Here is a 72089-nt window from a genome sequence, read left to right as displayed (position 1 = left end):
CTTGCAAATGGACTTAAGGCTGTGATGGACTCCCGATCTATTCTCACTGGGAAAATTAATGCACTACAGTCGGATTTTAGCCTCCTCCGGACTGATGTACAAACTCTACGGGAACGCACTACGGGCACAGAATCCCGCATATCTGACTTGGAAGCTGCAGTGACTCACTTTAGGGCCCAACTGCAGGCGCTGGATAACGCTTCAGCTACCCAGCAGAGGAAGATGGACAACATAGAAAACCATCTGCAGAGATGCAATGTCCGCTTCGTGGGTCTGCCTATGGGTGCAGAAGGGTCTGACTCCTGCTCATTCCTGGAAGATCTCCTGGAGTCCAGCCGCCTGGAGCACCACCCCATACCTTCATAGCTAAGCTGCTAAATTACAGGGATCGGGATAAATTCTTAGAACTCAATTGTCGCAGTCATCCCATTGTGTTGGGCGGCCAGGAAGTCAAGATATTTCTCTCTGGAGGTTCAGAAGAAGTGTCAGAGATTCACAGAGGCAAAACGGCTGTTGAGAGCCAAACAGCTTAAAGGGGCTTAAATACTTAAAAATTACTTTATGATAAATATATTCCGAAATATCTTTCATTAGTTATAATGGCTCCTTTTGTCTAGGGAGCAATCATTAGGAGAAATACAATTTATATTCCTATTAGTACACACAAAACTTGTCCTAGTCATATATGAGGACAAGTTACTTCACAACACTAAGCTAAAGAGCTGCTTCATCCTGAATACAGGAGAATCTCTGCGGTAATGCAGATGATGGAGACATGAGAGGAGGGTGAGGTGTGGATAATGAGCAGCAGCACTTGAATGCAGTCTCCATTACCACAGCCCCACATTACCATAGTCTGTCCTGTCCATCCTCTCTATATTAAATTCCCCAGAGATACGGCTAAAGTTCTTATCAGCTGTATTCAGGATCATAATCCCTGACCAGTAGGGCAGAGAGGAGGATGAGGCAGCTCTTTACCTCAGTGCTGCGAGGTAACTCGTCCTTCTGTGTGATTAGGACAGGATTTGTGTGTACTTATAGGATGGTGGCCATTTTGTTTCCCCTGATGAATGCTCCCCAGACAAAACGCGCCATTATAACTAATGAAAGGTATTTGGTAATATATTTATTATAAAGTAATATTTAAGTATTTTAGTTTTCTTGATCCACAGAGAACCGCTTTAAATACGCCATGTTATACCCCACTAAACTTTGGACAACCACTTGCATTTCTTTGAAAAACCTGAGGATGTCATCTCTTGGCTGCAGCGCAGTTGATCCTGTGTTGTTTAAACAACCTAGCTACTTCTATATGTAGCTAGGTTATGTACTCGGTGTTCCTGGGATTCCTCCCTCTGGTCATTATTCTTGGTTAGATCCTAGTAGTGCACTGACAATGTCGGTTGCTTTCTTGGGGGGCTGCCCGAGGGGCACTGAACATTTAGCCCGTTACTGTTTTATGCATTTTTTTTACTTATTTATTGCTTCCCCCTTTCCTTTTTTTTTTTTTTTTACTGTGGAGGGGTTGCAATTTCTTACCTAACCCCCTATTGATTTTTGTGAATCAGGTTGTATGCTCGGGGGGCCCTGAGAGTTTAATGTTGTGGTTATGGGATATAAACCTATCTCAGATTGGGTGGGATAGGTTCGGGATGTTAGTCTGATAAATATTCTGAGGTATTTGCTTTGCTTACTGTTTGTATTTTCCTCTTTTCTCTTTTCCCTAGTGCAACCGTCTTCCCCTGACCTGTGAGTGTGGCAGTGTTTTCTCCCCTATGTGTCCAAATGGCTGATTTACAATTCAAACTAGTGTAATGGCATGTAAGCGGTCTCAATGACAAAGTCAAGAGAGTCCTTGTTTCCAACGTTTTACTCTCATACACCCCGCATGAGATCTTTCTTCAGGAAACCCATTTTCAGGGATTTAAATTACTAGCATCTGTATCATCTGTATCATCTGTATCTTCCGCCTACCATGCTACATATTCTAACCATGCTGAGGGGTTACTATTCCGGTGGCTAAGAGGGCGCAATTTACTTTTAGTAAGGTTTTTATAGGCCCTGGAGGTCGTTATGTTATCCTGCAAGGTACATTCCATACTCTGCTTCTCAGCCTGATTAATGTATACAACCCTCCCCCGCTAGTACTCAGTTATTGCATAATATAATGCTTTGATTGACCCTGCCCCCATTGTTATGAGTGAAGACTTCAATCTACTTATGGATCCCATCCGTGATCGTCTGGTAGGAGCAGGCTCGCCTGCCACCCCCTTGGCAGATTGGGTATCAACCTATTCAGAGGCTGTAGCATGTTCTTGTCATTCCCTCTACCATAATACACTTAGCACAATAGATTTGTGCTTTGGCTCAGCGGATTGTCTCCCTCTAATCCAGGATGTATCTTATCTCCCTAGAGGCATCTCGGATCATTCTCCACTGCAATTAGTACCTAATTTTGGCCCTGTATTAAATCGTCCCCCTTGGAGATTGAGTCCCCAATAATTAGCTCAAGCTGAGGTACAGGGTTATGTTGAAAGGGAGGCAGATTCTTATTGGGAGGTGAATGTTGGGACCGCATCTCCACCTGTAGTGTGGGAGGCTTTCAAGGCCTTCAGTAGGGGCTCCTATGTTTTGGTGATCTCGGAGTTTCAGAGATTGCATTCAGGCGACCAGGCTCTCAGTGGAGAGTCAACTGTCTGCTCCTCATTGGAGCGGATCCGGCGGGAGTACACATTATTGCTGACGGAATTTACTAAGAAAAACTTCTATGTAGTCAACAGCATGTTTTAGATCAGGGAGGTAAAAATGGTCGCCTCCTAGCTTATCTTGCGCGAGAGGAAAATATTTTCTCCATGCAGACCCCTTCTGGTTCCTTGGTTGACCAGCTCTCTCAAATCAATGCTGTGTTCTTTCATTTTTACCTGCTCTGATGGGGATCTGCTTCATTTTTTACTCTCTATCCCATTCACGTTGCCTAGCGTGGAATGTTGGGGCATGTGGAATGTTGGTCCACTCTTTTTCAATAGCTGTGCAAAGTTGCAGAATATTGGCAGGAACTGGAACACGCTGTCGTATACGTCGATCCAGAGCATCCCAAACATGCTCAATGAGTGACATGTCCGGTGAGTATGCTGGCCATGCAAGAACTGAGATGTTTTCAGCTTCCAGGATTGTGTACAGATCCTTGCAATATGGGGCCATGCATTATCATGCTGCAACATGAGGTGATGGATGAATGGCATAACAATGGGCCTCAGGATCTTGTCACGGTATCTCTGTGCATTCAAAATGCCATCAATAAAATGCACCTGTGTTCATTGTACATAACATACGCCTGCCCATACCATAACCCCACCGCCTACTCGATACACAACGTTGACATCAGCAAACCGCTCACCCACACAAAGCCACACACGCTGTCATCTGCCCTGAACAGTAAAAACCAGGACTCATCCGTGAACAGAACGCCTTTCCAACGTGCCAGATGCCATCGAATGTGAGCATTTGCCCACTCAAGTCGGTTACGACGACGAACTGCAGTCAGGTCCCCGATGAGGACGACAAGCATGCAGATGAGCTTCCCTGAGACGGTTTCTGACAGTTTGTGACGAAATTTTTTAGTTATGCAAACCGATTGTTGCTGCAGCTGTCCGGGTGGCTGGTCTCAGACGATCATGGAGGTGAACATGCTGGATGTGGAGGTCCTGGACTGGTGTGGTTACACTTGGTCTGCAGTTATGAGGCCGGTTAGATGTACTGCCAAATTCTCAGAAACACCTTTGGAGACGGCTTATGGTAGAGAAATGAACATTCATTGCACGGGCAACAGCTCTGGCAGACATTCCTGCAGTCAGCACGCCAATTGCAAAGAGTGATCAAACTGCACATTTCAGAGTGGTCTTTTATTGTGGGCAGTCTAAGGCACACCTATGCAATATTCATGCTGTCTAATCAGCACCTTGATATGCCACACCTGTGAGGTGGGATGGATTATCTCGGCAAAGGAAAAGTGCTCACTAACACAGATTTGTGAACAATATTTGTGTCACGGTCGGGAGTGGGGGAAACCCCCCACCGTACAATGTAAAGCAGACGGACAAGCAACTAGGCCAGAGACTGGAATAAGGGATCTGGTCACCTCCTATTGCATCCCTAATCCTCGCCCTAACTCCTCACCATATGAGCGGACCTGGGTGGTAGGACGGCTCATACCCAGGAAACCTAGGACCCTGAGTCGCCCCTGATAGTCCCTCAAATAGAGAAAGGGGGTGAGATGACCTGTTCGTCCCAGACACGTATGAACAGGAGTCTCACTGGCCTAGCTGCCAGGGAAGGGACAGACAGTGCACAGCTACTGGATTGGCAGGTAAGAGCCCCAAACAACACGCACTTACCTGCCGCTGTAACCATGATGACTAGACCCCATGCAGATGTACTGGAACCTGTTCACCTCACAGGACACAGCACAAAACACAAACACGGAATCCAGCAAACCAGAAACTGTCTGGACCCCCATGCGGATAGGATGCATGGCGGCCCCAGCAGAGCTGCACACTGACTAGTGGTTCCCCCTCTGGGGAACCCTGATACCCCCTTCCGGAGGCACAGACAAACAAGGGGTTGTCTAGCAACCATGCCGGGCATTACACCAAACATACTAGACATAACAACAAATCCCCAAAACAAACCCACACCAAACATAACAACAGGTAAGGTAGGCAACAAGGAGGAGAACATAGGGAGACATCACTAAAGACCTTGATGTTCCACAAGGAGGCCCTCAAGGACAGGTAAAACATCCAGAAAGGAGAAAAGCTCCTTCTCCTACAAAGGCAGACAAAAAATTGACCTCATGCTCACAACTCCATCATAAGAAGAGCCATGAGGCCACACCCAACTCCACCTTGCACACACCTTAATCCCGTACACACCAAAATGGGAAGGAACACCAGACTTAAAAGGGGAAGTGTCCAAACATGCTAAAACAACATGTTGCCACCGGCAACAAGCATGCACGGCACAAGTGTCACGGTCCTCTACCACCAGAACATGACACAGCCGTGACAATTTGAGAGTAATGGGTCTTTTGTGTATGTAGAAAATGTTTCAGATCTTTGAGTTCAGCTCATGCTAAATGGGAGCAAAACCGAAAGTGTTGCGTTTATATTTTTGTTCAGTGTATATACTACTTGCTAAGATTTTAGCAAAGGTCTTGGTGCTGCATTTATCTTGAGTTCTCCCGGATATTATTCATGCTGATCAATCAGGATTTATGACAGGGAAGAGCAATGGTATTAATTTGCGTAGGTTATATATGAACATTTCTCTTACTTATGATAACTCGGATATGCGTACCTTGGATTTTGTTGATCAAGCTAAGGCCTTTTACTCGGTGGAATGGAGGTACCTGTGGGCTGTAATGGGGCGCTTTGGGTTTGGTCAGACGTTCCTTAAAGGGCTTCTGTCACCCCACTAAAGTGATTTTTTTTTGGGGGGCTAGTTAAATTAGTTATATAGCGATATATGAAAATATAATTGTGTTCCTTACTTTGATCCAGCAGTTTATTCAAAAAACGAAGTTTTATCATATGCAAATTCGGTCTCTACCAGCAAGTAGGGCGTCTACTTGCTGGTAGCTGCTGCAGAAATCCGCCCCCTCTTCTTGTTGATTGACAGGGCCAGCCGGGATCTCCTCCTCCGGCCAGCCCTGTTGGCGTTTCAAAAATCGCGCGCCTGTGTTGAATCGGCGCAGGCGCTCTGAGATGAGGAGGCTCGTCTCCTCAGAACTCCCTCAGTGCGCCTGCGCCGATGACGTCTTCTATTTCGGTGATGTCATCGGCGCAGGCGCACTGAGGGAGTTCTGAGGAGACGAGCCTCCTCATCTCAGAGCGCCTGCGCCGATTCAACACAGGCGCGCGATTTTTGAAACGCCAACAGGGCTGGCCGGAGGAGGAGATCCCGGCTGGCCCTGTCAATCAACAAGAAGAGGGGGCGGATTTCTGCAGCAGCTACCAGCAAGTAGACGCCCTACTTGCTGGTAGAGACCGAATTTGCATATGATAAAACTTCGTTTTTTGAATAAACTGCTGGATCAAAGTAAGGAACACAATTATATTTTCATATATCGCTATATAACTAATTTAACTAGCCCCCCCAAAAAAAATCACTTTAGTGGGGTGACAGAAGCCCTTTAAGTAGGTCCAACTCCTATATTCTACTCCAGTAGCTAGGGTTCGCACTAACACTCATATATCTGATACATTTACCCTGAATAGAGGCACAAGACAGGGTTGCCAATATCTCCAGCGCTCTTTACAATTGCCATAGAACCTCTGGCCATTCAAGTTTGTGTGTCACCTAGAATAGTGGGCCTTAAGGAATCACCAAGAACGAATTGCCCTTTATGCAGATGATACATTTCTGTTTTTGCAGGACCCCCAGGGATCCCTTGCAGAAGTCCTCCAGATGTTTGAGTCCTTCAGGTCCTTCTCGGGGATTCAGGTTAACTGGGATAAAACTCATCTTCTGGCTCTGGATGTGCAGCCAGGTGACGTGATGCTTCCACCTCCACTACGCTGGGTAGACCAAACAGACTATTTGAGGGTGTGAGTAAGTAGATAAGTAAGCACTTATTATGTGGACAATATCTACCCCCATTGCAGTCGGTAACGGACATGGCCCAGAAATGGAGGTCCCTCCCTCTTACTCTGGTGGAAGGAATCAATTTACTGAAAATGAAGCTGCTCCCCAAATTTCTGTATCTTTTCCATGGCTCTCCTACATTAACTCCCCGTAGGTTCTTCCTTTCACTCCGAAGATATTTACTGGACATTTTTTGGGCAGGTTCCATCCCTAGGATTAAATTACAGACTCTTAGTCTTCCAGCAGATTGGGGAGGATTAGCACTGCATCAATTTTATAATTATTACTAGCAGGACCCGGCTTTGCACGGGTTTATTTCATCTATTTAATTTAATGTCTCTGTGTATCGTTAAAAGATATAGACAGTATCCCCCATAACAGTGATCTCTACAGCACCCCGCCCCTTTAACAGTGAACTCCACAGTCCCCAACCCCTTAACACTGACCGCCCCACAGTGCCCCGCCACTTTAAAATTGGACCTCCACAGCAGCCCATCCCCTTAACTTTGATATTCACAGCAGCCCGCCCCTTTAACAGTGAGTTTCACAGCACCCCACTCCCTTGACAGTGACCTCCTCAGGGGCCCGTCCCCTTAACAGTGACCTTCACAGTACCCTGCTGCCTTAACAGTGACCTCCACAGCAGTTGCCCCTTTAATAGTGGCCCCTGCCCCCTTAACAGTGACCTCCACAGTGTCCGCCCCTTTAACAGTAACCTCCACATTGACCTGCCCCTTTATTGCTAGGGCTACACGACAACATGTGTCGCGTGACATTTTGTCTCAACAATTTTTATAATAATAGGCTATGGTGTCGCACTGCGACATGTGACATACTGCGACAGTTGCAAAAAATCCATCCAAGATGGATTTTTCTGCGACTGTCGCATCGCAGTAGCAGCATGTCACATGTCGCAGTGCAACACCATAGCCTATCATTATAAAAATTGTCGCGCGACACATGTAGCAGTGTAGTTGTGCCCTATGTGTCATGCGACTTATTGTCGTCCTGTAGCCCTAGCCTAAAGCTCTCCTACAGCAGTGAAGAAAAATGCCTGGGTTGTTATGGAAACCTGGAGTAAAACTGTGTGTATGTGGAGACTAAGGGCCTGCGAGCTTCTATTGGCTGATAAGGGACATGTGACCGTGTGTATGGCAGTTGGGATATGAGAAAGACTTTCAGCCTTGTATTGGCTAATGCAGGTAATTTTTTGGGAATATGTCTGGAACGGTAAGTGCTAGAGAGCTGTGACCCCCACAAGATTTTTTTCCAGGTAGCAAGGGATGTGTATACCAAGTTTCATTGAAATCGATGGTTGCATTTTTGAGTGATCGCAGAACATACACACATACATATACAGTACAGACCAAAAGTTTGGACACACCTTCTCATTCAAAGAGTTTTCTTTATTTTCATGACTATGAAAATTGTAGATTCACACTGAAGGCATCAAAACTATGAATTAACACATGTGGAATTATATACATAACAAACAAGTGTGAAACAACTGAAAATATGTCATATTCTAGGTTCTTCAAAGTAGCCACCTTTTGCTTTGATTACTGCTTTGCACACTCTTGGCATTCTCTTGATGAGTTTCAAGAGGTAGTCCCCTGAAATGGTTTTCACTTCACAGGTGTGCCCTGTCAGGTTTAATAAGTGGGATTTCTTGCCTTATAAATGGGGTTGGGACCATCAGTTGCGTTGAGGAGAAGTCAGGTGGATACACAGCTGATAGTCCTACTGAATAGACTGTTAGAATTTGTATTATGGCAAGAAAAAAGCAGCTAAGTAAAGAAAAACGAGTGGCCATCATTACTTTAAGAAATGAAGGTCAGTCAGTCAGCCGAAAAATTGGGAAAACTTTGAAAGTAAGGGCTATTTGACCATGAAGGAGAGTGATGGGGTGCTGCGCCAGATGACCTGGCCTCCATAGTCACCGGACCTGAACCTAATCGAGATGGTTTGGGGTGAGCTGGACCGCAGAGTAAAGGCAAAAGGGCCAACAAGTGCTAAGCATCTCTGGGAACTCCTTCAAGACTGTTGGAAGACCATTTCAGGGGACTACCTTTAGAAGCTCATCAAGAGAATGCCAAGAGTGTGCAAAGCAGTAATCAAAGCAAAAGGTGGCTACTTTGAAGAACCTAGAATATGACATATTTTCAGTTGTTTCCCACTTGTTTGTTATGTATATAATTCCACATGTGTTAATTCATAGTTTTGATGCCTTCATAGTCATGAAAATAAAGAAAACTCTTTGAATGAGAAGGAGTGTCCAAACTTTTGGTCTGTACTGTATATATATATATATATATATATATATATACGTCCCTTATATATATATAGACTAGCTGATGACCCGGCGTTGCTCGGGTATTTATTTATTGCAATTTTATATGAAATAACAGTGACTTTCAAAATCGCCGCCCCCTTAACGATGACCGCCCCTTTAACAGTGACTTTCACAGTGGCCTCCCCTTTAATGGTGACTGCCCGTTTAACAGTGACTTTCATAGTGGCCGCCCGTTTAACAGTGACTTTCACAGTGGCCACCCCTTTAACAGTGACTGCCCCTTTTACAGTGACTTTCACGGTGGCTGCCCTTTTAACAGTGACTTTCACAGTGGCCACCCCTTTAACGGTGACCGCCCCTTTAACAGTGACTTTCACAGTGGCCGCTCCTTTAATGGTGACTGCCCGTTTAACAGTGACTTTCATAGTGGCCGCCCCTTTAACAGTGACTTTCACAGTGGCCACCCCTTTAACAGTGACTTTCATGGTGGCTGCCATTTTAACAGTGACTTTCACAGTGGCCACCACTTTAACAGTGACTGCCCCTTTTACAGTGACTTTCACGGTGGCTGCCCTTTTAACAGTGACTTTCACAGTGGCCACCCCTTTAATGGTGACCGCCCCTTTAACAGTGACTTTCACAGAGGCCGCCCCTTTAACGGTCACTGCCCCTTTAACAGTGACTTTCACGGTGGCTGCCCTTTTAACAGTGACCACCTAACAGTGACTTTCACGGTGGCCGTCCCTTTAACAGTGACTTTTACAGTGGCCGCCCCTTTAACAGTGACTTCTACAGTGGCCACCCCTTTTAACAGTGACCTCCCCTTTAACAGTGACTTTCACAGTGGCCGCCCCCTTTAACAGTGACCACCCTTTTAATAGTGACTTTCACAGTGGCCGCCGCTTTAACGGTGACCGCCCCTTTAACAGTGATTTTCACAGTGGCCGGCCCTTTAACAGAGACTGCCCCTTTAACAGTGACCTCCACAGTGCTCTAACAGTGAACTCCACAGTGCCCGTCCGTTTAATAGTGGCCCCTGCCCCCCATGCATGTAGCAGTATAGTTGTGCCGTCATACGTCATATGACTAAATATTTCAGGACCTGCGAACTGCTAACATCTGTGATAAGTTGTTATGGCAACCTGGAGGAGGACCTGCGAGCTTCTATTGGCTGATAAGGGACATGTGACCGTGTAAATGGTAAATGTATTGGCTAATGCAGGTCATTATTTTTTATATCTCAGGAACGGTACGTCCTAGAGAGCTGAGACCCTCGCAAGATTTTTTTCCAGGTAGCAAGGGATGTGTATACCAAGGTTTGTTGAAATCGATGGTTGCGTTTTTGAGTGATCGCGGAACATACATACAGACATATATATATATATATATATATATATACACTCACCTAAAGAATTATTAGGAACACCATACTAATACGGTGTTGGACCCCCTTTTGCCTTCAGAACTGCCTTAATTCTACGTGGCATTGATTCAACAAGGTGCTGATAGCATTCTTTAGAAATGTTGGCCCATATTGATAGGATGGCATCTTGCAGTTGATGGAGATTTGAGGGATGCACATCCAGGGCACGAAGCTCCCGTTCCACCACATCCCAAAGATGCTCTATTGGGTTGAGATCTGGTGACTGTGGGGGCCATTTTAGTACAGTCAACTCATTGTCATGTTCAAGAAACCAATTTGAAATGATTCGAGCTTTGTGACATGGTGCATTATCCTGCTGGAAGTAGCCATCAGAGGATGGATACATGTTCTCATTCTGTTTACGCCAAATTCGGACTCTACCATTTGAATGTGTCAACAGAAATCGAGACTCATCAGACCAGGCAACATTTTTCCAGTCTTCAACAGTCCAATTTTGGTGAGCTCGTGCAAATTGTAGCCTCTTTTTCCTATTTGTAGTGGAGATGAGTGGTACCTGGTGGGGTCTTCTGCTGTTGTAGCCCATCCGCCTCAAGGTTGCGCGTGTTGTGGCTTCACAAATGCTTTGCTGCATACCTCGGTTGTAACGAGTGGTTATTTCAGTCAACGTTGCTCTTCTATCAGCTTGAATCAGTCGGCCCATTCTCCTCTGACCTCTAGCATCCACAAGGCATTTTTGCCCACAGGACTGCCGCATACTGGATGTTTTTCCCTTTTCACACCATTCTTTGTAAACCCTAGAAATGGTTGTGCATGAAAATACCAGTAACTGAGCAGATTGTGAAATACTCAGACCGGCCCGTCTGGCACCAACAACCATGCCACGCTCAAAATTGCTTAAATCACCTTTCTTTCCCATTCTGACATTCAGTTTGGAGTTCAGGAGATTGTCTTGACCAGGACCACCCCCCTAAATGCATTGAAGCAACTGCCATGTGATTTGGTTGACTAGATAATTGCATTAATGAGAAATAGAACAGGTGTTCCTAATAATTCTTTAGGTGAGTGTATATATATATATATATATATACACGTCCTTCTTTTTATATATATACACTGCTCAAAAAAATAAAGGGAACACTTAAACTACACAATGTAACTCCAAGTCAATCACACTTCTGTGAAATCAAACTGTCCACTTAGGAAGCAACACTGAGTGACAATCAATTTCACATGCTGTTGTGCAAATGGGATAGACAACAGGTGGAAATTATAGGCAATTAGCAAGACACCCCCAATAAAGGAGTGGTTCTGCAGGTGGTAACCACAGACCACTTCTCAGTTCCTATGCTTCCTGGCTGATGTTTTGGTCACTTTTGAATGCTGGCGGTGCTTTCACTCTAGTGGTAGCATGAGACGGAGTCTACAAGTGGCTCAGGTAGTGCAGCTTATCCAGGATGGCACATGAATGCGAGCTGTGGCAAGAAGGTTTGCTGTGTCTGTCAGCGTAGTGTCCAGAGCATGGAGGCGCTACCAGGAGACAGGCAAGTACATCAGGAGACGTGGAGGAGGCCGTAGGAGGGCAACAACCCAGCAGCAGGAGCGCTACCTCCGCCTTTGTGCAAGGAGGAACAGGAGGAGAACTGCCAGAGCCCTGCAAAATGACCTGCTCAAACGGTCAGAAACAGACTCCATGAGGGTGATATGAGGGCCCGACGTCCACAGGTGGGGGTTGTGCTTACAGCCCAACACCGTGCAGGACGTTTGGCATTTGCCAGAGAACACCAAGATTGGCAAATTCGCCACCTGCGCCCTGTGCTCTTCACAGATGAAAGCAGGTTCACACTGAGCACATGTGACAGACGTGACAGAGTCTTGAGACGCCGTGGAGAACGTTCTGCTGCCTGCAACATCCTCCAGCATGACCGGTTTGGCATTGGGTCAGTAATGGTGTGGGGTGGCATTTCTTTGGAGGGCCGCACAGCCCTCCATGTGCTCGCCAGAGGTAGCCTGACTGCCATTAGGTACCGAGATGAGATCCTCAGACCCCTTGGCCCTGGGTTCCTCCTAATGCAAGACAATGCTAGACCTCATGTGGCTGGAGTGTGTCAGCAGTTCCTGCAAGACGAAGGCATTGATGCTATGGACTGGCCCACCCGTTCCCCAGACCTGAATCCAATTGAGCACATCTGTGACATCATGTCTCGCTCTATCCACCAACGTCACGTTGCACCACAGACTGTCCAGAAGTTAGCAGATGCTTTAGTCCAGGTCTGGGAGGAGATCCCTCAGGAGACCGTCCGCCACCTCATCAGGAGCATGCACAGGCGTTGTAGGGAGGTCATACAGGCACGTGGAGGCCACACACACTACTGAGCCTCATTTTGACTTGTTTTAAGGACATTACATCAAAGTTGGATCAGCCTGTAGTGTGTTTTTCCACTTTAATTTTGAGTGTGACTCCAAATCCAGACCTTCATGGGTTGAAAAATTTGATTTCCATTTTTAAATTTTTGTGTGATTTTGTTGTCAGCACATTCGACTATGTAAAGAACAAAGTATTTCAGAAGAATATTTAATTAATTCAGATCTAGGATGTGTTATTTTTGTGTTCCCTTTATTTTTTTGAGCAGTGTATATAGATTTGGCCAGGCAACTAGTCTATGCCAATTGGTGGCTGACGGCAACTGATTACAATCCGGCTGTACGTCTGGAACGCATAGTACTTGGTCCGGCTAGATCCCTCCAGGGGGGTTACTATGGACCATCTTTATCTTCCTCAACCTATGACGGTAACTCAAATTGTGGGACCGTTCATTTAAATTAGTACCAGAGGAGGAGTGAAGATCGTCTTCACACACCCCGTTTTAGGCTTTACCCACAACTTCCCCATTTTGTGAGGTTCCCTAATATGCAGATATGGAGGAGGCATGGTATTACTACTGTTGCACATATTTTCAGGCTACTTATAACTTCTCCACTAATGTGCTTTATAATTACTATCAACTGAAGCATGCCTATTGGGCACAGTTTAGGGGTCTTGATCTGTTTCTCACTGCTCCACTCCTTGAGAGCATGGTGAGCAATAAGGACCTCAGGAAACCACTGGCAGCCTTTTATGGATATACCACTCTTGAGTTTTACACCCATGCAAAATAAAATATTACAGAAATGGTGAGGGGACATCCCAGATTTGGATGAGGATGATTGTAAAGCTCTCCACTGATTAGTGCAAGAGACAAGTTAATATGTGTTATATTTACACATAGGATTTATTATACCCCTCATAGACTTTATGTCCTAGGTGCATTGTCCTCTGCTGAGTGTCCCAGATGCCGTATGGCGGATGGCACGATGCTACACATGTTTTGGCAATGTATAGCCTTACAGGCGTATTGGAGAGAGTTCTGGAATTTATGGAGACTAATTTGACCATGCCAAATATACTGCATCCCAAAGTTTGCCTCTTTGGGCTTATTAACTATCTTCCTCTGTATGGGGAGGAGTGATCGCTAATGCCATTGCTCGTCCCCAAACCGACTCTGCTGCTGGGAAACAACAATTTAGGTGACCGCATGAAAGGTGCGATTACTGGATAAATTAGCATTTCGCTCGGCGGTACCTTTACACTGCCAGATAATCACTACCGAGCGTTCCTATGCACTTGTTAGTGATTATCTGAACGATTCTCGACCAGTGTAAAGGACCCTTTAGTCTGAATCCCTGTTGCCTGTCCATCAACAATAACCACAGTTTTATTGCTCTCTTATCTTGATGATTTATCACCACTTTTGTGTGTGTTGTGCCTTTCTCACAGTCATTCATTTTAGAGCCTCTGTGCTTTGAAAGCTTGCAAACAATTTGTTTTTTGGTAAGCCAATAAAGGTATTATATAAGGCTCTTATAAGGGTGTATTAGACACCCCGATCACACAGACGATTGTCGGGAGGGAAGTGTTCCCTCCCAGCAATCACCTACTCACCGCAGCATGGAGAAGAGCGATCGTTATGCCACCGCTTGTCTCCATGCTGTCTAGTGGTTTGCCTACATCAGATCATAATTAGACACCACGACTTGCCGCCGGCAAGTCCTGATCTTTCAGCATGCTGAAAGATCTGGATTTTCTGATGAGTTTTCTCGTTCATCTTGCAATCGGCGGCAGTATTAGACCGCCAGAGAATCACTCATTAGCGATCATCGGGCAGAAAAATTGCCCGTCTAATATACCGTTTAAATACCTTTGTCTTTTTTAACTCAAAAGTATTTAACATCACATAGATTTTTCTGGATAACACAGTACCACGCTATTTTGGCCATACAACAGTAACAGATCAATTAGAACACCTATAGTACTAAGCACAATGATACCATACTTGTATGAAACATTATAGATGGATGAATATGCAGGGGTATGTATCAGGGAAACAAAGAGGAGTAAAGATTGAAGCTACACAATTATATATGGGGAAAGCGGGGTGGAGCAGTTTTCTTCAATGCAGACATACCTGTGTGGAGACGGAGAGGAGAGAAGCATGTTATACAATGCCATGATGTAGCTGCCAGGCGCTTAGACAGTATGACGCTTTGACATTGATGGTGCTCTAACTCCCCATTGCCCGTAGGGCGTGGACGCTTCCTCAGACTCTTTAAGGGCCAGCATGCGCACCCCAATTCAAACCAGCCAATGGCTTGTCATCTTAGGGTACCTAAGGCCCCTTTCACACGAGCGAAGATTCCGCGTGGGTGCAATGTGTGATGCGAACGCATTGCGCCCGCACTGAATCCGGACCCATTCATTTCAATGGGTCTGTGTACATGAGCGTTGGTTTTCACGCATCACTTGTGTGTTGCGTGAAGATCGCTGAATGTTCTATATTCTGCGATTTTCACGCAATGCTGGCCCCATAGACGTGAATGCGTTTTTCACTGATGGTTGCAAAGAGATGTTGTTTGTAAATATTCAGTTTTTATCACGCGCCTGCAAAACGAATTAAATCGCATGGCAGCCGCTCGATAAAAACTGAACTGAACGCGATCGCAGACAAAACTGAATGAACTTGCTTGTGAAATCGCGCATTTTTCACTGAACACATCCAGACCTAATCCGCTCATGCTCGTCTGCAAGGGGCCTAAGGCACCTTTCCCAATGGGAAGGGGCCTGAGCAATAAGTAATTTAGCTTGCTAGTTCCTGGAAAGGTGAGCTGTAGCCATTTGTCCGTGTACTGACTTCTACCCGATTCTTGGACTCTGAAGCTCCACTGCCTAACCTGATCTTCGTGTTGACCCTACACTGCCCCCCCCCCCCCCCCACACACACAGCTTGGATGGTTTACTATATTGCACATACTCAATCAGCCTTAACCTTGGCAAATGATTTTGCCTGACCCCTCTGTGTCTCACATTGGTGTCTATGACCCTTATTGGTTAGTTGTCAACCACACAGAATGTACTATGGAAAATAGTGGCCTCTTGGTTCCCCTGTAGCGAAGTCAAAATCCCTGTATAGGGATAATGCCCTTAGGATTAGCCCAAAGTAACATCTGTTGGTTAACATACTGGTTCCTCATCCACTGCTGTAATATGCAGATAATGTACTTCCATTTCATTGTGTCCATTAATACATATTTGTGGGTGAAAGATAGATGGAGGAAGCTCATCCTTTCTTTCACAAGGAAAGAATGGAATGAGTTTTTGTGCAAAAGGGGCAAAATAGGTTAAAGAATAAAAGCAATACCAATCTCATTGATTCTTCCTTTTCCCTCTTGTTCTGATGCCTCCCAGGTCCCTATTTCCTTGGTCTCTATTTCCTGAGCCCTCTCAACAGACAGGAGATTGTCACTTAGCCAATCACTGCTAAGAGTCTCATTTCCTAGCACACAAATCTATAGTGCTGAGATAGATGGCTAGGAGACTATATAATCTGGCACAGTGGTGTAATATGGTTAATACGATTGTTCATAGAAGATGTCCAGAAAGTTCTCAATTTCTATACACGTAGAAGAAGTGGATCAGCTCTTTTTGATACTAATTAATCTTCACTTTACTGCCATAAACAAAATACAATCAGATGTGAAGAGTTTCAGCTTAACAGACTTTTTCAAATGAGCACTTTTATACAAAAAATACCTACCAGCCCTCAACTCCATAGGTTCTAAGGCAGTATGTAACATCTTAAGGATAAAGAAACATTGTCTGAAGCAACAGCATTTTTTATACGCAAACTTTATTGGATTTTTTTAAGTCAAACACAAAATACAGTTTAGATCATAGCCGTAAAATGGCTGAAAATACATATAAATATGAATATCTTTTTCTCTGTCCTCTCCGCCCCATTTCTCGCTTGGGTAACGACCCCTTTACACCCCTCCCCAAATTTATCATTTACATTTTTTTTTATTAATCCAGCTTTCAACACCCTCTTAAGTTGAAGAAATGTGGTGTCTAATTTTGTCTTTCTTTCTCTGAAATTACTTTCTCAGTATGTATCCCTAATTGTTATCAGAAGATTTCCCTGTTCTCCTCGTGCCCTTTCAACTTCCAGGTTCTTCAAAATCATATGCTTCCTTGATGACTCCACCAGCAATCCCATCCCAGGTGTCATGCACAAATCTACGGTTTCAATTTGCATGTTTTGGCTGCCAACGGTACTATGTGCACAATGCCCAGAGACAAGACTGATTCTGAAGCCACCAAAGGCTCCTCATGATGGAAAATAGATAACAACAGATCCTCTCCATATTTGGTACCCATTATCTAGAAGAGGAGAAACCAGTTTCCAAAATACCATAAATGTCGGCATTACCAGAACCTGTGATATGGGCTAGCACGAGGTAAATTATGTTTCGGAAATTTAATTCTATAGGAACAAACATAAGTTGTAAAAGCAAAACTTAAAAAGGATTGCTAACATTGGTAACTGTATACTTTTCATAACCATCTATGTATGTGACTTTATTTTAACTGTAAGATCTCATTCAGATGGCCTTACAGTTTCCCACATTCTGAACATTAAATGTCTTCTCCCTGTGTGACTTTATTTTTGGTCACCAAGATTTGATTTAAAAGTCGTACATTTCATACATTCTGAGCATGAAATTGTCTTCTCCTCGTGTGAATTCTTATATGACCAACAAGATGTGATTTCTGAGTAAAACATCTCCCACATTCTGGACATGAAAATGGTTTCTCCCCAGTGTGAATTTTCTGATGTCTAACAAGATCCGATTTCAGAATATAACATTTGCCACATTCTAAACATGAAAATGGCTTCAACCCTGTGTGAACTGTGAGATGTCGAACAAGAGCTGATTTTCGTTTAAAACGTTTCCCACATTCTGAACATGAATATGGCTTCTCCCCTGTGTGTTCTCGTTGATGTATAACAAGATGGCATTTCTGAGTATAACACTTCCCACATTCTGAACATGAAAATGGCCTCTCCCCTGTGTGAATTCTCTGATGTTTACAAAGATCAGATTTCTGGTAAAAACTTTTGTTACACACTGAACATGAATATGGTTTTTCCACTGTGTGAATTCTCTTATGTTTTAAAAGATGTGATTTGGCACTAAAACCTTTGCCACATTCTAAACATGAATATGGCTTCTCCAACATGTGAATTTTCTGATGATCAAAAAGTGCTACTTTTTGTTTGAAACATTTGCCACATTCTGAACAAGAAAATGGCTTCTCTTCAGTGTGAATTATGAGATGTCGATCAAGAGATGCTTTCTGTGCAAAACCTTTCCTACATTTGGAACATGAATAAGGCCTCTCCCCTGTATGTGCTCTTTGATGTACAACAAGATGGGATTTCTGAGTATAACATTTACCACATTCTGAACATGAAAATGGCCTCCCCCTTGTGTGACTTCTCTGATGGTTAACAAGCTCTGATTTGTGGTTAAAATATATCCCACTTTCTGAACATGAAATTCTCTTCTCACTCTTCTCCCTAGTGTGTGCTCTTTGATGTGCAACAAAATATGCTTTCTGACTATAACATTTCCCACATTCTGAACATGAAAATGGCTTCACCCCTGTGTGAGTTATCTGATGTTTCTCAAGATCTAATCTGTTGATAAAACATCTGTCACATTCTGAACATGAAAATGGCTTGTCCCCTGTGTGAATTCTTTGATGTACAACAAGATTTGGTTTCTGAGTAAAACGCTTGCCACATTCTGAACACAAAAATGGTTTCTCCCCTGTGTGAAGTCTCTGATGTTTAACAAGAACTGATTTCTTGCTAAAACATTTCCTACATTCTGAACATGAAAATGGCTTTTCCCCTGTGTGCACTCTTTGATGTTCATGAAGATGTGATTTCTGAGTATAACATTTCTCACATTCTGAACATGAAAATGGCTTCTTCACTGTGTGAATTCTCTGATGTCTCTTAATATCTGATTTCTGGTTAAAACATTTGCCATATTCTGAACATGAAAAGGTCTTGTGATGTGTATCGCTCCTTCTGTTTTGCTTTACAGCCTGTGATGAATCAGCTGATGATGATGGGAGATGTTGCAAAAGATCAGATGATAGATCTTTGCTGTCAACGGCTGATGGTACATCTGAGATAACGGCACGCTCTTCATATGTGTCTTGTGTGACACCACCATCATCTGCTTTGAGAGTTGAAGATATCAGATGTCCCTCTGAGCTCCTGGTACAGTCATCTGCCACGAATAAAACCGATTTTATTATTTTTTCAATAATATACCGTAAGCTTAACATTATATTGATATTTGATAACATTTCTTAGCTTTTTAGCAATTTTATAAAACATATTACTCTAAAATACCACAAACCATACAAAAGAGCACAAATAACCTCCCCGTTCTCTCTCTCCCCACACCTTCCAACTCCTCCATGCAGAAAGAATAAAAAGAGTATAAACATGTACAAGCCACAAAAGTATAGAGATACCATCTGGTCACTAGAATCCATCTGCTACTTCTCAGTCCAACCAGAGATGTCCATAGGACAGGCACTTAAAGGGGTTGTTCGGGTTCAGAGCTGAACCCGGACATATCCCCTTTTTCACTCAGGCAGCCCCTCTGAGATGAGCATCGAAGCATTTCATGCTCCGATGCTCTCCCTTGCCCCGCGCTGTATTGTGCAGGGCAATACCTGTTTGTTTACATTTTACACTGCTAGGCGGAGGCTTCTGTCTAGCAGTGTTGCTGGGGATGTCACCAGCACGGATGGGCGGGCTTTAGCGCTGCCCTAGCCTGTTTGACAGGCTAAGCAGAGGTAAAGCCCGTCCATTAGTGCCGATGACCTCACTTGGCTCACTGCTAGGTGGAAGCCTGTGTCTAGCAGAGACCCAGTATGTCACCGGATCTAATGAGAAAACCGCGCGATACAGCCCAGGGCAAGGGGGAGCATTGGAGCATGAAAGTTGAGTGAAGCGAGCTTCGGCTGCTTCATCCGAAGTTGCTTCGTTCAAAACTTCGTAATAATACTGTACGGAGATCAGTCTCCATACAGTATTACATACAGTATTACAATGTATGGGCTTTGATGAGCAGAAGTAAGTTATTCACGAAGTTGCGTGTGAATTCAGTTCCACAATGGATGGTGCGATCCTGCCAATAAGAAGCAATTAACTTTCTGGTTTGGTAATGGCCACTTTAGGAATCTAAGGCTACTTTCACACTTGCGTTGTTCTTTTCCGGCATAGAGTTCCGTCACAGGGGCTCTATACCGGAAAAGAACTGATCAGGTATGTCCCCATGCATTCTGAATGGAGAGTAATCCATTCAGTTTGCATCAGGATGTCTTCAGTTCAGTCGTTTTGACTGATCAGGCAAAAGAGAAAACCGTAGCATGCTACGGTTTTATCTCCGGCTAAAAAAACTGAAGACTTGCCTGAATGCCGGATAAGGCATTTTTTCCCATAGGAATGTATTAGTGCCGGATCCGGCATTCAGAATACCGGAATGCCGGATCCGTCCTTCCGGTATGCGCAGACTGAAAAAAAGGTGAAAAAATAAATGGCGGATCCGTTTTTGCCGGATGACACCGGAAAGACGGATCCGGCATTTCAATGCATTTTTTCGACTGATCAGGCATTTTTAAGACTGATCAGGATCCTGATCAGTCTTACTAATGCCATCAGTTAGCATACATTTTGCCGTATCCGGCAGGCAGTTCCGGCGACGGAACTGCTTGCCGGATCTCTCTGCCGCAAGTGTGAAAGTAGCCTAAGGAGGGCAGGGCCTGTATATAACCCAACACACAAAGCAGTGGGGTAGTAGGGACCATAATATGATACAGCTTATATATTAAAGCTACGACTGCCTTCCAAATATCAACCAATAGTAGACATTGGCAAAATACATGCATGATATCGGCTGCACGTCTCACATTGTGAAGTATCCCTCACGCCAATGCAACACAAAAATGCAGGTGTTTGATATAACCTATGTGCAGGATGCAGGGATAGCCGAGGGAAATGTTTCCACATGTAATCCTAAGGACCTCTATCCCAGGGGAGGACTGGTAACTTTATAGTGTTCCTGGACAAAAAAAAAAAAAAGTGGTCCCATGTTGTAGACAGGTCCAAATTGACAGAAGGTGGGACAATCCAAGTAGGCAGGGACAGCAGAAGTGGGGAGGCAGCAATACCACAGTGCAGCCCAAAATACTCCTGCCCATTATGCAGTATTTAACTTTATTACTGTCCCGAGGACAGCGATATAGTTGAATTCAGGAGGGCACCCACAGCCATCAGCCAGGTACATAAGTATCTGATGCTCCTAGCATTAATTAATGCTGAAAGCGTCAGATTCTTATTTACTTAGCTGATGAGGGCTTGGGTGGTTCCCTGGGCATCGGCACAACGGGAAATTTCCCTGTAAGGTCTATGGCCAGTCTGCCCCTGCTCTAGCCTATATGGCATATACACTGCCTGCCAACAAAAAAAAAAGTCGCCACCTGGATTTAACTAAGCAGATAGTTATAAGCCTTCTACTGGATAATTACTGCATGGGCGATTATCTTTCAGCTGGCAACAAGTTATCTACCCCCGACTGGTGCAATGAGTTGCTTCTCATTTCTTAAACAACTATGTCTAAAGACACATCTTGTGGTCGTGGAAAAGATGTTAGTCTGTTTGAGAAGGGTCAAATCATTGGCATGCATCAAGCAGAGAAAACATCTAAGGAGATTGCAGAGACTACTAAAATTGGGTTAAGAACTGTCCAACGCATTATTAAAAACTGGAAGGATAGTGGGGACCCATCGTATTCGAGGAAGAAATGTGGCGAGAAAAAAATCCTGAATGATTGTGATCGGCGATCACTTAAACGTTGGGTGAAATCAAATCGAAGAAAAACAACAGTAGAACTCAGGGCTATGTTTAATAGTGAAAGTAAGAGCATTTCCACACGCACAATGTGAAGGGAACTCAAGGGATTGGGACTGAACAGCTGTGTAGCCGTACGAAAACCACTAATCAGTGAGGAAAACCAGAAAAAAAGGCTTCAATTTGCTAGGGAGCATAAAGATTGGACTCTGGAACAATGGAAGAAGGTCATGTGGTCTGATGAGTCCAGATTTACCCTGTTCCAGGGTGACGGGCGCATCAGGGTAAGAAGAGAGGCAGATGAAGTGATGCCCCCATCATGCCTAGTGCCTCCTGTACAAGCCTGTGGGGGCAGTGCTAGGATCTGGGGTTGCTGCAGTTGGTCAGGTCTAGGTTCAGCAACAGTATGTGCTCCAAGAATGAGGTCAGCTGACTACCTGAACATACTGAATGACCAGGTTATTCCATCAATGGATTTTTTCTTCCCTGATGGCACGGGCATATTCCAAGATGACAATGCCAGGATTCATCGGGCTCAAATTGTGAAAGAGTGGTTCAGGGAGCATGAGACATCATTGTCACACATGGATTGGCCACCACAGAGTCCAGACCTTAACTCCATTGAGAATCTTTCGGAAGTGCTGGAGAAGGCTTTGTGCAGCAGTCAGACTCTACCATCATCAATGCAAGATCTTGGTGAAAAATTAATGCAACACTGGATGGAAATAAATCTTGTGACATTGCAGAAGCTTATCGAAACAATGTCACAGCGAATGCGTGCCGTAATCAAAGCTAAAGGCGGTCCAATGAAATATTTTTGGTGGCGACTTTTTTTTGGGACGGGCAGTGTAGTTGCTCATTAGCTGTGTATACACAAAAGAGAGATTTGACTAGTAGAGTTTGCTTTAGCTTATAACTCATAAACACGATTTGTCTCTGGGATTATACAATGGCTTCTGGTTTGAACCTCCAAAGTGTGTCTCAATTGCAGGTATTAAAAGAAAAACATACGAGGGAGTGCAAATTCTACTTGATGTTGCGAGAACAACTTGACAATATTACCTTTATATAAATAAGCCCCCATTGTGATACCTCTAGATCGCCATTTCTCGAAGCCCTGCAGCTTACATACCTCAGAGAGGAGTTTGTTGTCCCACAGTGGGGTCCACGGCAAACAGCCAGTTACGCCCAACAGTAGCTTAACCCCTTCAGGACCCTGGGATTTTCCATTTTTGGGTTTTCGTTTTTCACTCCCCGCCTTCCCATAGTCCTAACTTTTTTATTTTTCCATTCACATACCCTTATCAGGGCTTAATTTTTGCGGGACAGGTTGTACTTTCTAATGGCACCATTTACGGTTGCATACCATGTAGTAGGGAGCGGGAAAAAAATTCCAAATGGGGTAGAATTGGGAAAAAACGCAATTCTGATAAAGGTTTTTATTTTTATTTTTTTACACTGTACACTATGCGGTAAAATTGACCTGTTATCTTCATTCTCCAGGTAAGTACGGTTCCAACGATACCACACTTGAATGATTTTTCTTGCGTTTTAATACAGAATTTTTTTTTAAACCTTTGAGAATTTATTTTTATTTTTTATAACCATATTCTGACCCCTATAACTTTTTTGTAGCTATGTGTGCAGGGCTTTGTGAGGGCTCATTTTCTGCGGGACGATCTGTTCTTTTCAGTGATACCAATTTTAAGTGTGTGCGACTTTTTGATCACTTTTTTTAAAAAAATTATTGGGTAGTTGTGACAAAAAATGGCAAATTGTCTGTTTTTTTTTTTTCCTGCTACGCCATTTGCCATTAATATTGTTATATTTTAATAGTATGGGCATTTTCGCACGCGGCGATGCCCATGATGTTTATTTTTTTTATTGGTTAAGTATTTTAATTTTTGCTTTAAGGAAAGGGGGGTGATTTAAACTTTTTTTTATATTTGTAAAAACTTTTTTTAAACTTTTTTTTTTTACTTTTTTTTAAGTCATCTTGGGTGACAATAACTGGCAATCATTCGATTGCCCATGGTATTCAGTGATGGCTAAATAGCCATCATTGAAGACTTCAATTGCACTCTATCAAGGCTGCCACCTAGTGGCCTGTATTGATATATACATATACAGGTCCTCTGATCTCAGCCGGGGAACGCTGTTACCGGACCGGAAGCACGCAACTTCCGGTTCTGGTCTGCGCAGATGCCGTCTTCACATTTGACCATGGCATCTAAAAGGTATGATATATGCGATCAGCCTCATGGCTGATCGCATACATGTGCCGCGGGTCTCTGCGATTTAAAATAGCAGAGACCCCGCGGTTAAGGCGCCCGCTGCCCGCGCGAGCGGGCGCCAGGTTTAGGGATCGGACCCATGATGTACAGCTACGTCATGGGTCCTTAAGGGGTTAACTTTCCCCCGTACTTTATGCATAAGTTGCAACAGCCATATTCCCTCCCCTTATCTGAAACGCTTCTAGCTTGGTAAACAGAGGTCCAGGCCCCATGACATGCTCAAAAATACACATACAAGAGACAAAACCAGTTTCTGCCCCCCCCCCCCCAACCTTTAACCCCTTGGTGACTAGCCTGTTTTGGGCCTTACAGACCAAGTGATTATTTTCACGAGCTATACCTTTTTTATTTTTCTGTTTATGTAGCGATATGGAGGCTTGTTTTTTTTTGCGGACAACTTGTAGTTTTTAATGGCGCCATTTTGGGGTACACATAACCTACTAATTAACTTAGGGATAGGAAAAACCAGCAATAAGGCCACTGAGTTTTTAAGTTATAAGCTTTGCAGCACTCATTTTTCAGCATAAATAACGACATCTTTATTTTCTGGGTCAGTACAGCGATACCAAATACCTTGCTGTATTTTACTATCTTTGTGCAATAAAACCCCCTTTTTTTTAAAAAAAAGAAGAAAATGTTGTTGCATCGTCGAATCCCAAAACCCATCATTTCTCATTTTTCTTTCTACGGATATGTCCGAGAGCCTGATTTTTGCAGGCGACTTGTGGTTTTTCTTTGTTATAATATTAGGGTACATAACACTTTTTGATCGTATTTTATTCTAGCTTCTTGGTGGTGAGCAAGCCAAAAGCATCAGTTTTGGAATTTTGTATGTTTTTTTTAATTTTTTTTTTATGTAGTTACTCGCTATGATACCAAATATGAGGAGATTTTAACTTTTTATTTTTTGTCACAAGTTAGCGGAAAATGATGATTTTTTTTTTTCCTTACAAAGTCTCATATTCCACTAACTTGTGACAAAAAATAAAAACTTCCATGAACTCACTATGCCCATCACGAAATACCTGGGGGTGTCTTCTTTCCAAAATGGGGTCACTTGTGGGGTAGTTATACTGCCCTGGCATTTTAGGGGCCCAAATGCGTGCGAAGTAGTTGAAATCAAAATCTGTAAAAAATGCCTGGTGAAATCCAAAAGGTGCTCTTTGGAATGTGAGCCCCTTTGCCCACCTAGGCTGCAAAAAAGTGTCACACATGTGGTATTGCAGTACTCAGGAGAAGTTGGGCAATGTGTTTTGGGGTGTCATTTTACATATACCCATGCTGGGTGAGATAAATATCTTGGTCAAATGCCAACTTTGTATAAAAAAATTGGAAAAGTTGTCTTTTGCCAAGATATTTCTCTCACCCAGCATGGGTATATGTAAAATGACACCCCAAAACACATTGCCCAACTTCTCCTGAGTACGGCAATACCACATGTGTGACACTTTTTTGCAGCCTAGGTGGGCAAAGGGGCCCACATTCCAAAGAGCACCTTTTGGATTTCACCAGGCATTTTTTACAGATTTTGATTTCAAACTACTTACCACACATTAGGGCCCCTAGAATGCCAGGGCAGTATAACTACCCCACAAGTGACCCCATTTTGGAAAGAAGACACCCCAAGGTATTCGCTGATGGGCATAGTGAGTTCATGGAAGTTTTTATTTTTTGTCACAAGTTAGTGGAATATGAGACTTTGTAAGAAAAAAAAAAATCATCATTTTCCGCTAACTTGTGACAAAAAATAAAAAGTTCTATGAACTCACTATGTCCATCAGCGAATACCTTAGGGTGTGTACTTTCCGAAATGGGGTCATTTGTGGGGTGTTTGTACTGTCTGGTCATTGTAGAACCTCAGGAAACATGACAGGTGCTCAGAAAGTCAGAGCTGCTTCAAAAAGCGGAAATTCACATTTTTGTACCATAGTTTGTAAACGCTATAACTTTTACCAAACCATTTTTTTTTTACCCAAACATTTTTTTTTTTATCAAAGACATGTAGAACAATAAATTTAGAGCAAAATTTATATATGGATCTCGTTTTTTTTGCAAAATCTTACAACTGAAAGTGAAAAATGTCATTTTTTTGCAAAAAAATCGTTAAATTTCGATTAATAACAAAAAAAGTAAAAATGTCAGCAGCAATGAAATACCACCAAATGAAAGCTCTATTAGTGAGAAGAAAAGGAGGTAAAATTCATTTGGGTGGTAAGTTGCATGACCGAGCAATAAACGGTGAAAGTAGTGTAGTGCAGAAGTGTAAAAAGTGGCCTGGTCATTAAGGGTGTTTAAGCTAGGGGGGCTGAGGTGGTTAACGGACCGCAACGGATGCACAACGGCCGTGTGCATGAGGCCTAAGGGCTCTTTTATACGAGCGGATGCCGTGGTAATCCGCTGTGTTAAAGACAGCCAAGCGCCGCTCCGGACAGCAGAGACACAGAGCAGTAACATGATTGATAATGCTCCGTGCCTCTCTGTGACATTTTTACTACAAAATCACAGTGAGAGTTGTAATCATGATTTTGTAGTAAAAAGATCACAGAGAGGCAAAGAGCATTATCAATCATGTTAATGCTCCGTGTCTCTGCTGTCCGGGACGGGGCTTGGCACTGTTTCACGCAGCGGATTACCCGCACGGCATCCGCTCGTATGAAAGAGCCCTTAGGCCCCTTGCAGACTAGCGTTCCTCCCGCAGCGAGTCCACATCGCAGCACCCGGCCTGACCTCCCAGCGCTGCAGGAGGTCACATAGCATTATATTGATTTATGATCTAACCCTTAAAGTTATGGAATGTATTGGATAACACTTGCATAATGCTGTTAGCGTCATCTAATACATTCCAGGACTGTAAGGGTTACATAGCATCATAAATCAATATAATGCTATGTGAATCCCGTCAGTGCTGGGAGGTCAGGCCGGGTGCTGCGATGCGGACTCGCTGCGGGAGGAACGCTCGTCTGCAAGGGGCCTTATCACAGGGGAGCCCACTGAGGCTTTATCGCCCAAGGGCCCACATGAACCTGGAGCCGGCCCTGATCAGCAGGTTGTATAAGAGATACAGAGAGACTGGAAGAGTCACAGAAAGGCAGAGAAGTGGATGTCCTTTGGCCACATCCCACACTGATGACTGCTTTATTGTGAACAATGCCCTGTGGAACCAGATGCTAAATGCCACACAACTCCAGGCACGTTTAAGGGAGGTGAGAGGCACCCAAGTGTCACATCAGACCATTCGAAACCGTTTACATCAGCGTGGTCTACCTGACCTGCCCTAAACTACAGTGACAAGCCCATACTATTTGAAACATCTTTAATCCACTAAGGCCTTATTTCATCTTCATGGATGACAATGCGCCAGCTCATCGAGGTCATATCATTAGGGAACAGCTGCTGGAGAATGGTGCACCTCAGATGTAGTGGCCTGCATTTTCTCGAGACTTGAATCCCATTGAAAACCTATTGGATCAGCTTAGTCGCCATGTACAGGCCCGTAACTCTGTACCCTAGAACCTTAATGACCTGAGGACCCTGGCTTTCCCTAAGCTGAGCCCTAGATAGTGAACAGGGCGGTGGGAACACTAGTCCGCACCACTAGCTCTAAAGGAAAACACCAAGGGAAGGACAGACAATACAAACTCAACATATAATCCTAGGTGGGCGACAACAGGAGACAACAAGAAGCCCAACAGGGTTCCGGAGGGTAGCACTCTGGAACGACAACCAGGATTCACAACTCCAGTGGGTCAGTATAGATGTCCAGGCAGGAAGCTCTATAACTGGCAACTAGAGAAGTGTGAGGGGAGAATATAAGGAGGTTGGGAGTGACAGACAAGAAACAGCTGAGGAGGAGAAGCTACGGATCCCTGATTGAGACAAAAAGGATAGCAAGGCAAACACAGAAAACAATCACTAAGAAACAACGTGATCTTTAGATATAGAGCGCGCAGCCACCCGCTGCGACCTCCTGACCCCGGGTATAACGGAGTCAGACGTGGCTCTTGATACCCTCGTGACAGTACCCCCCCTTTCACGAGGGGCCTCCGGACACTCAGGACCAGGTCTCTCCGGATGAGAGGTATGGAAAGCCTGAATTAACCTGTTGGCGTTTACCTCTGACGCTGGAACCCACATTCTTTCCTTGGGACCGTAACCCCTCCAATGCACCAGATACTGAAGAGAGCGGCGGACCCGACGAGAATCAACAATTCTGGCTATTTGAAACTCCAGATTACCATCCACAATAACAGGAGGAGGTGGCAGTGGTGATGGTTCTAGAGGTGGAACATACTTCTTGAGTAACGATTTATGAAAGACGTTATGGATCTTAAAAGTCTGAGGTAGCTCCAGGCGAAAAGCCACAGGGTTAATAACGGCTACTATTTTATAAGGACCAATGAACCTAGGGCCCAGTTTCCAAGAGGGAACCTTCAACTTAATATTCCTAGTAGACAACCACACATAGTCATTCACCCCTAGGTCCGGACCTGGCGACCGTTTCTTATCGGCCATGCATTTATATTTACCACTCATCTTTTTCAAGTTAACTTGCACCTTCTGCCATACCGATGAAAGAGATGAAGAAAACCTTTCCTCTTCGGGAACCCCAGAAGACCCCCCCTCTTTGAAAGTACAAAATTGGGGATGAAAACCGTATGCACCAAGGAATGGTGACTTGCCAGTGGACTCCTGATAATGATTATTTATGGCAAACTCAGCTAACGGTAAATATGATGACCACAACTCTTGGTTTTCAGACACAAAACACCTTAAATATGTTTCTAGGTTTTGGTTGGTACGCTCAGTCTGTCCATTCGACTGAGGATGGAAAGCTGAGGAAAAGGACAAGTGTACCCCCAAACGGGAACAAAAAGCTTTCCAAAACTTAGAAATAAACTGGGTTCCCCGATCCGAAACCACATCGGAAGGGACCCCGTGAAGCTTCACGATTTCACTGATAAACACCTGAGCAAGAGTTTTAGCATTAGGAAGTGCGGGTAGCGCAATAAAGTGTACCATTTTGCTAAACCTGTCTACTACTACCAAAATAACTGTTTTACCCGCAGACAACGGTAAGTCAGTGATGAAATCCATTGACAGATGTGTCCATGGCCTATTGGGGATAAAAAGTGGCAATAATGACCCTGCTGGACGTGTATGAGAGACTTTCGCGCGTGCACAAGTAGAGCAAGTAGACACGAAATCCATTACATCCTGACGCAACCTTGGCCACCAAAAACGACGAGATAATAGCTCCAAAGTTGCTTTACTACCCGGGTGCCCAGCAAGTGCCGAATTATGATGTTCTTTTAATAATTCAAGACGCAGGTTTAACGGTACAAACAATTTCTCTGAGGGGCAAGAGGCCGGGGCGTCCCCCTGGGCCTCTAACACCTTTCCCTCTAGAACAGAGTGTACAGCAGAGACAACCACTCCTCTTTGTAAAATAGGTACCGGATCACTAACATTACCCCCTCCAGGGAAACTACGAGAACGCGTCTGCCTTGGTATTTTTTGCCCCAGGACGATAGGTGATTACAAAGTTAAATCTGGTAAAGAATAGCGACCACCTAGCTTGTCTAGGGGTGAGACGCTTAGCCGATTCTAGGTACAGAAGGTTTTTGTGATCCGTAATCACCGTGACGGGGTGGATTGCTCCCTCTAAGAAGTGACGCCACTCTTCAAGCGCCAGTTTAATCGCCAACAGTTCCCTATTTCCAACATCATAGTTCTTCTCTGCAGTAGATAATTTTTTGGAAAAGAAAGCGCAAGGGCGCCATTTGCCAGGAGACGGACCCTGAGACAATACAGCCCAAACTCCCACCTCTGACGCATCTACCTCAACAATAAAAGGCTGGGAGACATCAGGTTGAATTAGAACAGGTGCCGAGGTAAACCTCTCTTTTAGAGAGGAAAATGCATTTTTAGCGGCGTCAGACCATTTGGAAAAATCAGTCCCCTTCCTAGTCATGTCGGTAAGGGGTTTAACGATCACTGAATAATTTTTAATGAACTTTCTATAGAAATTTGCGAAACCCAAAAACCGTTGTAGAGCTTTAAGGTTCTCAGGAAGATCCCAATCTAAAATTGCCTGGACCTTCCCAGGATCCATACGGAAACCTGAAGCAGATAATAGATATCCCAGGAACTGTATTTCCTGAACGGCGAAGACACATTTTTCAATTTTCGCATATAATTTATTCGTCCGTAGGACCTGCAGTACTTGCCTGACATGCACCTCATGTGTTTTCAGATCAACCGAATAAATTAAGATATCATCTAGGTATATGACTACAAACCTGCCGATGAGATGACTAAAAATATCATTAACGAAATGTTGGAAGACAGCGGGGGCATTGGTCAGACCGAAAGGCATAACTAGATTTTCATAATGCCCCTCAGGGGTGTTAAAAGCTGTCTTCCACTCATCCCCTTCCCTGATACGAATCAGATTGTAGGCCCCCCTAAGATCAAGTTTGGAGAACCACCTAGCACCCGCAATCTGATTAAAAAGGTCAGGAATGAGAGGAAGAGGGTATGGGTCTCGGATGGTTATTTGGTTTAGCTCACGGAAATCTAGGCAAGGACGCAGGCCCCCATCTTTCTTTTTAACAAAGAAAAACCCTGCTGCCACGGGTGAAGAAGAGGGTCTGATGTGTCCCTTAGCCAGACTCTTGGAGATATAATCTTTCATGGCTTGTCTCTCGGGACCCGAAAGATTATACAACCTGGACTTGGGTAATTTTGCACCGGGAATCAGGTTAACCGGGCAATCATAAGGACGATGAGGTGGTAGCTTCTGACAACCCTTTTCAGAAAAAACGTCCTCAAAGTCCGAAATAAATGTAGGTAGGGAAGCTATGGAGGCGATTAAGCAATTGTTATTTAAGCAATTCTCTCTGCAATGCTCACTCCACTCCAATATCTCCCTGGCCTGCCAATCCACCACTGGATTGTGCGCTACCAACCAGGGGAGACCCAATACCACAGGAGAGGGAAGGCCCTCCAGAACGTAACATGAAAGACACTCATTATGGTGGTCCCCTACCCGAAGGTGTAAATTATGAACAATGTGGGTGAGGTTTCTCTGAGACAGAGGAGCCGAATCTATAGCGAATACGGGAATAGGTCTCTGCAGCGTGCAGAGAGACAAACCCATAGTGCGGGCAAAATGGGCATCTATCAAATTTACCCCTGCTCCACTGTCTAGAAAAAAAGAAATAGACTCCGTCTTAACACCAAAAACAATAACCGCTGGTAACACAAATTGAGATGTTCGTATGGAGGAAACGTATACCCCCCGGCTGACATCCTCCACACAGCCTGGGGTTAGTAGTTTTCCGACGGTCTTTTGTTTTTGAGAAAAGAGGGACAGACATTAATGAAATGACCCCTCCCCCCACAGAAAAAACAAGCCCCCCCCTGCGGCGAACCTCAGGAGGACGGACCTGACGAGAAGTTCCGCCTAGCTGCATAGGCTCATCTAAGTCAGTACAGACTAACTGTTGCTTGGGAGAGGTAACCAATTGCTCAGGAATTTTCGATCTCTCCCTAAGACGCCTATCTATTCTGATAGAGAGGGACATAACAACATCAAGGGAAAGGGGGGTCTCATACAGCGCCAGTGCATCCTTAACCCTTTCAGATAACCCAGAGCAGAACTGACTCCTGAGAGCCGGGTCGTTCCACTGAGTATCCGTAGCCCACCTACGGAACTCTGAGCAATATTCCTCTGCTGACCGATCTCCCTGTAGGAGTCTCCGTAACTTCGACTCAGCCAGGGCGACTCGGTCAGGGTCATCATATATGAGACCCAAAGCCTCAAAAAATCCCTCCACTGACCGGAGAGCCTGGGAACCAGGGGGTAACGAGAACGCCCAGGATTGTGGGTCCCCCTGAAGCAGGGAAATGACAATCCCTACCCGCTGTTCTTCATTACCTGAGGAGTAAGGGCGCAACTTAAAGTATAATTTGCAGGCCTCACGGAACGTCGCAAATTTGTCCCTTCCCCCAGAAAATCTGTCAGGAAGAACAACCTTGGGTTCTGTAACTACCTGGTTACCCATAGCAACCGCTGGGGGTGCGGTCAGCTGCATTTGCTGCTGTTGTTGGAGGACAGACGACTTCAATCCTGCCACCTCCAAAGACAGGCCTTGAAGCTGTTTTGCCAAGGCAGCAATAGGATCCATATTGGATTCTAAGTAGAGAAAAAAAAACAACAAAAAAAAATTTTTTTATTTTTTTTTTCTCAAAAAGTAAAGGCCAGTTATAATGTCACGGTCGGCGTGACTATCACATACGTGACGCAGAGGGAGGGAACAAGGAAGGCCCTGCCCAAGTGAGAGGGAAGGTGGTGACCCCTGACTCACCTAGCGGCTGGCACCTGGCTGCCCTGACGTCCCTAGACGGGTTCCTCACCCGTACGCCGATCACGTGCCTAAAACCCTGGCTTTCCCTAAGCTGAGCCCTAGATAGTGAACAGGGCGGTGGGAACACTAGTCCGCACCACTAGCTCTAAAGGAAAACACCAAGGGAAGGACAGACAATACAAACTCAACATATAATCCCAGGTGGGCGACAACAGGAGACAACAAGAAGCCCAACAGGGATCCGGAGGGTAGCACTCTGGAACGACAACCAGGATTCACAACTCCAGTGGAAAAGTAAAGATGTCCAGGCAGGAAGCTCTATAACTGGCAACTAGAGAAGTGTGAGGGGAGAATATAAGGAGGTTGGGAGTGGCAGACAAGAAACAGCTGAGGAGGAGAAGCTACGGATCCCTGATTGAGACAAAAAGGATAGCAAGGCAAACACAGAAAACAATCACTAAGAAACAACGTGATCTTTAGATATAGAGCGCGCAGCCACCCGCTGCGACCTCCTGACCCCGGGTATAACGGAGTCAGACGTGGCTCTTGATACCCTCGTGACAGTAACATTTTTGTGGGGGTATACCCAGCACTGGTGTTGGCTTTTGTTTCAATAAATTGTTTGAGATGAGGAAATCACCACTGCTGTTTCTACTTAAATGCCCTACTTTCATGATATAATATCCCTGTAGTGTGAACTTTTTTAAATTTTCCATAAATTTCACCCAAAAGCCAAATATCCCTAACTTTTTGTGAGTAATTGTAACTGCATCTTCTGGAATTATTCTAAGCCAATATGGAGCATAAGGAAATTCGGCTCAACACTTCGTGGACTTTGATTCGCTCAACACTAGATATCACTGACCAATATTCTGACGTGTGAATAAGGCTTTTTTCGCATCCCCCTACACCACATTTCAAAAGATTTATCCTGACTTCCATAGTGTAAAATAGGTTAAAAAAAATTAAGCCACATAACAAGGGACCAAGGAGCAGCAGAAGGCCCTCCAAGGTAGCACATCTGCAACGAAGAATCCCACCCACGCCCCAAAAACAAGTAGACATTGAAAACATTTTCAAAACCCCCACCTCAAAAAAAAGAGGAAGGCAGGGCAACAAAAAAATGGCTTTTAGGAAGCCCTCAAACGACTCTCGCCAGCAAATAAATTGGTATGTGGAATGGAATATGGCAAACTAATTCAATAACGCAAGACAGCTTGCCCACTGGACTCTTCACGTCCACAATCTCAGCTGACGTCACAGAAACATTATTTTTTGAAAAGGTCAAAGAAGCCAAACCAAGGCAACAGAAAACAGAGTCTACTCAAACAAAAGAAGAGAGATCCAGCTCAGGACCCTTTAGCAGACATTGAAAAACCTGGTAAGTCCATTATGGCAGTTTCAGATCTTCAGCTTGGCGAGTTCCTCGCTGGGCCTTGACGCAGTTGTTGTTTTAACACATCCATCCAGTTTAACGCCTCTGTCGGTGAACCAAAATATTAGTGCTCCCCAAATCTACCACATGAAGCCTAGTGGGATATAACATCACGTATGGGATAGAGTGTAGTCTCCACTTGACATCCATTAATTGCACTAGTTCATTCTGAACCTCAGAAGAGTAGTCTGGAAATAAGGTCGACATCCATTAATTGTAATTTCCTAATGCTCTTTGGCTAGCTGGAGTATAATTCCTCCGTCTCTATAATGCAACAATTTGATCAGTACTGGCCTGGGGGGGGTGTCCAGTGGTAATGGCCGTGTGGGCACACGGTGTGCTCTTTTTACTGCAAAAGCGGTGTACGATTGTTTTGACCAAATGTATTCCGCAGCCATTTTTCAAAAAACAAGGGTGCACATTATTGCCACGGAGCCTGTTCTCAGGGGTGCACCTAGCCTTTCTGCGCATGAGGTAAAAATTTAAACACCCCCTCCCCCATCCCAAATTCTCAACCTAACCCCCTCGCTTCTAACAAACCTCTTTCATCCAGAGACGTCTCCTCTGATGTAGATGTTCTCTTACTTTATCTTCTCCATTCAGACCAGACCGCCATGATTTCTTTCAGCCATCTTTTGTCTCTGCAGAGTCTGACAATAAGACATCTTAGTTTCCTACTTTTCCCACATCCTCCCACCTGAACACACCATCCTGCCACCCCCAATACTGTGCCCCCTTATGTGTGCTAGTACAAAAATACCCCCTTATAATGTGCACCAGTACAAAAAATACCTCCTTATAATGTGAGCCAGTATAAAATATGCCCCCTTATAATGCCAGTGCAAAAAATACCCCCTCATAAAGTTTGCCAGTGCAAAAAAAGTGGGTGCTTTTTCTGTGGGAGCTGAGGAAGTATTAGCAGGGAAAGATGGTCACTTGTGTTTTTGCTCCAAATATTTATCCTCTTCCATTGAAGACTGAGAACTGCTTGCCATCAAGTAGTCAATAGAAAAGTGAAGACATCATCTAGAGGTTTCCAGTCATCCTGTTGTTATTTATACCTACCACAAAAACCTGACCTATCTCCAGACTGCTTGTCTCAAAATCAGTTGAACCCATTGGCCTCTGTTCTTCGCATCTGCCCAGGGCTTCTAAGCAGAGTATAAATATAGCTGGTTCTTACATTGCCCTGAACATTGTAGGCTTATGTTAGACCCAGGAGAGGCAGTTCTGTTAGGTACCCATCTGCAATAGCCACCTTGAAATTTTTCATGTATAGTAGTTTTAGTACCACTGTAATCCAAAATAATCCCTAGTTCTTTTGTTTGCATGTATAACAGCGTGCTGCCATACATATTTTGTTTGCTGTCCATAACTTTACATTTGTCAATGTTAAACCTCATCTGCCACTTCTCTGCCCAAGCGTCCAATCTATCCAGATCCATCTGTAGCAGTGTATTTGCCTCTTTTGTGTTTACTTTGTACAGTTTAGTGTCATCTGCAAATTATATTTTACTCTGCAAGCCTTTCCATTACTGACCCCTGTGGTACCCCATTGGTGACAGTGACCCAATCTTAGTGTGTACCGTTAAATAACCACCCTCTGTTTTCTATCACTGAGCCAGTTACTTACCCACATACACACATTTTCCCCAAGTCCAAGCATTCTTATTTTATGTACTAACCTTTCATGTTAGTATCAAATGCTTTGGAGAAGTCAAAATATATAACATCCATTGATTCGCTGCAGTCAAGTCTAGAACTTTCCTCCTTATAGAAACTGATTAAATTAGTTTGAAAGGACCGATCCCTCATGAAGCCATGCTGATATGGCATTATACACTTATTTTCATTGAGATACTCCAGAAAACCCTCAAACAGTTTACCCACAAGAGATGTTAGACTTCAAATCCTGTGAGTATAGAGTCCTTAAATATCAGAAAAGAGAATCTGGCTATGACATTACTTAATTCTCTTAGGATACAGGAGTGTATGTCATCTGGACCCGGTGATTTGTCTATTTTAATCTTATTAAGACTCCGCTGCAGTTCTTCCTGGGTCAGACAGGTCACTTTTAATGGGGAGTTTACTTTGACACTCTGCATCTCATCTGACAGTTCATTTCCCTCAGTGAATACAGTGGAGAAAAAAATATTTAGTAGCTTCGCTTTCTCCTTGTTGCTCTCAACTCCTCCTTCATTACTCTGTTAGGGGCAAACACTTTCAGGTTTAAACTTTTTAGCATTTATATAATTGAAGAACGTTTTAGGGTTTGTTTTACTCTCTTTGGCAATGAATCCTTGTCTCCAGCTTGGCTGCTTTTATTTGTCTTTTACATATTCAATTTTTTTCCTTATAGTTTTTCAGTGCTTCCTCGCTACTTTCCTGTTTTAGGGATTTAAATGCTGTCTGTCATTCATAGCTCCCTTTAAATTTATATTTATCCACATAGTTTTTTTTTCCTGTTTCTTACCTATTTATTTTCATATGGTATGTACCTCTCAGAATTAGAGTTTAGGATTGCCTTAAAAAAAAATCCCAATTTGTGGCTGCATTTCTGTTCCCGAGGACGTTGTCCCAGTTAGTGAGGCTAATTGCACTTCTTTAGCTGGTCCAATTGTGCTTTTTTGAAGTTTAGTATTTTTGTTCCTCCTTGAAGAAATACTTTTTGAGTTTTCCAATGACAATTGGAAGGTTATTATTTTATGGTCACTATTTCCCAGGTGTCCCCCAACCTGCCATCTGTTGTTCTGTCAGGTCTATTGGTTATTACTAAGTCCAGTATGGCCGTCCCTCTAGTCGGGTCCTGAACCAGTTGTGAAATGTCCTGAATCAGTTTATTGCCAAGAACCTGTTTCCTTTATGAGATGTACAGGTTTCAGTTTCCCAGTCTATATCTGGGTAGTTGAAGTCCCCCATAATAACCACCCCATGATTTGCCGACTCATCTATCTCGTTTAGAAGTAGATTTTCTGTGGACTCTGATATATTAGATGGTTTATAATAAACTCCTATTAGTATTTTATTATTGTTTTTGCCTCCATGTATTTCTACCCACAGTGACTCCACATGTTCATGTTCCTCACTTATATCTTCCCAGAGAGTGTGGGCTTTAGACAAGACTTTACATAAAGGCGAACCCCTCCCCCTCTCCGTTTTTGACGATCCTTTCTAAACAGACTGTAACCCTGTACTTTAACCGCCCAGTCATAGCTATCATCCAGCCATGTCTCAGTTATTCCCACTGTCATAACTATCATCCAGCCATGTCTCAGTTATTCCCTCTGTGTCATAGTCCTCCTCACACATCACTAATTCCAGTTCACCAGTTTTATTAGTCAGGCTTCTGGCATTAGTATACATACAATTAAGAGGATTTTTTATATTTTTTACCCTACATTTTTCCTTATGAACTGTTCTAGTCCCTCCTTCTATTCCTACCCCAGTTCCATTACCTCACTCCAGTTCTCTATCTGCACTATCTTCCCCTCCTGTAATGTAAATACCCTCCCCCCCAGTCCCTAGTTTAAACACTACTCCTACCTTCTAGCCATCTTCTCCCCAAAACATCTGCACCTTCCCCATTGAGGTGCAGCCCATCCCTAAGATAGAGCCTGTAGCCAACAAAGAAGTCGGCCCAGTTCTCCAGGAACCCAAACCCCTCCTTCCTACACCAGTTCTTGAGACATTTGTTCATCTCCTGTCACGGTAGGTGAGGGAAGGGAAGCAAACCAAATACAACTAAAGCAACAAAACACCAGGCTAGGCCCCAAAGCTAGGGAACAGGGAAAGGTCACCACCTGACAATCCCTGAGTCTTTCCCTGACTGCTGACAACATGAGCAAATCCTAAAGGTGGAAGTGCTCATGCGCTGGAACCTAAGCCTAGCTGAAACTGTAACAAACCCTCAGCTAGGGAGCTGGAAAATAGACAACCGGTTTCTAGCGCTTGGTGCAGGAACCAGCGTCTTCCTGAGGCCTAGCCAGAACACACAACAAAAGGGAAGGAATAGGACTTAGCTTAAGACGGACGGGGAGCAGGAGAGCCACCAAACACCAGCTGAGAACTCCAGAAGCAAATATAAACCGAAAGGGCTATAGTGAGAGGGGGGGTATAAATAGCACCACTAAATAGCTAATGAGCAGAACCTGTGGGGAGGTGGGATCCTGCCCCAAACCACAACAAAGAGAAACAGAACAATCTGTCTGATAGACTCACGTGTAGCAAGTCTGTCAGATCTTCTCAGGCCTCTCACAGGGCAGGGTGTGACATCTCTCTAATCTCCCGATGCCTTTCTGGTGTGGCACGTGGTACCGGTAGTATTTCAGAAAAAAGAAAACTTTTGAGGTCCTTGCCCTAAGACTGCAACTTAAGTCCCAGAAATTATTTTTAAGGACGCTCCACCTGCCTCTAACTTTGTCATTTCAATGTGGACTATGACTGCTGGGTCTTCGTCAGCCCCTCCCAGAAGTCTATCAACCCGATCCGCAATATGTTGAACTCGAGCGCCAGGAAGACAACACACTGTTTGACACTCCTGGTCTTTGTGACAGATCGCCCTATCTGTACCCCTAATAATTGAGTCTCCCACTACCAGCACCTGTCTGGCCTGCCCTGCTCTCCTGGTCCCCGCTTACTGGAGCTGACATTTTCCTGACTGGCAGAGGAAGGGTCCTGTGCAGCAGCGCCATCCCTGAACTGACATCACCCTCATCTTGTGTCAGATCAGGACCAGCCTCTTCCCTCTACACTGCTTTCCTGAGCCTTCATGCTACCACCCTCCACCGCATCTACCGAATAGAGTGTCTGCTCTGTGAGCAGCAAACTGTCTTCCAAATTGCCAATGCTTCTCAGTGTCAAAACTCGCTCGTTTAGATACATGATGTGCGATTCCAAACTGGAAATTTGCTCACATTTTGAACAAAGATATGCACCCTCAAACGGCTGTTCCAGGAATGCATACATTAGACAAGATGTGCACTGGACTGCGCTGTCAATTATGGAACTCATACTAATGGGGATTTCACAAGAAAAGAGAAAGAAAAAATACAATACAGTGCGATGAAATGGTAAACAACTGACTGAACTGAATGTAGTCTCTTCCTAGAGTCCTTGAATCTAAAGTCGCTTAATCTTAAGTCTCACACACACAATTCAAACACACATTTGAAATCAAACAAGCGAATGCTCACAAACTCACGTTGTTTGTCTGCTTGTTTAGGCGCTGCTCCCAGACAACTTCAAACCAGACTGATGATTTTTTTCCCTCTGGATTTATGCCCATTTTCTAACCTCCCATGCCCAACCTCTGCTTGCTTACCAGATTTGACTCTTCGCTGTCACACCTATGCCTGACTCTCATATTGATTCTGTACTGCCTGCCATGACCTGTGGCCTGATAACTGGAAACTCTGCTTGCTCTGCCGTTGACCCGTTGTTGTCTACTGTTTTGTTGATTACCGGTAGTAGTGGCCTAGAATTTTTTCTACAGGTATATATGGCACATGCTCTCGCTCTCGGCCATCTTAAAGAGCCTGTGCATGCATGTCCAAATGTTTCCTCAGCCAATGGTTGGCTGTCCCTGGGTATTTAAGACACATTTTCCAGTAGGAGGGTGCCTGAGCATTAGATTTCCAAGTCTCTGGTAACTAGCAAAGGTCTATTCTCTGTCTGATTACCTGTATACCGTACTCCAGCCTGACAACAGACTTCTAGCCACCTGCCCTGACCTTAGCCTGTTTCTCTGATTGCCCTTCTGCCACTTGTCCTGACCTTGGACTTGTCTCATGGATTCACATGCACTCTCCTTGCCGTGATCTTTCATATTGCTTGACCCCTCAGTGCTTCACACCAGTATCTCTAACTCTGTGGGTCAGCTGCCAACCAGACCAAGACTATTTTAAGAGGCAGCGGCCTGGTGGCTCCTCTGCAGTAAAGTTTACATCCCTGTATAGGGGTTAAAGGGTGAATACTAGAGAACTGACAGGATAATGTCCTTAGAGTTATCCCTAAGTCAATCTGGTATGTTGTTACAGTGGGTCAACACCAACTGCCCATAACAGCAAGACTGGTATCCATTGTGACCATATTGTGGATACTATTACATTCATGATAGCTATATAACCATAATAATGAATTATAATTATTCCTCTGCCCAGGGGGTGTCTGTGGCTGAACTGTAAGTCTATTTCTGCATATTGTATGTTCTTATCCAGCAATTTTTTAAAATCATGATTTAATAAAGATTATTTTGTGTATATGTGTGCCTTTAGAGTTTCGATGTTTGTTAACGTAAGACTACACATTATTTTGGGTACTTTATGGCCTAATTTGTTTTGGTGTTCACATAATTAATGCCGTTATGTATGACGAATGGAGAAAATTAAAAAAGTAAGAACACAATGGGAAAATTGCTGCCCCAAGAAAAGTTACTAAAAGTAAATCAATAAATTGCATGAACCCCAAAATGGTGCATGTGAAAAATACAATTTGTCCCACAAAAAACAGCCTGGGACGTACAGCTACATCAGAGGAAAAATAAAGATGGTATTCTCCACTAAACACAGCAATACAAAAACTAAAATTCTGCGGTCCTAAAAGTCAAAAAGAGATGAAAGGACTAGTCGTATTATCCAAATAAAGAATCCAAAAATCTATTTAAAAACTCAAGTGATTTATTCAGCCAATGAACAGAAACGTTTTAGTCTCTCTATGGAACCATTTTCAAGGGCTTGACAATGGTTTCACAGAGGGACTGAAACATTGCTGTTCATTGGGTAAATCAATCACTTCGGTGTTTTGAGAAGATTCTTGGAGTGCTGCTACTTGCTTCTTTATTTGGGTATGTTTGATTGAAGGTTTTTTGAGCACAGCCATCTGAGCCTTGCACACAACTTTTATATTAGATTTTTTCTGTACTGCTCCTGGCAAAGTCCTGTTACCTGGTGATGTAAGATGCTGGTGGTCCTCCATCATGATATCCTTGTACTGATCCTTGTGTTGTTCTACATACTCCCACTCCTCCATGGAGAAATAGACAGTGACATCCTGACACCTTATAGGAACCTGACAACACAATGATACAGTCATAACCCAGACCCCTCCAGTGCTGTTACTGTATAATGTCCCAGCATTCCCAGCAGTGTCACCTCTCCAGTCAGCAGCTCAATCATTCTGTTGATGAGATCTAGGATCTTCTGTTCATTGATCTCCTCATGTATCAGGGAGTGAGGCGGAGGCCCCGTGATTGGGCTCAAGGTTCTTCCCCATCCTTCAGACACAGTTGCCTGACAGCATTCACTAGAGGTCTTCTTCACCACTGTGTAATCCTGGATATGGGGAGACACAGTAATAAATATCACTACTGACATTTCCAGAGTCCGTCACCTCTACAGCCATGTCCATCTGTTATTACCATAGATAAGAATGATGTAATGTGACATCATCAGAATCTCTCACCTCTCCAGTAAGTTGGAAGAGTATCTCTAGGGTCAGATTTATGATTCTCTCTGCCATCTTGTCTCTGTCCATCCTTGATAGGTCAATCAGGAAAGGTCTCTTATATAGAAGCTATCAACAGGGATGGTTCTATACTGTAGAACCTGAAAGGAAAGATGAGGCAATGTAAAAACCAAATAAAAATCACATAAAATAGATTAACTTGAGATAAAACAGAAAACATTTGAGGAGATATTTGGTTATGTTCTTCTACCAACAGTCAACAGTGGTCGTGAAGAACATACTGGCATCATTGCTGTAACCAATGCAGATACAGCATGTTGTCACTGAAACAATGCAGGGGGCTAAGGACCAGACTTTTTTTTTTATTGACCAATTTGTTTTTCATGTTGTACTCCAAGAACCATGAATTTTTATTTTTTCTGTCAACATAGCAGCTTAAGGTTACTTTGCAGAATAATTAAAAGTAAAAGCCTTCCTGCATGTGTAGAAGTATGCATGTAAAAGCCTGCCTGCCTGTGTAGAAGTATGCATGCAAAAGCCTGCCTGCCTGTGTAGAAGTATGCATGTAAAAGCCTGCCTGTCTGTGTAGAAGTATGCATGTAAAAGCCTGCCTGTCTGTGTAGAAGTATGCATGTAAAAGCCTGCCTGCCTGTGTAGAGGTATGCATGTAAAAGCCTTCCTGCATGTGTAGAAGTATGCATGTAAAAGCCTGCCTGCCTGTGTAGAAGTATGCATGTAAAAGCCTTCCTGTCTGTGTAGAAGTATGTATGTAAAAGCCTGCCTGCCTGTGTAGAAGTATGCATGTAAAAGCCTGCCTGTCTGTGTAGGAGTATGCATGTAAAAGCCTGCCTGCCTGTGTAGAAGTATGCATGTAAAAGCCTGCCTGCCTGTGTAGAAGTATGCATGTAAAAGCCTTCCTGCATGTGTAGAAGTATGCATGTAAAAGCCTGCCTGTGTAGAAGTATGCATGTAAAAGCCTGCCTGTCTGTGTAGAAGTATGCATGTAAAAGCCTGCCTGCCTGTGTAGAAGTATGCATGTAAAAGCCTGCCTGCCTGTGTAGAAGTATGCATGTAAAAGCCTGCCTGTCTGTGTAGAAGTATGCATGTAAAAGCCTGCCTGTCTGTGTAGAAGTATGCATGTAAAAGCCTTCCTGCATTTGTAGAACTGTGCTTATAAAAGGTTTTCTGCCTGTTTAGAAGTATGTTTATAAAACCATGCCTACCTGTGTGGAAAATTGTGTCCAAAAACATTTCTGCAGAAGTTTGTGTGTAAAAGCCTGTCTTCATGTGTATAGCCTGCCTTTATGTAAAGAAGTATGTGTGTAAAAGCCTTCCTGCGTGTGTAGAAGTATGTGTGTAAAAGCCTTCCTGCGTGTGTAGAAGTATGTGTGTAAAAGACTGCCTGCATGTGTAGAAGTATGCTTATAAAATCCTGCCTGCATGTGTAGAAGTATGCTTATAAAAGACTGCCTGCTTGTGTAGTAGGGCTACAACAATTACTCAATTAAGGGTACTTTCACACTAGCGTTGTTAGAATCCGGCAAGCAGTTCCGTTGCCGGAACTGCCTGCCGGATCCGGAAATCTGTATGCAAACGGATATCTTTTTTTTTTACTAGATCCGGATCCGTTAGACTTATTCATTGAAATACCGGATCCGTCTTTCCGGTATCATCTGGAATAACGGATCTAGTATTTTATTTTTTCAAAGCTAGAGAGAACTGCCCATGCGCAGACCGGAGAACCGGATCCGGCGATGCGGAAATTTCCGGAACAAGCTGCAGTATTTTCTCTGGTCAAATACCGTACAAGGGATGGAACGGAAGACATCCTGATCCATACTGAACTGATCGGTTTCCATTAGAATGCATTGGGACAAAACAGCAGCGTTTTTTTCCGGTATTGAGACCCTTTACCGGATTTCAATACCGGAAAAGAATAACGCTAGTGTGAAAGTACCCTAAATCGAGTAACTCGACACAAAAAAAAATCCTTGATGAAAATTTTTTGCATTGAAGATTCGTTTGTGTCATGTGATCATGGAGTTTGAGTGAAGAGTTTGCTATTACTCATGCTCCATGGTCACCCACCGGCCCGCACCACCTTGCACTGGATCCTGACACATTGTTAGGAAATAGTGCACGTACTATAAGCGCGCACTATGACCTGATGCTGTGTGACGTCAGGACGACTGTGCAGCGCGCAAAAAAGAAGACACTCAAGAGCTGTATTGTGTCGGCGGCGCCCTTACAAGAAAGGTAAATATTAAACTGGCGCTGGGGACTAATGGCTAGAAGCGGAAGACTGATGGTATGGGGGGGCTGATGACACAGAGTACTGATGGCATGAGGGGTGATGGCATAGAGGACTGATGGCACAGATTACTGATGGCACTGGGGGGGAGTTGATGGCATGGAGGGGGCTAATGGCGCTGAGGACTGATGACAGGAGGGTCTGCTGATGTCTGATGAGTTTTTATAAAGGAAAATATTCTTTTTAATTAGTTTTTTTCTTATTAGAGTACTCAATTAATCGTTGGATTAATCGATAGAAAAATTGATTACTAAAATAATTTGATAGCTGCAGCCCTAATGTGTAGAAGTATGCTTATAAAAGACTGCCTGCTTGTGTAGAAGTATGAGTGTAAAAGACTGCCTGCTTGTGTAGAAGTATGAGTGTAAAAGACTGCCTGCATGTGTAGAAGTATGCTTATAAAAGACTGGCTGCTTGTGTAGAAGTATACTTATAAAAGACTGGCTGCTTGTGTAGAAGTATGAGTGTAAAAGACTGCCTGCTTGTGTAGAAGTATGAGTGTAAAAGACTGCCTGCTTGTGTAGAAGTATGCTTATAAAAGACTGGCTGCTTGTGTAGAAGTATACTTATAAAAGACTGCCTGCTTGTGTAGAAGTATGAGTGTAAAAGACTGCCTGCTTGTGTAGAAGTATGCTTATAAAAGACTGCCTGCTTGTGTAGAAGTATGAGTGTAAAAGACTGCCTGCTTGTGTAGAAGTATGCTTATAAAACAGTGGCTGCTTGTGTAGAAGTATGCTTATAAAACAGTGGCTGCTTGTGTAGAAGTATGCTTATAAAAGACTGCCTGCTTGTGTAGAAGTATGCTTCTAAAAGACTGCCTGCTTGTGTAGAAGTATAAGTGTAAAAGACTGCCTGCTTGTGTAGAAGTATACTTATAAAAGACTGCCTGCTTGTGTAGAAGTATGCTTATAAAAGACTGCCTGCTTGTGTAGAAGTATGCTTCTAAAAGACTGCCTGCTTGTGTAGAAGTATGCTTATAAAAGACTGCCTGCTTGTGTAGAAGTATGCTTCTAAAAGACTGCCTGCTTGTGTAGAAGTATAAGTGTAAAAGACTGCCTGCTTGTGTAGAAGTATACTTATAAAAGACTGCCTGCTTGTGTAGAAGTATACTTATAAAAGACTGCCTGCATGTGTAGAAGTATGCTTATAAAAGACTGCCTGCTTGTGTAGAAGTATACTTATAAAAGACTGCCTGCATGTGTAGAAGTATGCTTATAAAAGACTGCCTGCTTGTGTAGAAGTATGCTTATAAAAGACTGCCTGCTTGTGTAGAAGTATGCTTATAAAAGACTGCCTGCATGTGTAGAGGTATACTTATAAAAGACTGCCTGCTTGTGTAGAAGTATACTTATAAAAGACTGCCTGCATGTGTAGAAGTATGCTTATAAAAGACTGCCTGCTTGTGTAGAAGTATGCTTATAAAAGACTGCCTGCTTGTGTAGAAGTATGCTTATAAAAGACTGCCTGCTTGTGTAGAAGTATAAGTGTAAAAGACTGCCTGCATATGTAGAACTATAGTTGTAGAAAGTGTTAAATGAACCTTTATTGCTATAAACAATTGTTTATTCCTGGCCACAACGGACTGCGCTACCTGAGTCACCTAGCCAATCTAATATAATGTAAATGAGCAGTGCACTACTCAAATATCATATCAATGCTATTATATGATTGTAGTGCAAAACGGACAAGAATAGGACATGTTCTATTTTTTTTTGCGAGGCCACGGAACGGAGCAATGGATGCGGACAGCACACGGAGTGAATGGGTCCGCATCCGAGCCGCAAATACGGCGGCTCGGATGCGGACCCAAACAACGGCCGTGTGCATGAGGCCTTAGCCAGGCAATAATAGAAGCAGAGGCTGCTGAAAAGATGCTGAAAGTGACCAAAGAACCAGTATGATGTCCCCTTATGTGCCCATGACACAGTATGATGCCCCTTTAGTGCCCCCAAACAGTGGTGATGCCCCTTATGTGTCACTTACATAGTATGATGCCCCATTAGTGTTTTTGGCACAGTACTGTGCCGCTGTCATAGTATGATGCCTCCTTAGTGACCCCACACAGAGGGCTGTGGAGTCGAAGCTAGTTTTGGATGAAGTTGAAAGAAAAGTATTGACTCCAACTTCAGCTTTGAAAAATTATCTATTACTTTTGTGCAATAAATGTATTAAGCTTCATAGGAATTTAGAACAATATAGAAATGCTGATCATATACAGTATGTATTTTATTTTCTATCAATATAAAGGTGCATTTACATGTGCAGACAAAGAAGGTAATTATTGGGAGGGGACTGTTCCTCATACATGCAGCAATCTCCTCCATTTTATGAGGACGAGCAATTTCTCCTGCAATCGCTCATCCTCATACAGATTAATTGTTCTTGGACAGAGAATCACTGTTTATAAAGCACAATCTGCTGCCCAAATATGAGGATTTAATGTGCTGTCCATAAAAGATGAACTCGCTCGATGAATGAGTGTTTAGCTTGTTTATCAGTTGATCAGCAGCAAATTTACATAGGGCTATTATTGGGAAAAAATGCTCGTACTAACGTTGTTTCCTGACAATTGTCGTCACAATTGTACAGTGTATATCCACCATAAGTCTCCTTTTTATCACAAGCAGTGATAAGCAGGGAGGTGTAGTGGTGATGGATAATCAGTTCTCATGTCTCCTGTGTTCCCTCCTGCCCTTATTCTACAATCAGTGATAAGCAGGGGGTGGTCACTTCTCCTGTGTTCCCTCCTGTCCCTATACTATATACAGTGATAAGCAGGGTGTTCTAGTGATGATAGATAATCAGTTCTCATGTCTCCTGTCCTTATACTATACACAGTGATAAGCAGGATGTTCTAGTGATGATAGATAATCAGTTCTCACCTCTCCTGTCCTTATACTATACACAGTGATAAGCAGGATGTTCTAGTGATGATAGATAATCAGTTCTCACCTCTCCTGTGTTCTCCTCTGTCCTTATACTATAAATAGTGATAAGCAGGTTGTTTTAGTGGTGATCATTTCTCCCTCTCCTGTTTCCTTTCCTTTCCCTTATACTATATACAGTGATAAGCAGGGTGTTTTAGTGGTGATAGATAATCAGTTCTCACCTTTTATGTGTTCTCTCCTGTTCCTTAAACCAGGGTGGATAAAAATCAATGATTTTTTTTTTAAAAAATCAAAGAAATCTGTTTTTTTTTTTTATTTAAATCAGATTTTTAAAATTTAAATCAGATTTTTTTAATATAAAATGCTTTTTGAGGAAAATATATTACCATCCAAAGGTTATTCCATCATGAAATAAAGATTAGTTTTTTAATTATGTAGAATAAGGCTACTTTCACACTTGCGTTCAGAGAGGATCCGTCTGGTGTCTGCACAGACGGATCCTCTCCTATAATGGAGACGTTTGGATCCGTTCAGAACAGATCCGTCTGCATTATAGTTTAGAAAAAATTCTAAGTGTGAAAGTTGTTCAGACGGATCCGTCCAGACTTTACATTGAAAGTCAATAGGGGAGGGATCCGTTTGAAAATTGAGCCATATTGTGTCAACTTCAAACGGATCCGTCCCCATTGACTTACATTATAAAGTCTGGGCATGTCTGCAGTCATCTCAGAACTGCTAGACAGAACGGTAGGACATTGTTAGGGTGTTGTCGGAGAATAGGTAACGTTTCACAGGAGCCCACAGCCTGCCTCTGCTAGGAAAAGATTCATACATGCCTTCTACCTGCAGCTCCGGTTTTGCTTGCTGGCTCTCGTGTGTCTGTCTTCCAGGAAACATTACTTCCTCCCCAGCACGGGCATGGTCACCTGCTCCTCTGCAGCCAATGACTGGCTTCAGCAGTGATGTTCCCGCTGAATCCGGTCATGGGCTGCAGAGGAGCAAATGATCCTGCCTGTGCCGGAGAGCAAGATGGACACACCGGAGCCAGAACTGCGGGTAGCAGGCAAGTATGAGTCTTTCCATAGGGGAGACAGGCTGTGGGCTCATGTGAAAAGCTATTTATTCCCAGACAACCCCTTTAAGTGAAGCACTAAAAAAGAAGCTGCAGTTTTTAAATTTTTATTTTATTCCCACTTAGACTTGCACACGATTCTCTGCATTTTCACTGTAGGCGAAATCAGCCCCTTCTATGTAACCCAGATTCTAAATGAAGCAATGATGTGAGTTTGAGCCACTCGGAGAATCAAAGCACAACGCTACAACTGATTCCAACTTTACTGAACACAGTTACAAAGGCCGCGTGAAAAAGGGGTTAATCATTGTCTCGGAGAGTCGTGTGTAAGACGGATGATGGTGGAACGCGTGTAAAAGTGTCACGAACCTGCGGGTGTGAACCTACTGTGCCACACGGCCAATCTCCTCTAAAGGCGTTGATTAAATGAGCCCCTCGTTCTTCGCAGTACCCCTGATGGTGGGGATAGACTTACCCGAGGGGAACACCAGGTCGCAACCTCTTGAGGAGGACTGGCACACGAGGCAGCTGGTCCAGGCGGACCAGGGGGTACCAGAGGTACAGACGTAGTCAGCAGGCCGAGCCTTAACCAGGAGCAACAGTGCAGGGATCAAACAGGTAGCGAGCGGAGTCACAGGTCAGGTATACAGGAACACAAGCACAGACAACAGCAACCTTGCAGGACACAAGGACCTTTGACGCTCAGGCACCTGGGAAGGGGGCTGGACCACTAAAACAGGTGCAGGATGGCTGGGACAGGAAGTGATGCGCGCCGAACCTTACCGAGGTAGTTTCATAGTCATTGACCTTCATCGTAGCAGGCAAGGAGCGGAAAACATGAGTATAATCACATATATACCGTCACATACATCATACCTCCCAACTTTGTAAATGAATAAAGAGGGACAGATTTTTTCCGCACTAGGCCAAGCCTCTAACTCCGCCCAATACATAACTATACACCTAATCCCACCCAGACCCCTTAATGCCCCCACATTGTAATTATTCCCCCTTCATGCCACCGCACAGTATTTATGCCCACATTGTGTCTTCACAGAATTATGCCCAGCTGTGCCCCCTGTAATATGCCCACATTGCGCCCCCCAGTAATATGCTAACATTGTGCCCGTCAGTAATATGCCCACATTGTGCCCCCCCAGTAATATGCCCACATTGTGCCCCCGAGTATAATGCCCACATTGTGCCCCCCAGTAATATGCCCACATTGTGCCCCTCAGTAATATGCCCACATTGTGCCCCTCAGTAATATGCCCACATTGTGCCCCCCAGTAATATGCTAACATTGTGCCCCCCAGTAATATGCCCACATTGTGCCCCCGAGTATAATGCCCACATTGTGCCCCCCAGTAATATGCCCACATTGTGCCCCCAGTAATATGCCCACATTGTGCCCCCCAGTAATATGCTAACATTGTGCCCCCCAGTAATATGTTCAGCTGTGCCCCCAGTAATATGCCCAGCTATGCCCCCCAGTAATATGCCCACATTGTGCCCGAGGCTGACTGCTGGCCGGCCCCGATCCCCGCACAGACCAGAGGAGTGGAGAGCCGGCAGGGGGAGGGATGATGAAGCAGGGAGCCGATGCCAGCTCTCTGCTTCATACTTACAGGCAACTGTCTCTGCTTCCTATGGACGCAGAGACAGCTGCCAGAAAGCGGGACATACCTCCCCCGTACCGGGATAGCGGGATAGCCACTGCAATCCGGGACATACATACAACTACATACATAGATACAATGACATACATACAATCATGTACATAAATACAGGGGCGTAGCTAGAACTGACTGGGCCCCACAGCTAATTTTCTACAGGCCCCCTTCCCCCTCCCTTGATAAGGACAGGTCATCAATAGTAATCGTTTTTTTTTATTTTAACAAGTATTTGTCTCAGTATCAGTGTCCTAAATATCTGGATAGGAGTAGTAGTGCTCTGATTCTTCATATACCGGTATACACACACACATACACTACTACCCATATCCAGATATCTCCTATAGACATAGATACACAAACACTCACATAGTGACACACACACCGATAAACACATATACACACACGGACACATATACAAACACAGATAAACACATGCATACATATAATCCCATATATTCCAAAGTAAACGAGCATGAACGAGTTTCTATCGAAGACCCTCGCACAATACAGAAACAAGTGGAGTGCTAATGAGCGAACTTGTGTTTTCAAGTTTGGCGTATCTAAGAATTCCGTTATGGATTCCGCTACCACGGTCCATAAGTTATGGTCCGTGGTAACGGAATTCTTAGATAACCCCAACCTTGTACGCCAAACTGGAAAACACAAGTTCGCTCAACACCAGTAACGAACCGGGATGAACGAACAGTCGGGTCTCCTGGCAATTCCGTTGTGCAATCCATTATAATAGAAGCCTATGGGCGGCATGGCGGATCCGGACGGTCTCCACTAGGCAGGAGTCGAACTCCCTAGTAATGAGGCCGCTCAAACTGCGGCCCTCCAGCTGTTGCAAAACTACAACTCCCAGCATGCCCAAACAGCCTACAGCAGTGCATCGTGGGAGTTGTAGTTCTACAACAGCTGGAGGGGCCGCTTTCGAGAACAGATTCCTAGATTTCTTACAGTCATTGAGCATCACCGCCATTAAACCCACCGCACATAGTTATCTACAGGAAGCCCAGAGATTGTATTCTAACCAATAGGGTTTAAGTTCTATTTTAGCCCAATGTCACCATTTTACTACAGGACATTTTTTTTTTTTATTATCACTAATTCATTGCCCATTTCTGAAGGAGTCAGAACTTTGACTTACTGACTCCACAGCATGGCGCCCCCTAGAGCCCACACACAGTATGACTGACAAAGAGGAAAAGAGCATCAGGAAGTTGTGAAGGGGTTAATAGTAAATCTGCCCCAGTAATCGGGACCACTCACCTCCACCTGTAGAGAAGCCGTGCGGTGACAGGAACTGTGGTGATGTCACTGTCATGTGATCAGTCACGTGCGTGGGAGGAGTCGGCAGTCACGTGACCAGCTCTCTGTCTGTGTGTGTGTATACAGGACTCTGCTGTGCTGGATGAGCTGCAATCATGTGTCAGGATGAATGCGGCAGAGCTGTGTATGTAGTTGTGCTGTCTGTATACAGCAGAGCTGTGTATGTGTAATGTACATGTAGTTGTGCTGTCTGTATACAGCAGAGCTGTGTATGTGTAATGTACATGTAGTTGTGCTGTCTGTGTACAGCAGAGCTGTGTGTCTAATGTACATATAGTTGTGCTGTCTGTATACAGCAGAGCTGTGTATGTGTAATGTACATGTAGTTGCGCTGTCTGTATACAGCAGAGCTGTGTGTGTGTAATGTACATGTAGTTGTTCTGTCTGTGTACAGCAGAGCTGTGTATGTGTAATGTACATGTAGTTGTGCTGTCTGTATACAGCAGAGCTGTGTATGTGTAATGTACATGTAGTTGTGCTGTCTGTATACAGCAGAGCTGTGTGTGTGTAATGTACATGTAGTTGTGCTGTCTGTGTACAGCAGAGCTGTGTATGTGTAATTTACATGTAATTGTGCTGTCCGTATACAGCAGAGCTGTATGTGTGTAATGTACATGTAGTTGTGCTGTCTGTATACAGCAGAGCTGTGTATGTGTAATGTACATGTAGTTGTGCTGTCTGTGTACAGCAGAGCTGTGTATGTGTAATGTACATGTAGTTGTGCTGTCTGTATACAGCAGAGCTGTGTATGTGTAATGTACATGTAGTTGTGCTGTCTGTATACAGCAGAGCTGTGTATGTGTAATGTACATATGGTTGTGCTGTCTGTATACAGCAGAGCTGTGTATGTGTAATGTACATGTAGTTGTGCTGTCTGTATACAGCAGAGCTGTGTATGTGTAATGTACATGTAGTTGTGCTGTCTGTATACAGCAGAGCTGTGTATGTGTAATGTACATGTAGTTGTGCTGTCTGTATACAGCAGAGCTGTGTATGTGTAATGTACATGTAGTTGTGCTGTCTGTATACAGCAGAGCTGTGTATGTGTAATGTACATGTATTGTGCTGTCTGTATACAGCAGAGCTGTGTGTGTGTGTAATGTACATGTATTGTGCTGTCTGTGTACAGCAGAGCTGTGTGTGTGTAATGTACATGTAGTTGTGCTGTCTGTATACAGCAGAGCTGTGTGTGTGTAATGTACATGTAGTTTTTAAAACATTTTATTATGAAGTCATATAAATGTCATCTTCATACACAAATGAAGTACTTCAAGGCGTGCACAAGCCCTGGGCGGCATAGACTCTGACATGTACAATATCATGTTACAACGTTAATTTTATAATATAATAGAAAACATACGAAAGAGATGACATCAAATCAATTTCATTGTATACTACATGCAGTAATAATGCTATATGACTGTTATAGCGTGTTAGGATTGCAATAGGTTTGTATGGTGTGGCAACCAGGAGATCCCGCGTAACAATGCTCTGTTAAGCGAATTTGCGGAATTCTTTCCAGACCTTTTCGACCAGTGGGGAGTTGTTTATCTCCCAGTGTGTAATCTGCTCCAATCGATACACTTGATCGCACCGAGAGAGCGCCATTGTGGGATGTCTGGTACTACTCTTCATTTCCAATGAGATGCTATAAGGCCGCTCGCTCGGCCGCTCCATCCTCAATGCACCGATGACGTCACATCTACACCCGGCGCAGGCGCAGGCGCATTGAGCTCCAAAGCGTTCCAATAACCTGTGAGCTGCTCGAAAGGCTTCGAGGGGGATTTGTAATAATGAGGAGGAGGTCGTCTGCAAATGCCGCAAGTGAATGGGTTTTCCCTTTAATGGTTAGTCCCTGAATCTTTTGATCCCGCTGTATCGCCTGTAACAGCGGCTCTACGGAAAGAATAAAGAGAAGCGGGGAAAGGGGGCAGCCCTGCCTGGTGCCATTGCTAATTTTAAAAGAGATAGTGTATTGTTTACCAGGACTCTTGCGCTAGGGTTGCTGCACATGGCCATTACTACATCAAAAAAGCTTTCTGGAATGCCAAAAATTCTCAAAGCTTCACCCATAAATATCCAGTCCACTCTATCAAAAGCCTTCTCTGCATCAGTGCCGAGAAGGACTAATGGAGTGGAAGTAGAGCGGGCATGGTGTGTTATGTTAATCAGGCGGCTTATGTTCATTCTCCCTTCACGTCCTCCCACGAAGCCCACTTGTTCCATATGGATCAATTGAGGCAAGAGGGATTGAAGACGGGAGGCCAACAACTTCAGGTCGGTATTGAGCAGAGAAGAGTTTTCTTTATTTTCATGACTATGAAGGCATCAAAACTATGAATTAACACATGTGGAATTATATACATAACAAACAAGTGTGAAGCAACTGAAAATATGTCATATTCTAGGTTCTTCAAAGTAGCCACCTTTTGCTTTGATTACTGCTTTGCACACTCTTGGCATTCTCTTGATGAGCTTCAAGAGGTAGTCCCCTGAAATGGTCTTCCAACAGTCTTGAAGGAGTTCCCAGAGATGCTTAGCACTTGTTGGTCCTTTTGCCTTCACTCTGCGGTCCAGCTTACCCCAAACCATCTCGATTTGGTTCAGGTCCGGTGACTGTGGAGGCCAGGTCATCTGGCGCAGCACTCCATCACTCTCCTTCATGGTCAAATAGCCCTTACTTTCAAAGTTTTCCCAATTTTTCGGCTGACTGACTAACCTTCTTTTCTTAAAGTAATGATGGCCACTCGTTTTTCTTTACTTAGCTGCTTTTTTCTTGCCATAATACAAATTCTAACAGTCTATTCAGTAGGACTATCAGCTGTGTATCCACCTGACTTCTCCTCAACGCAACTGATGGTCCCAACCCCATTTATAAGGCAAGAAATCCCACTTATTAAACCTGACAGGGCACACCTGTGAAGTGAAGACCATTTCAGGGGACTACCTCTTGAAGCTCATCAAGAGAATGCCAAGAGTGTGCAAAGCAGTAATCAAAGCAAAAGGTGGCTACTTTGAAGAACCTAGAATATGACATATTTTCAGTTGTTTCACACTTGTTTGTTATGTATATAATTCCACATGTGTTAATTCATAGTTTTGATGCCTTCATAGTCATGAAAATAAAGAAAACTCTTTGAATGAGAAGGTGTGTCCAAACTTTTGGTCTGTACTGTATATGCTCCCAAATGTATACATTTGTTGTCCTATTTCCCCCTTAATAAAGATATATCTGCCCTCTGTGTCCACAAGGGATGAACGCACCTCAAGAGACACATGCCTATGAATTGCAATACTAACACCTTTTGAGGCTGAATTTGGTGAGGTACTGTGGAACCATTGATTATACGTCAGATGGCCAAGTCTAGGCACGTGATTTGTTCTGAAGTGGGTCTCTTGTAATAGCAAAACATCTACTTTTTGCTTTTTCATCAGCGCGCACATTTGCCCTCTCTTAGTAGGTGCGTTCAGCCCCCGTGCATTGAAAGAGCATACAGTAGTTACAGCCATTTACATTCTGGGAGACGCAAGAATCCGCTATAAAAATTAGTAAGCATACGCAAAATGCACCTCCTGAAGTCACCTCTATCGCATTCAACAAAACATAGCAATTCGGGCATCTGATAAATCGCACACATCTTATCTGTTGCTGTTATTACATTCTCATATATTAGCATCGTGTGTGCGGTTGAAACCATCATAAAAGAAACTAAAACCAAAGTAAACATTAACATGTCTCCTCTCAGGAGCAACTGGTGGTTCTCAGAGATAAGTATGAGAATCGTGGGCGTAGGCTGCCACCTAGAGGATCTAGAAGGGTGAGCAGGCAGCTATTGCAGCACAGGTACAACAGTGGGTTAAGTCTTCTAACAGTTATGTAAAGCAGACATCTCAAAAGGCACAGATAGCGTCAAACCTGAAGCCTACGCAAATTGCACTCAGTCCTTATCTAGTGTGGGACTGCAAGAGCGAAATTTCTCCAGTTTTCTCCTCTGCCGCTGGGGTCGCCCCGAGCTCGGGGGGATCAGGGGCAATGTTGGCAGCTGCGTTAATTCTTGGACCGGATTCCAGTCCTCAATCTGTAAATCTGCAATGTCCAGCTTATCGTAGACTCTCCTGAGATCCGCCGGCGATCTGACTGTTGTCTTCCTGTCCGGAAAATTGATCAGCAGTCCGAAGGGATATAGCCATCGATAAGTTATCTTGCGATCCCTTAATATATCCAGCAGTGGCTTGAGTGCCTTCCTCTTTCTCAGGGTCAGCGGGGATAGATCCTGGTATATCAGGATATTAGAGCCAGCAAAAGAGACGTGTGGTGTCGATCTGGCGGCTTTAAAGGGCTTCTGTCACCAATTCCTTATACTGCGATATATCAATATATAGGGCTCGTACTGATTTTCGTTCTGTAGTTTCTTCAAAAAACGGACTTTTATAACATGTAAATTACCTGTCTACCAGCAGGTAGGGCGGTTACTTGCTGGTAGCAGCCACATCCTCTTTTCATAAAGACACCCCCTCCTCATGTTGATTGACAGGGCCAGCGGACGCGCTCGTCCTCTGACTGGTCCTGTCCGCGTTTTAAATCTCGCGCCTGCGCCGTACCGGTCTTCAGTCGGCGCAGGCGCACTGATAGGACGCTCGCTCGGCCGCTCCTTCCTCAGTGCGCCTGCGCCGGGTGTAGATGTGACGTCATCGGCGCAGGCGCATTGACGATGGAGCGGCCGAGCGAGCGTCCTCCTCTCAGTGCGCCTGCGCCGACTGAAGACAGGTACGGCGCAGGTGCGAAATTTTACCAGCAGAGCTGTGTATGTGTAATGTGCATGTATAGAGCTGTATGCCTAACTCCCAACCGTACCGGAAAAAGCAGGACAGTCCCTGATTTCAGTGGCTGTCCCGGTACGGGGAGGTATGTCTCGCTCTCAGGCAGCTGTCTTCCATAGGAAGCAGAGACTGTTGCCTGTAATGATGAAGCAGAGAGCCGGCATCGGCTCCCTGCTTCATCCAGTGGCGGACAGAAAATAATGTGGTGCTTATAGAACAGACTATCGTACAGCTCTAATCTTATTTATAACTGAGGAGGGCTATCCTGGACATTATACAGGGGTAATATAAGTTATATATGTCCCCTGATACCCCGCAGTTATATTACCCCCTGTATAATGTCCCTGATACCCCTTAGTTATATTACCCCCTGTATAATGTCATTGATACCCCTTAGTTATATTACCCCCTATATAATGTCACTGATACCCCTTAGTTATATTACCCCTGTATAATGTCCCTGATACCCCTTAGTTATATTACCCCTGTATAATGTCACTGATACCCCTTAGTTATATTACCCCCTATATAATGTCACTGATACCCCTCAGTTATATTACCCCCTATATAATGTCACTGATACCCCTCAGTTATATTACCCCCTGTATAATGTCACTGATACCCCTTAGTTATATTACCCCTGTATAATGTCCCTGATACCCCTTAGTTATATTACCCCCTGTATAATGTCCCTGATACCCCTTAGTTATATTACCCCCTGTATAATGTCCCTGATACCCCTCAGTTATATTACCCCCTATATAATGTCACTGATACCCCTCAGTTATATTACCCCCTGTATAATGTCCCTGATACCCCTTAGTTATATTACCCCCTGTATAATGTCCCTGATACCCCTTAGTTATATTACCCCCTATATAATGTCCCCTGATACCCCCCAGTTATATTACCCCCTGTATAATGTCCCTGATACCCCTCAGTTATATTACCCCCTGTATAATGTCCCTGATACCCCCCAGTTATATTACCCCCTGTATAATGTCCCCTGATACCCCTTAGTTATATTACCCCCTGTATAATGTCCCCTGATACCCCTTAGTTATATTACCCCTGTATAATGTCCCTGATACCCCTCAGTTATATTACCCCTGTATAATGTCCCCTGATACCCCTTAGTTATATTACCCCTGTATAATGTCCCTGATACCCCTCAGTTATATTACCCCCTGTATAATGTCCCTGATACCCCCCAGTTATATTACCCCCTGTATAATGTCCCCTGATACCCCTTAGTTATATTACCCCCTGTATAATGTCCCCTGATACCCCTTAGTTATATTACCCCTGTATAATGTCCCCTGATACCCCTTAGTTATATTACCCCTGTATAATGTCCCTGATACCCCTTAGTTATATTACCCCTGTATAATGTCCCCTGATACCCCCTAGTTATATTACCCCTGTATAATGTCCCCTGATACCCCTTAGTTATATTACCCCCTGTATAATGTCCCCTGATACCCCCTAGTTATATTACCCCCTGTATAATGTCCCTGATACCCCCCAGTTATATTACCCCCTGTATAATGTCCCCTGATACCCCTTAGTTATATTACCCCCTGTATAATGTCCCCTGATACCCCTTAGTTATATTACCCCTGTATAATGTCCCTGATACCCCTCAGTTATATTACCCCTGTATAATGTCCCCTGATACCCCTTAGTTATATTACCCCTGTATAATGTCCCTGATACCCCTTAGTTATATTACCCCTGTATAATGTCCCCTGATACCCCCTAGTTATATTACCCCTGTATAATGTCCCCTGATACCCCTTAGTTATATTACCCCCTGTATAATGTCCCTGATACCCCTCAGTTATATTACCCCCTGTATAATGTCCCTGATACCCCCCGGTTATATTACCCCTGTATAATGTCCCCTGATACCCCCCAGTTATATTACCCCATGTATAATGTCCCCTGATACCCCCTAGTTATATTACCCCCTGTATAATGTCCCTGATACCCCCCAGTTATATTACCCCTGTATAATGTCCCCTGATACCCCCCAGTTATATTACCCCCTGTATAATGTCCCCTGATACCCCCCAGTTATATTACCCCCTGTATAATGTCCCCTGATACCCCTTAGTTATATTATATAACCGAGGAGGGGTAGGAGCCTAGCAGGGTACATACTTTATATGCGTTTACTGTTATATATAACTTGTACAGAGGGTCTCAGCCAGGGCAGAACAGAGACAGTGCTTGTAGTTAAGGGAGCAGCTGGGCACGAACACTATCACGCCGCCGCTGGCAGCCCTCACCTCACTAGCTGGCGCGTGGGCCGGCACGCAGCAACTTCAGGCTCTTCTTCCTTCCAACTCTGCCGCCCAGACGGGACGGGGACCGCACAGTGCACGCACGGCTCTTCCTCCGAGTCCGCCCCCCTATGGGAACTTAGCCGCCCCGCAGGTATTGTAATTTAAAGTACGGCGGCGGCGGCCAGCGCTAAAGGGGAATCAGCCAGCGGGAAACTATATTCTCTGATTCCCCGGGGGGGCAATTGCCCTGTTGCCCCCACCCCCCCCGGATCCGCCAATGGCTTCATCATTCCTCACCCCTGCCGGCTCTCTACGCCTCTAGTCTGTGTGAGGGGCCGGCCGGCAGTTAGTCCTACTGCTGCTGCTAGAAACAAGGTAAGTGTGTGGAGTTTATTTATTTTTGCTTTCTGTGAGGGGGCACATAACTGGGCATATTACTGGGTGCACAGCTGGACATAATTCTCTGAGAGGCACATAACTGGGCATATTACTGGGTGCACAGCTGGACATAATTCTGTGAGGGGGCACATAACTGGGCATATTACTGGGGGCACAGCTGGACATAATTCTGTGAGTGGGCACATAACTGGGCATATTACTGGGGGCACAGCTGGACATAATTCTGTGAGGGGCACATAACTGGGCATATTACTGGGGGCACAGCTGGACATAATTCTGCGAGGGGGCAAATAACGGCATATAACGGCATTTTACTGGGGGCACGTAACTGGGCATATTACTGGGGGCACGTAACTGGGCATATTACTGGGGGCACATAACTGGGCATATTACTGTGAGGGGGCACATATCTAGGCATTGCTAATGAGAGGGGTACATACCTCAGCATAACTACTGTGAAGGAGGCACAATGTGGGCATAAATACTGTGCGGTGGCATAAAGGGGGATTAACTACTATGTGGGGTCATTTCGGGGGCTGGTTGGGATTAGGTGTATAGTTATGTTTCGGGCAGAGTTAGAGGCGTGGCCTAGTGCGTGTATGAGGCGCTGGGACCCTCCCATTTCCTTCCCTTTCTGTGGGTCATCAAGGTCTGTATCTCCCAGGATGCATTGCAATCAGCCCTTGTTAATCCCTTCCTCCTCTACATAGAAAATAGTCCCTGACAAAAATCCCCACATGTAGGTGTGCGTCACTGTGGGATCACTACGCCGGTGTTCTATCAAAAAACCTTACCTCGTTAAAAAAACCTTACCCCTCGTGACTTCCGGGGGTGTGCGCCTCAGCGCAAGCGCACTACCACGGCACAGGTAATGTAAAATTACAGGGAGCGCTGACTCCTTACCCTCACACTGCGCACGCGCGGATGTCCGTGAGTCACCCAGTGTGAGAGTAAGGAGAAAAGACCATCCGACATCCTTACCCCTGAGGGCGCACTCGTGGTGTCCGTGAGTCACCGCTCCCTGTAATTTTACACTACCTGTGCCGTGGTAGTGCGCACACCCCCGGAAGTCACGAGGGGTAAGGTTTTTAACGAGGTAAGCTTTTTTGATAGAACACCAGCACTGAGGGGAGCAGGGACGCTACTGAGCATGTGCGTCCGCCGCTGAATGCAGAGAAGGTGGACCAGAAGGGTAAACAGCAGGGCACGTAACGTACATGAAAAACCAAACAATATTTTTATTGAATGCAAAAAGTGCCCCCCTTCCCCCATCCTCTGTGTCACACAGGACAGCTGGGAGACGCTGACATTACTCGCTATCCTGCAGGACACATGTGCAGAGACAGGAGTCTCTGGGAAAGCTGGGTGACACCCCCCGCACTGTCCTCACCTACAAGCTGTCACTTACTTGAGGAATCAGGCCTTAAAGGGAACCTGTCACCAGGATTTTGGGTACAGAGCTGAGGACATGGGTTTCTAGATGGCCGCTAGCACATCCGCAATACCCAGTCCCCATAGCTCTGTGTGCTTTTATTGTGTAAAAAAAAACCGATTTGATACATATGCAAATTAACATAAGAGTCATATCTTACTTGTGTGACCAGAGAAGAGTCATATTTTCAAGCTCTGACTCATCTCAGGTTAATTTGCATATGTATCAAATCGGTTTTTATACACAATAAAAGCACACCGAGCTATGGGGGCCGGGTGTTGCACAGCGTGCTGCTGCAGGCATTTTTCACACACACACACATACAGCTCTGCTCCTCACTAATCGCACACATAGCTCTGCTGCATACATCCTGACACTTCAGTTCAGCCTGCACAGCAGAGTCCTGTAGTCATAGAGATTGGACATGTGATCCCTGACTCCTCCCACACAGATGACTGATCACATGACTGTGACATCACCCCAGGTCCTGTCACCACCACACGGCTCCTCTACAGCTGGAGGTGAGTGAGTATTTTGGATGAAGTTATTTCATATAAACTCTTTCCCATCCATTTAACCTATGCCGTACAGTGGTGTCCGTTCACCATAGAGTTCCATTGTAAAAAAGAAAAAAAAAAATATATATGTTTTTGTTTTTTTAACAGACTCTGCAGCATACTAAAGTGCGTTGTGACGCGCTTGGGTTACCTTTTTTTCCCCAACGTATCTGTCAAATGGATAGAAAAACGTTATGTGAACCCACCCGTAATGACACGATATGGCTGCGTTCACATGTTAGGGACGCCCCCAAAAAAAGGCAGAATAGAAGAGAGCAGCATGCCGCGCTGTTCTGTGTCACAAAGCCGGTGGACTCCATTATAGTCCATGGTGTCCTCCCGGCGCCGTTCATGTCCGTCATGTGATGGAATTGGCGCTCCCGTTGGCTGGTTTCTCAAAGCATATATAATACAACAAAAACAAAGACAGGTGCACACTGCGGTCTTACTAAGCCCTCAAACTGGTGTTCAAATTGAGAGATTAGCCAACATATCCTGCTTGGAGGACATGTCTGAGCCCGAGCACCGCGCCAAGGTTTCTCAAGTAGCTCGGGACCTAACGCTAAACCTACCCGGGCAGTATGGGCAATACCAGGAGCCTGTGGGCGAATTACAGGAGCGCAAGGTCCGACTCACAGTCAATCTCCCAGTAACCTCCAGCATGTGACCATGCATACAGTGGGAGGAGGCAGCTCTGAGCCCCACCCAAGACTGGCTGATATAGCCCGGGCCTCACATGTGCACCAGAATGCTGCCTGTGGATGGAAATAAAGGCACATTCAGACTAGGAGTTTCTACACCTCAAAAAATTCTAAATACAAACTACAAGTTGGCGTGGTATTAAAAAGCAGGAAGTGCTCAACCCCATATGCAGTGGTGCATCCATACCGCGGGGGCAGATCCTGCACTTGTGGTCCGCTGCTAATGGCAATCCCCAGCAAAGATGCGTACAATGGAGGATGCCTGCAGCGGACCACAAGTACCACAATGGACATCCTGCACAGGATAGCAAATGTGTGGATGTGATAAACAGTATATATAATACAACAAAAACAAAGACAGGCGCACTCTGCGGTCTTACTAAGCCCTCAAACTGGTGTTAAAATTGAGAGATAAGCCAATATATCCTGCTTGGAGGACATGTCTGAGCCCGAGCACCGCGCCAAGGTTTCTCAAGTAGCTCGGGACCTAACGCTAAACAAAGCAAAGCAGTCTATACTGGGGTAAGCCCCGTGTAGTAGTGATGTCTGATGACTCGATGGATCTTGTGGAGGATGGGTGTCTACAAAAAATGCTAGTTTAGTTATCAATCTGGGTGCTTGTGGGGGCCGGCAGCATCGGACTCTTTTTCCAGTGGTGCCCGGGTTAAAAGGGCTGTGTGGGATCCTAAAAAATGTAATCTACTTGTGTAAACCTCATCTGGTCTCCTACAAAGTATAGTACCGCACTTGACTCATCTTTCCGACAACTCTTCCTGAGTCCTCTCTTCGGTCTCCATGTGTCACGGAACCATGAACCAGACGTACAACAAGGGATAAGTGGAAATAAGAAGGCTTTATTGAAAATAAAGCTGTAAAGCAAAAGTCCAAACGGATGGCGAAACCGAAGCAGAGTCTTGCGAAGCCAGAGGTCAGGAACCAGAAGGGTAGTCAGACGAAGCCAGGATCAGGAACCAGCAGGGTAGTCAGACGAAGCCAGGATCAGGAACCAGCAGGGTAGTCGGACGAAACCAGGATCAGGAACCAGCAGGGTAGTCGGACGAAACCAGGATCAGGAACCAGAAGCAGCAGCAGTCTAGAAGCATGTGAACACAGGAGGACCAAGCAAGGAACTGAAGCCACAGACCTCCTATATATATGAGCTGGGCATCCAGCTCCTCCCAGTGGGAAGGAGGAGCCGCAGGGTGGGAGGCTACAAGAAACCCAGAAACCAAGATGGCCGCCAGCACATGTCAAACGAAGGAGAACAGCAAGAAGGTAAGACCATGACAGTACCTCCCCCTCAAGGGCCCCTCCTCCGCGGAGTAAAGAACGGTTTCTGAGGGAAGCGTGCGTGGAAGGCTCGGAGCAAGGCAGGAGCATGGACATCTGCGGAGGGAACCCAGGAACGCTCCTCTGGACCATAACCACGCCAATGGACCAAAAACTGCACCCGACCGCGGACCAGGCGTGAGTCCAGGATATTGCTCACCTCATACTCCTCACGATTACCCACTTGGACCGGACGAGGCCGAGGAACCGAGGAAGTGAAACGATTACACACCAGTGGCTTCAACAGGGAGACATGAAACACGTTGGAGATCCGCATGCCAGGAGGAAGCGCAAGGGCATAGGCTACCGGGTTTATCCTGCGAAGCACTCGGAAGGGACCAACAAAGCGAGGCGCCAGCTTGGGAGTGGGCACTCGAAGGTTGAGGTTGCGGGTGGACAACCATACACGGTCTCCGACCTGGTAGGAAGGAGCAGGCGCTCGTCTGCGATCAGCCTGGAGTCTCTGGCGCTGCGCAGAGACCTCAAGGGACTTCTGGATCAGTAACCAAGAAGCACGTAGGACGGAAAGGTGATCCTCCACAGCCGGAATATCCTGGGGAGAGAATACCTCCGGTAACACGGCAGGTTGGAACCCATAATTGGCCATGAAGGGAGACGTCCCAGAGGAAGAGTTCACCGCCGTGTTCCTGGCAAACTCAGCCCAAGGCAGGAGGTCAACCCAATTGTCTTGGTGATCGGAGACATAGCAACGAAGGAATTGCTCCAAGGCCTGATTGGATCGTTCTGCGGCCCCATTGAACTGAGGGTGGTAGGCCGAGGAGAAGGACAGATGAATCCCCAACTGGGAGCAAAAGGCGCGCCAGAACCTGGACACAAACTGACTCCCCCGATCCGACACAATCTCCTTGGGCAAACCGTGCAACCGGAAGACCTCCCTGGCAAAAATCGTGGCCAACTCTTGTGCAGAGGGTAACTTCTTGAGAGGAACACAGTGGCACATTTTGGAAAACCGATCCACAATCATGAGAATGACCGTATGGCCTCGGGATGCAGGGAGGTCCACAATGAAATCCATCCCCAGGTGTGACCATGGGCGCTCCCCGGTGGCTATGGGTTGCAGAAGGCCCAACGGAAGGTGCCGAGGGGACTTACTCTGGGCACAAACGGAGCATGCCGCTACATATGCGGCGATGTCGGAACGTAGGGAAGGCCACCAGAACAGACGTGAAACAGCCCAGGACAGCTGATTCTTTCCAGGATGCCCCGCGGTCTTGGAGTTATGGTAGGTTCGCAACAACCGAGTGCGCAACTCCTCAGGCACAAAACATCTGCCGTTGGGTCTCCCAGAGGGAGCACCAGATTGAGCCGCCAAAATCTGCTCACCCAGGGGAGAGGTCAGGCTGGTGCGAATGGCGGCCAAGATCTGATTCGGAGGTATGACCGAAGTCGGAATCGACTCCTCCCTGGACAGCTCGGAGTACTGCCGTGATAAGGCATCCGCCCTGATGTTCTTGGAACCGGGTAGGTAGGAGACCACGTAATTAAAACGTGACAAGAACAGAGCCCATCTGGCCTGATGTGGTGTCAATCTCTTGGCCTCAGAAAGGTAGGTCAGATTCTTGTGGTCCGTCAGGATGAGGACCGGAACCACCAAACCCTCGAGCAAGTGCCTCCATTCTTTAAGGGCCTGCACGATGGCCAATAACTCCCTGTCACCAATCTGATAGTTGCACTCCGCGGAAGACAGTTTCCGGGAGTAAAACCAACAAGGAAGCAGAGGACCCTCTGGTGTTCTACGCTGAGACAGAAGGGCGCCTACTCCCGTCTCAGACGCGTCCACCTCGAGGACAAAGGGCAACCCAGGGTTGGGATGCGACAGAATCGGAGCCGACACAAAGGCGGACTTTAGAGCCTCAAAAGCTCGGATGGCCTTGAGCGGCCAGACCTGGGAATTACTGCCCTTCCTGGTCAGATCCGTGAGAGGCTTGGCTAGCATGGAAAAGTCCCTGATGAACTTCCGATAATAATTGGCGAAGCCCAAAAAGTGCTGCAGGGAACGAAGACCACTGGGCTGGGGCCACTGTAAGACAGCCGAAACCTTCTCAGGATCCATGGAGAACCCCTCAGCGGAAATGATGTAACCTAAGAAGGTTACCTGGGATCGGTGAAATTCGCATTTCTCAAGCTTACCGAACAGCTTGTTCTCTCGTAACCGTTGCAACACTCGTCTGACATCCAGAATGTGGGCCTCCATGGATTCAGAATATACCAAGATGTCATCCAAATAGACCACCACACACTGCTGCAACAGGTCACGGAAAACATCGTTGATGAATTCCTGAAAGACTGCGGGCGCATTGCACAACCCAAAGGGCATAACCAAGGATTCGTAATGACCGGTCCTGGTGTTAAACGCGGTCTTCCACTCATCGCCCGCCTTGATCCTTACCAGGTTATATGCCGCCCTCAGGTCGAGTTTGGTAAAGACCGTGGCCCCTTTAAGGCGATCGAACAGCTCAGAAATCAAGGGTATCGGGTAAGCGTTCTTGATCGTGATGCGATTGAGACCCCTGTAATCGATGCAAGGCCTCAACTCACCGCCCTTCTTTTTCACAAAGAAAAATCCAGCCCCTGCCGGGGACGAGGATTTGCGAATGTGTCCGCGTGAAAGCGCCTCCCTCACGTACTCCTCCATGGCCTCATTCTCCGCTACCGACAGTGGATAGACTTTGCCACGAGGAGGAACGGCACCAGATTGTAACTCTATGGCACAATCGTATGGGCGGTGCGGAGGTAGGGCAACCGCGCGCACCTTATCGAATACATCCCGGTACTCCTCGTATTCAGGAGGCAACAGAGAGTCCGAGGAAGTACACAGCAACTTGACAGACCCATGGATGCAACTAGCCCCACACTGCGGTGACCACGAGAGGATCTCGGCCGATCTCCAATCGAAAGTCGGATTATGCTTACGGAGCCAGGGGTACCCCAAGACCACCGAGTAGTGTGGAGACGAAATAACCTGGAGGCAGACCGACTCGCTGTGAACGGCACCAATGGCTATCCCCACTGGAAGGGTCTCATGAGTCACGTGTGGCGGCAGAAGGGGTCTGCCGTCTATCGCCTCAAGAGCCAGTGGGGAACCTCGAGCCTGCAGAGGAATGGAATTGGCGGCAGCGAACACATTATCAATGAACAAACCACCAGCACCAGAGTCCACCAACGCCTGGGTCGTCACCGAGCCCCCGACCCAGGAGAGGACAACAGTGATCAGTGGTTTGTCAACACGGGAAACCGGGGACGAGGAGACTCCACCCAAGATCTGCCCCCGACAGGATCTCAGGTGCGAGCGTTTCCCGGACGGTTCGGACATGCCAACCGAAAATGCCCACCGAGACCACAGTACATGCATCGGCCCTCGCGTCTCCGGAGTACCCTCTCCCCCTCGGACAGGCGAGCAAACCCCAGCTGCATGGGCTCACCCCCAGACAAGTCATCCCCAGGAGGCGTGGGAGGAGAGGGAGGCACGGGTGGGACAGCAAACGTAGGCGCCAATCTGTTAGAAAACCTCCGCAGGCTCTCCTTAAAGGAAGGTCTCTCCCTGAGTCTGGTGTCAATCAAAATCAGGAAAGAAATAAGAGACTCGAGCTCCACTGGTAGGTCCTTAGCTGCAACCTCATCCTTCAAGGCATCCGAGAGACCATGAGAGAAAGCAGCGACCAGAGCCTCATTATTCCAGCCCACCTCTGCTGCCAGGGTACGAAACTCAATGGCGTATTCAGCTACGGATCGTGAACCCTGTCTGATGGACATAAGGAGCTTCGCAGCAGAGGCAGCACGAGCCGGCACATCGAATACCTTCCGAAGAGAAGCAACAAAACCGGAAAACTCGGCAACCACCGGATTGTTGTTCTCCCATAAAGGGCTGGCCCAGGCCAAGGCCTTGTCCGAGAGCAGCGAGATCAAGAAGCCCACCTTTGATCTCTCAGTGGGAAAGGCATGTGGCAGCAACTCGAAATAAATGCCCACCTGGTTAAGGAAACCTCGGCACTGAGTTGGCTCTCCCCCAAAGCGCTGTGGAAGAGGGGCAGAACCGGTCATACCCCGAAACACCGCAGGTGCAACAACAGGTGTCGGGGTAGACTCTGGCGCAACAACCGGAGCGGCAGTAGGAGCGGGCCCAGGAGCGACAACCGACCCATCGGCAACGGGAGCGAAATGAGCCGTGCGTTCAAGCAGGGTTTGCAACGCCACAGCGAACCGACCCAACAGGTGATCCTGCTGATCAAGTCTGGCAACCAGCGTGGGTAGCGAGGATGGCCCTGTACCGTCAGAATTCATGGCTTGGTCCTAATGTCACGGAACCATGAACCAGACGTACAACAAGGGATAAGTGGAAATAAGTAGGCTTTATTGAAAATAAAGCTGTAAAGCAAAAGTCCAAACGGATGGCGAAACCGAAGCAGAGTCTTGCGAAGCCAGAGGTCAGGAACCAGAAGGGTAGTCAGACGAAGCCAGGATCAGGAACCAGCAGGGTAGTCAGACGAAGCCAGGATCAGGAACCAGCAGGGTAGTCGGACGAAACCAGGATCAGGAACCAGCAGGGTAGTCGGACGAAACCAGGATCAGGAACCAGAAGCAGCAGCAGTCTAGAAGCATGTGAACACAGGAGGACCAAGCAAGGAACTGAAGCCACAGACCTCCTATATATATGAGCTGGGCATCCAGCTCCTCCCAGTGGGAAGGAGGAGCCGCAGGGTGGGAGGCTACAAGAAACCCAGAAACCAAGATGGCCGCCAGCACATGTCAAACGAAGGAGAACAGCAAGAAGGTAAGACCATGACACCATGCTTCCGTTCAGTTGTGTACAACCAGGACTTCCAGGTTGTGGGTGCATCAAGATCACATGACATTACGACAATTTGGGGTGGGGATTCTGACAGAGGGGATCATGGGAGACCTGGTCGTGATGTCAGAGGAAATACAATCACCACTGAGGGACCACTCGTCCGATCTCCGGAGTGAGACAGAAAAAGTACTGCAAGTGCATTATTAAGTTGCAGGGTCTGGCAGGTGAAAAGTATATACCCGGAAACCCCTTTATTATCTTTTGTTGAATTTATTGGTCATTTACTGAAGATGGTCCGACCGGGAATTTTGGATAAGTTACAATGTGGGACACTCGGGAGATCTGTGACCTGAGCAGTGAGGTTTTTATGACCCTAAGATGCTGGAGAACAGTCATAGCCCATTACCGTCAGCAGGTTTGCGTTAAAGGTCTGGGGTCATCCTGCTCATAAGGTCTTTCAAAACCAAGGAGTCAGGGCTGTGGTTTCATGTGAATGGAACATGAGTTCAGGTCTGATACAATCAAGGTATGAGAACAATTCTTATGAACTGTCTAGTGGACAACTACAAGTACAAGAAATATCGTCTATGTATCTATACCAAAGATGGGAAATCGGGCAGGAAGGTTTTTGCTGTGCACAAAATCATGCCTAAAATAAACAGGCCATGTAACTATTAGGATACGGGGTGCTATGTTCAAGACTATTGCCGTCCCAGATACCTTTACAAAAAAATCATCACCAAATAAAAAAAAAATCATAAAATACAAAGTAAAGCATTTTATGACGTCTGGAGAAAGGTTAGATTGGGACAATCTCCTTTTTGCGGCTGTTACGCGGTGGTATACAGGTATACATTATATCCAGAGTTACTAGTATGCTATTTGGGTGTACTAGTGGCAATTTTTTTAAGTTATTGAGGACGTGATTGCTGTTCAGTAGGAATAATCTAGTGGTTTAATTTAGTGGCATTAAAGGGGTTGTCTCACCTCAAGCATTGGTTGCCCCATAGTGGCATCCATTGATTCCATTTTCTCCCCATTAGGCCTCTTGCACACGAACGTTGTGTGCCTGTGGCCGTATTGCGGCCCGCATACGGTGGGTCCGCAACACACGGCCACCGGCCCGTGTGCAGTCCGCAATCACCGAGATGCAGAACGGAAGCACGGATCAGAACCCCACGGAAGCACTACGGAGTTGCCCGTGCATTGGGGACTGCAAATTGCGGTCCCCGATGCTCGAAACGGACCCACAACGGCCGTGTGCAAGAGGCCTTATCTGTAGTGTCAGAGATGATATTAAAGGGGTTGCGGCACCTTAGACATTGGTGGTATATGACATGCATATGCGGGTCTCACCTCTGAAACCCACACCTATCTCCATAAATGGGAACCCAGAAATCGGGAACCCCCAAAGTGAACGGAGACACCCACACATACACGTCCGGCCTCCATTCATTTCTATGGGATGTCCAAAAATAGCCCAGCACCCGCTCAGCTATTTCCAGCAGTCTTATAGAGGTGCATGGAGCGGTGGCTGCCCTTGTGCAGTGCACTCTACATTCATTTCTATGGGACTTCCAAAAATAGCCAAGTGTGCTCGCTCAGCTATTTTTTGGATCTCCCATAGAAATGAATAGAAAGCATGCCGCGCATACATCACAAGTGCCGGTGTTCTGCCAGATTCCTATACCTTGCCAGAACGCTATACCAGAAGTGACGCGGCCGCACAGGAATCAGCTGGAGGAGGGTGTGTGCGGTGCTGCGCAAGCGCACATCCACTGGATTAGCAAAAAATCATTGCAGCGCGGTGGGAGAAGGAGTTCCTGCGCATGTGCAAAACCGTACACAGCGCGTGCGCAATTAGGGGTAGGTAGATTTTCCAGCGCAAAATGTTCCATCAGATTTCCCTACCCCTGAGTGCGCACGCGCGCACAAATCATCAGGAGCAGTTCATCCTTACCGCAGAGCTGAGTGCGGAATATCGAGGTCACCACATAGCAGAGCTGAGTGCGGGATATTGGGGGACACCGCAGAGCTGAGTGCTGGATATTGGGGTAATATCCCGCACTCAGCTCTGCTATGTGGTGACCTCGATATTCCGCACTCAGCTCTGCAGTAAGGATGAACTGCTCCTGATGTTTTGTGCGCGCGTGCGCACTCAGGGGTAGGGAGATCTGATGGAACATTTTGCACTGAAAAATCTACCTACCCCTAAGTGCACACGCGCAGTGCATGGTTTCGCGCATGCGCATGAAGTCCTTCTCCCGCGGCGCTGCAATGATTTTCTGCTAATCCAGTGGATGTGCAGCGCCGCACACACCCTCCTAGTTTATAAGGCCGAAAAAAAGACATTTATCCATCCAGTTCGGCCTGTCATCCTGCAAGTTGATCCAGAGGAAGGAAAAAAAAAACTGTGAGGTAGAAGCCAATTTTCCTCACTTTAGGGGAATAAAAAATTCCTTCCCGACTCCAATCAGGCAATCCGAATAACTCCCTGGATCAACGACCCCTCTCTAGTAGATATAGCCTGTAATATTATTACCCTCCAGAAATACATTCAGGCCCCTCTTGAATTCCTTTATTGTACTCACCATCACCACCTCCTCAGGCAGAGAGCTCCATAGTCTCACTGCTCTTACCGTAAAGAATCCTCTTCTATGTTTGTGTACAAACCTTCTTTCCTCCAGACGCAGAGGATGTCCCCTCGTCACAGTCACAGTCCTGGGGATAAATAGATGATGGGATAGATCTCTGTACTGACCCCTGATATATTTATACGTGGTTATTAGATCTCCCCTCAGTCGTCTTTTTTCTAAAGTGAATAACCGTAATGCTGATAATCTTTCAGGGTACTGTAGTTGCCCCATTCCAATTATTACTTTAGTTGCCCTCCTCTGGACCCTCTCCAGCTCTGCTATGTCTGTCTTGTTCACAGGAGCCCAGAACTGTACACAGTCCTCCATGTGTGGTCTGACTAATGATTTGTAAAGTAGTAGGACTATGTTCTCATCACGGGCATCTATGCCCCTTTTGATGCAACCCATTATCTTATTGGCCTTGGCAGCAGCTGCCTGACACTGGTTTTTGCAGCTTAGTTTGCTGTTTATTAAAATTCCTAGGTCCTTTTCCATGTCAGTGTTACCGAGTGTTTTACCATTTAGTATGTACGGGTGACTTGCATTATTCCTTCCCATGTGCATAACTTTACATTTATCAGTGTTAAACCTCATCTGCCACTTATCTGCCCAAGTCTCCAATCTATCCAGATCCCTCTGTAGTAGTATATGGTCCTCTTCAGTGTTAATTACTTTACACAGTTTAGTGTCATCTGCGAAAATTGATACTTTACTATGCAAGCCTTCTACAAGATCATTAATAAATATATTGAAGAGAATAGGGCCCAATACTGACCCCCGAGGTACCCCACTAGTGACAGTGACCCAATCTGAGTGTGTACCGTTAATAACCACCCTCTGTTTTCTATCCCTCAGCCAGTTACTTACCCACATACAGATGTTTTCTCCCAGTCCAAGCATTCTCATTTTATATACTAACCTTTTATGCGGTACAATGTCAAATGTTAAACTTACCGGCCTATAGTTTCCACGCTCTGTTTTTGGACCCTTTTTGAATATTGGCACCACATTTGCTATGCGCCAATCCTGTGGGACATTCCCTGTCAGTATAGAGTCTGCAAATATCAGAAATAAGGCTATGACATTATTTAATTCCCTTAGGATACGGGGGTGTATGCCATCCGGTCCTGGCGATTTGTCTAATTTAATCTTTTTAAGTCGCTGTTGTACTTCTTTCTGGGTCAGACAGGACACTTAATGGGAAATTTATTTTTACATTCAGCATTTCATCTGACAGTTTATTTTCCTCAGTGAATACATTGGAGAAAAAAATATTTAACAGCTTTGCTTTCTCCTCGTCGCTCTCTGCGACTCCCCCCCCATTACTATTTAACCTCTTCAGGACACAGGGCGTACAGGTATGCCCTTATGACCTCGTACTTAAGGACACAGGGCGTACCTGTACGCCCTGTGTATTTCTGATCACCGCCGCGCAGCGGGTGGTGATCGGAAGCCGGTGCCTGCTCAAATCATTGAGAAGGTACCTCGGCTAAATGCCCGGGGGGGGTCCCGTGACCCCCCCCCCAACAAAACGCTGGTCAATTCAGACCTGCGGTTTGCTGCGCTTTCTGCAGTTTCTGATCCCCGCGGTCCCTGACCGCGGGGATCAGAAACTTTAGTATGCCTAAACTATATATGTTTCACCCCCCCTGCACCCCTGAATGATTTGATGGCGGCGAGAGGTGCAGGGGGGGGGGGGGGTTGTGGGCGGTGCGGCAGGCGGGATCGCGATCCCCTGCCCGCCTCCCCATGAATAATCGTTGGTGTCTAGTGGGTATACTAGGGTGCCAGCACATTGCTGACACCCTGGTATAAACGGCTGACATCTGCGATGCGATGTAAGCCGTTTAACCCTTTCCATACCGTGGTCCGTACGGACCGATGTATGGAAAAGGTTAACAGCTCAGGGAGCTTCCTCCCTCTCCCATTGGGGGGCTGCTGTGCCTTTGCAGCACCCCGATGGAGAAGGAGAGAGCCCCCAGATAGCCCCCCTCCTTACCCCTCCCCGTCTGCGCAGTTGTGGCCACAACTGAGCAGACGGGGAAGGTTCCCGAGGCAACAGGACGCCTTCTCAGGCATCCTGCTGTCCATGGTGCTGAACAGATCTGTGCTAAAGGCAGAGATCTGTTCAGACAAAGTGTAAGTAAAATACAGTACAAAACACTATATAGTGTACTTATATAGTGTATTATACAGATATCAGACCCACTGGATCTTCAAGAACCAAGTGGGTCTGGGTAAAAAAAAATGTATAAAAAAAGTGAAAAAAAAGTAAAAATCAAAAAACACATTTATCACTGATTAAAAATGAAAAAAATAAAATTTTCTACACATGTTTGGTATTGCCGCATCCGTAACGACCTGATCTATAAAACGGTCATGTTACTTTACCCGAACGGTGAACGCCATAAAAATAAAAAATAAAAACTATGATGAAATTGAAATTTTGCCCACCTTACTTCCCAAAAAAGGTAATAAAAGTGATCAAAAAAGTCGCATGTACGCCAAAATTGTAACAATCAAACCGTCATATCATCCCGCAAAAATCATACCCTACCCAAGATAATCGCCCAAAAACTAAAAAAAACTATGGCTCTTAGACTATGGAAACACTAAAACATGAGTTTTTTTGTTTCAAAAATGAAATCAT

The 72089-nt window shown here is 45.3% G+C and overlaps 1 protein-coding gene across 2 annotated transcripts; it reads right to left on the bottom strand.

Annotated features, from left to right (window-relative positions):
- Positions 1-16998: 16998 nt before the first annotated feature.
- LOC120992107 (zinc finger protein 260-like) lies at positions 16999-50455 on the bottom strand. Of its 2 annotated transcripts, none has more exons than XM_040420877.1 (5): positions 50407-50455; positions 41185-41327; positions 40875-41054; positions 40668-40791; positions 16999-18995 (listed from the first exon to the last, which is right to left on the bottom strand). In XM_040420877.1, exons 2-5 carry the CDS (start codon positions 41254-41256, stop codon positions 17392-17394), a joined length of 1980 nt encoding a protein of 659 aa, XP_040276811.1. In that variant the 5' UTR covers positions 41257-41327; positions 50407-50455; the 3' UTR covers positions 16999-17391. The 2 variants fall into 2 exon arrangements, with proteins under 2 accessions (XP_040276811.1, XP_040276812.1); XM_040420878.1 differs by having other exon boundaries at positions 16999-18992.
- Positions 50456-72089: the final 21634 nt, after the last annotated feature.

This window comes from Bufo bufo, chromosome 2, assembly GCF_905171765.1.
Source record: "Bufo bufo chromosome 2, aBufBuf1.1, whole genome shotgun sequence".
In the NCBI taxonomy this organism is placed as follows: Eukaryota; Metazoa; Chordata; class Amphibia; order Anura; family Bufonidae; genus Bufo; species Bufo bufo.
The sequence above is the reverse complement of the archived record's forward strand: the minus strand, read 5'-3'. Positions and strand labels throughout refer to the sequence as shown.

Bases quoted from the DNA above. Each gene is read 5' to 3' on its own strand.
- LOC120992107 (XM_040420877.1), bottom strand. From the start codon at position 41,256: ATGGACAGAGACAAGATGGCAGAGAGAATCATAAATCTGACCCTAGAG. The intron at 41,055-41,184 runs GTGAGAGATTCT...CCCCATATCCAG, and splicing joins TCTTCCAACTTACTGGAGAG to GATTACACAGTGGTGAAGAA. The intron at 40,792-40,874 runs GTGACACTGCTG...TTGTGTTGTCAG, and splicing joins TTGAGCTGCTGACTGGAGAG to GTTCCTATAAGGTGTCAGGA.